At 42.4% G+C, this 71,808-nt stretch overlaps 5 protein-coding genes and 2 pseudogenes across 5 annotated transcripts; 2 read left to right on the forward strand and 5 right to left on the reverse strand.

Moving 5' to 3' along the window:
• The first annotated feature begins 7,476 nt into the window (after positions 1 to 7,476).
• Positions 7,477 to 8,514, forward strand: LOC106823301 (trace amine-associated receptor 6). Its single transcript, XM_014828881.2, has one exon. It carries the CDS (start codon positions 7,477 to 7,479, stop codon positions 8,512 to 8,514), a length of 1,038 nt encoding a protein of 345 aa, XP_014684367.2.
• A 471-nt stretch (positions 8,515 to 8,985) lies between these two features.
• On the forward strand, positions 8,986 to 9,578 carry LOC106823300 (trace amine-associated receptor 6-like; annotated as a pseudogene).
• An 11,749-nt stretch (positions 9,579 to 21,327) lies between these two features.
• Positions 21,328 to 22,392, reverse strand: LOC106823299 (trace amine-associated receptor 7a-like). The gene has a single exon (XM_014828880.2). The coding sequence runs from the start codon at positions 22,390 to 22,392 to the stop codon at positions 21,328 to 21,330; it is 1,065 nt and encodes a 354-aa protein (XP_014684366.2).
• Positions 22,393 to 34,285: 11,893 nt separating this feature from the next.
• On the reverse strand, positions 34,286 to 36,631 carry LOC106823298 (trace amine-associated receptor 6-like; annotated as a pseudogene).
• An 835-nt stretch (positions 36,632 to 37,466) lies between these two features.
• On the reverse strand, positions 37,467 to 38,620 carry LOC123279384 (trace amine-associated receptor 8-like). Its single transcript, XM_044754648.2, has one exon. It carries the CDS (start codon positions 38,618 to 38,620, stop codon positions 37,589 to 37,591), a length of 1,032 nt encoding a protein of 343 aa, XP_044610583.2. The 3' UTR covers positions 37,467 to 37,588.
• Positions 38,621 to 51,372: 12,752 nt separating this feature from the next.
• Positions 51,373 to 52,494, reverse strand: LOC106823304 (trace amine-associated receptor 9). Its single transcript, XM_014828883.3, has one exon. It carries the CDS (start codon positions 52,417 to 52,419, stop codon positions 51,373 to 51,375), a length of 1,047 nt encoding a protein of 348 aa, XP_014684369.3. The 5' UTR covers positions 52,420 to 52,494.
• Positions 52,495 to 67,982: 15,488 nt separating this feature from the next.
• On the reverse strand, positions 67,983 to 68,996 carry TAAR5 (trace amine associated receptor 5). The gene has a single exon (XM_014856166.1). It carries the CDS (start codon positions 68,994 to 68,996, stop codon positions 67,983 to 67,985), a length of 1,014 nt encoding a protein of 337 aa, XP_014711652.1.
• Positions 68,997 to 71,808: the final 2,812 nt, after the last annotated feature.

Below are 71,808 nucleotides of genomic sequence, written 5' to 3' on the forward strand. Positions count from 1 at the left end.
GCATAGAACAATTGGGAGTCTCGCTGAGGAAAGGATGCTTTGCCTCAGACCTGGATAATCGGCACTCCCACCCGCTGTACAAACTATTGGGACTTCCCCGGCTGATTGTGGTGTGGGTGTTGTAAGTACCAATTTCTTGTTCCCCTTTATCATTGCTCCTCATTCTGTTTCCCCTTATCAATAAACTTTGATTGCTTAAATAACCAAGTAGCCTTGAAGTTACTTGTCACTCCTTGCCCTTTGTGGCTGCGGGCAGCATACAGTTATGCAATATCTTGAATTGCTTATACTGCTAACTAGGTATATTGATAGTGTGTTATCAGCCAACCACCGTTCAGTGACAGTTGAGCACTTTGACCCTGCTTTGTGTTCTTTACCTTTAGCCTCTAATCCAGGAAGACAAGAGTACAAAACATTTCTCTCCCCTTTCTCTCATTAACAAACTTCTGAGTTTGGGCAGTGGAGAGACCTCAGAGAATCATTAACACATCTTTCTCCCAACTCCAACATAGTGAAGAATGTCTCACACTCTCAGTCACTGGGGACATGGTTTGTTTAATTAACTTTTATTTTAGGAATATCTGTGAAGATCAGAACCTGTAAACTGATTGTCAAGTGTGGACATGAGACTGAAAACTTTAGATGATGCAAGACAACGAAAGTTTGCCTCCAGATCCTGCCCTAGGTGTTAGAGTCCTAACCCCTGAGAAACAGGATTGCTGCCTAATCTTCACCTTTATCTGATACAGGTGCGTTTACTCAGCATGGTCTAATGAGCACAACAGGAAGATCACGCACATGCAGGAAGTTTAGAGTCCTTAGGAGGAGCCTCCGATTTACACAGCATCTCAGCATGGGGCTGGCTGCTCTCCATAGCCCATCCCCCAATATGAAAGTTCAAAATGACCTAGATTCTGCTAATAGCTTTCAATGATGTAGCAAAAAAAGAAAGTGGAAAAGTGCAGGACAACCCTTTTTTTTTCTTCATAGACATTTCATGTCTCTTTCTCCGTGTGGTTGATTTCTTGGACGTCTGCTTCCATCGGATCACGTCAGGGCTATTATCACTCAGTATTACGTCACTGTGCTTAATGCTTGGAGTTGACCAGATGCTGCCCTGTTTCTTTCGAGGGGTTTAATAAGGGCTTAGCTGCTAAAATACCATCTTTGTGATTAAAATACTTGTGGGTTACCACAGTGGGTCCTAGGAACTTGGGTTTCAGAAATAATAAAATTGGTTAAAACAACTTGGGAAAACAACAGATAATTACTAACTATTAACTTTGCCAACTAGGTACGTGATAAAGAGCAGCAACAGCAGCATGACAACTTTAGGTACTTTGCCATAATTTCATAAAAGCAAAGTACATTTTAATATCAAATGTATAGCAAAGACATCATTAAAACATAAAGGACAGTCCTGTAAATTGAATAACCTTCCCATCATGAGACGTTTGTCCCACTGTGCTTATTTCTTTCATTTTCCTCTGATCCATGAGAACTTCGCCCAGTCCAGCACCGATTCCTAGACCGGCACTTGGACACAACTGGGTTAGGATCCAAGACAACACCAAAGTGCATAAACACTGAGAAATGACTTTAGAAACATGTTTCCTTCTGTGTAGGTTCCACACCTGGAATCCTGGCCTTCACCTGAGAACTCTGCCTTCCAGCAGGCAGATGAGAAGGTGGGCCTCCTCCTGTGCCTCCTTGTCGTGTTAGGGCATCTCCCTCCATCTTCCCTAAAACCCCCAGTGCCATCAGGTTGTACCACCTCTGCCCCTCTTCAGGACTGCCAATCACTGACCCAGGGTCCTCCCTCCCCCTTCACTTTAACTTGAATACCCAGCACTCTGCCACTGTCTCCAGTTCTACTCTCAATATACACAAAATGCAAAACATAACACTTGCTATAAAATGTGCTTTAGAAATATTAACTCCAGTAGTCATCATAACAACCCCATGAACAAGGAACTATTGTTATCCTGACTTCATGGCTGAGAATACTGAGGCCTCAGGATAAGAGATTGGGCAGAGCTGGGTTCAAACCTAGGCAGACTGGGTCCAGAGTCCATGTTCTTGACCCTGTGCTGAGCTGCCTCTCGGTTCCTGGAAATCCTCTCCTTCATGCTTATCACCTCTGCCCACCTCAGTCTCACTCACGTAGTCATAACCAGGACTTGTAATTTACAGGCCACAACCTCTTCTCTGAAATCCTTGGGACTTCCAAAAATCAGAATGTTTTTATTTAGAAAGGCACATCCATTAGCTATTTTGAATATAGCAGTGAAGTAGGTGAATAAATTTCTAACCTAGGTGATTTATAATTAAGTAGCCTGAATGTGGCAAATTATTAAACAAACATGGCAGTAAATAGATAAGGTTATTATGACACTCAGTGCTTAGCCAGTGCATTTGGGATACAGAATTGAATTTCTGTGCCCAAAAACTGATGATGCAAACTCTGGTCTTGGTGACCACCTGCTGATCTTCACAAAGGAGCTCACGTTCCTCTCTCTATTAGGCTCAATGGTAACTCTCCTCTCCTCACCCCATTCCCCCCCCCCCCCCCCCCAGCAAAAGAAAGATACGTCCACCTCCTAACCCCTAGACCGAGACCTTCTTTGGGAAGAGAATCTTTACAGATATAATTAAGTTGAGGTTCTTGAGATAAGATTACCCTCTGTTGCCTGGATGGGCCCTAAATCCAAGGCCAGTATCTGATGAAGTTCCATTTGTTTATTTTTTTCTTTTGTTTCTCTTAGAGTAGACATGGTATTCGAAAAGATCCTTCTAAGAACAAAGTCAAAGAGTGCACTGCCTATATCTTCTTCAAGCAGTTGCATGGTTTCACATCTTAGCTTTAGTTCTTTAATAGATTTTGAGTTAATTTTTGTGTATAGTGAAAGATAATGGTCTACTTTCACTCTTCTGCATTTGACTGTCTAGTTTTCCAAGTACCATTTATTGACAAGACTTTCCTTTCTTCATTGTATGCTCTTGGTTCCTTTGTCGAACATTAGCTGTCCGTAGATGTGTGGTAATATTTCTGGGCTTTCAATTCTGTTTGACTTTCTGTGTGTCTGTTGTTGTGCCAGTACCATACTGTTTTGATTACTGTAGCTTTGCAGTATATTTTGAAGTCAGCAATTGTGATGCCTCCAACTTGTTCTTTTTCTCAGGATTGCTTTAGCTATTCAGGATATGTTGTTGCCCCATATGAACTTTAGGATTCTTTGTTCTATTTCCATGAAGAATGTTATTGGGATTCTGATTGGGATTGCATTGGATCTGTAGATTGCTTTAGGAAGTATGGTCATTTTCACTATGTTTTTTCTTCCAATCCATGAGCACGGAATCTCTTGCCCTCAGGGCTGAGGGGCAGCCTTTTTACAATGCTGTAGTTAGGAGTTTTATTTCTCCTTCTCATTCCTCCATTGGGATTAGTCTTTGAAACTACTAGGTACATCTTATTTTCAATTCCCTTCCTATTTCCTACTTTTCTATGAAATATTTTGCTTCATTGTGTCTATTTTTTTGTTGGGTCTGAGTAGCTGAATCCTTAGTTGTGCAAACAAATTCTTATTAGTGGCTGTTTCTTTCTCTACCTCTAATTAATTAAACTCTTTCTGATTAATACATCAGCTCCTCAGTCTGACAGGTCACAAAGCATTGATTAGATGGCTGATTTTTTTTCCTGAGGATGCAGTCTAATTACTTGAATCAATTGGGGAGGCCCTCTGGTCTCTTGGTTCCATTTTGGATTGTTGGGTCCATCTCATGTTGCTGTAGGGGTGGGGCTGGGCACCCTAGACTCCTTCCTTAATGATTGTCCTCTCTCAAGCCAAGGCTCAAAGCTCATCACTCTCAGCTTGTTTCGATTCTGTTGATTTCAGTTGCACTTTCTACACTTGTCACAAATGGGGCCCTGAAAGTTGTGGGGGACAGGCGAAAAGGAGAAACAATATGTATCCTGACTGAATATCCTGAGAATTAGCTCAGACAGAATAACTGAACGTTACAGCTGGTAGAAACTGGAAGATATCGAGCTCTTTGTTTATAAACTAATTTATGGAGGTGGAGGGTTCTGTCCATGTTCTTCCTGGAACAAGCTCCAGGCCTCCCCCCATCCCGCCACTTCCAGACCACAGCAAGGCTCTCATCTCTCTCTCTCTTTTGGGGGTACACTATTTCTACTGAGTTAAGTTTCCCTCTGCTAGGAAAGGTCTGAACACCCCATCTATTGTTCCACTCCTTTTCTATTTCCTTCTTCCTAGTGTATATTACCTGAAAATTCTTCAAATATTGAAACAGCATTTTTGCATTACCCCATTTGTAGGAACCACTCTGTCTACACTTGCCTCTCTCGGAGCTTACTGCGTCATCACTGGCTATTGTCACTCACCTTTATCATCCTTCTCACAATTTGTATTCATAGATCCATGTCTCTGTTTACTTGTTAAGGTTTCTTTCCCTCTTGAGACCGCAGGCTTCATGAGGAAAGACATCACATTGTTTTGTTCATTACTATGTAGCCAGCTCCTGGCATTCAATAAAAACGTATTGAATGGATGAATTAATGAATATATCTCAGAAAAATGGAGGGAGATATAAAGTTATTTCTTTCCCCAAAACGGCTGTATCATGTGATACTCTTTTATTGCCAGGAACAATGGTTTTCACTGAGACAGGCCATTGAAGACCTTTGCCCCTCAGAGGACATTTGGCAATGTCTGGAGACACTTTGGTTTTTACATTGGGGGGATTTTACTGGAATCTACTGGCATCTAGTAGCAGGGGTGTGGTTAAAACACCCTTCAATGTACAGGACAGATCCCCACATCAAAGAGTTATCTGAACTCAGATGCCAATAATGATGACGTTGAGAAAGCCAGGCCTCAACCTTTGCCTGGGTGAGCAATTGACATTATTCTACAAAATCAGACTCTCAGAAAATATTAGGAATAATCTGAAAGATCATTGGGTTAAGAGTGTTAACTTTCTTAGTAGACCATTCCCTTACACCATGCACAAAAATCAACTCAAAATGGATTAAAGACTTGAATGTAAGACCCGAAACCATGAGACTTCTAGAAGAAAACATAGGCAGTACGCTCTATGACATTGGTCTGAGCAGCATATTTTCAAGTCCCATGTCTGATCGGGCAAGGGAAACAAAAGAAAAAATGAACAAATGGGACTACATCAAACTAAAAAGTTTCTGCACAACAAAGGAAACCATCAACAAAACGAAAAGACAACCTAACAATTGGGAGAAGATATTTGCAAACCACATATCAGATAAGAACTCATACAGCTCAACAACAAAAAAACCCAACAATCCAATTAGAAAATGGGCAAAAGATCTGAACAGAGATTTCTCCAAAGAAGAAATACAGATGGCCAACATGCACATGAAAAGATGCTCAACATCATTAGCTATCAGGGAAATGCAAATCAAAACTACAATGAGGTATCATCTCACTCTGGTCAGAATGGCTATAATTAACAAGACAGGAAACAACAAATGTTGGAGAGGATGTGGAGAGGTGGGAACCCTCGTACACTGCTGGTGGGAGTGCAAACTGGTGCAGCCACTATGGAAAGCAGTATGGAGTATCCTCAGAAAATTAAGGATAGATCTACCATATGATCCAGCTATTCCACTGCTGGGTATTTATCCAAAGAACTTGAAAACACAAAGGCATAAAGATACTTGCACCCCTATGTTCATTGCGGCATTATACACAATAGCCAAGACTTGGAAGCAACCTAGGTGCCCATCAAGGGACGAATGGATAAAGAAGATATGGTATTTATACACGATGGAATACTACTCAGCCATAAGAAACGACGAAATCCAGCCATTTGTGACAACATGGATGGACCTTGAGGGTATTATGCTGAGTGAAATAAGTCAGAGGGAGAAAGTCAAATACCATATGATCTCACTCATAAGTAGAAGATAAAAACGACAAAAAAAAAACCACATAGCATTGGAGATTGGACTGGTGGTTACCATTGGGGAAGGGGTGGGGGGAGGGCAAAAGGGGTGACTAGGGTCACATGTGAGGGGATGCACTGTAATTAGTGTTCGGGTGGTGAACACGATGTAATGTATCCAGAATTTGAAATATGATGTACATCCAAAAATAAAAATTAAAAAAAAAAGAGTGTTAACTTTCTTGATTAGGAATCAGATGGCCAGATGGATTAGTAATAATACCTATGGCACTTTATAACTTGAAAAGTGAGTTCACGAATATCAATAAGGTCCCGGCCCTGCAGTGGCAAGAGTCTTGAGCCCTTCTTTGAGGAAGCTGGGTAATGCTTTCCCTTGCTCTGCAGTGTGCCAACATTCCAGAGATGGGAAATTACCAAAAAATGTGTTCCCAGTTTCCAGTTTTCTGCTCAACATTTCTTATTTGACTTCTTTTAGCATTGGGAACAGAAAGTTCTATCACCTGGAACCTCAAAGGTACAGTCAGAGGGGTCACTGTCCTTTTCTCATGTGGATGGAGAGAGCTTGCAGATGTGCTTTGAGCAACAAGGTCTGGAAAGGAGAATGGATCTGCTTCCTCCAGCACTGACAGTGGTGGTACCTCAGACACGCTGGTGTGTCTGCATACCATGCTGTTTTTCAACTCTTTTGTGTAATGTAATTCCTCAATCTCAAGTTGTCCTCAATGTGTGCTTACATTTCTGCTTGTTGGTGGCCAGTGCAGATGCAAAAATGATTCTTAACAGGAGAGAAAAACCAAGTATTGACTCTCAATGCTTGTACCTAATTGTATCTCTGTAACCAAAATCCAGTAAGGTGGATTGAAAAAAGGGGAAAACTTCAAGTCTGCACACTAAGAAAAGAGAACTCATTGGCCCCAAAAAAGATAATGGCTCAGCTAATGTCATATAAAGACATGTTTTGTAGAATAACTTTCTTAATAATCACTATTGAAAATAATCTTCCAAGTTCACACCTTGAACTACAGGGATTCCATCTGGGGATTTTCCCATCGATGGCAAATATTTATCTGGAAGGAGTGCATGCTATAGGCAGTAACACAGGTCAGACGACATAGAGATAAAGCTAACAGGAGGTGATCCTTCAACTGTGTAATTCCTTCCCACATCAGTGCCTGTTGCAAAGAAGAACTCTGGAGGTAAAAAAGAAAAATTTATGTCTACGACTAAAAGGAAATTTTACCAAATTAAGGCAATCATGAATTAATTACTTGAAATTAACATCCAGTAATCTTGTATAATTTAATTTTTGTTCGATTTTATTTTGTTATAGAAAAACTTGAGATTTATAATAAAAATCTAAAATTGAAAAACCATTAGTAATAATATCTGATAATTTCCTCAGGTATCCTGGGGTACATATGTTTTTTCCCCCAGGAATGTAGAAAATTAGAATCCTATGTTCTTTATAATAATCAAGAAGGAAAGAGTTCTCCACATGTCAACAGCAGCATCATGAGTGACCACTGGTCCCCCGCTGCAGTGGAGCAGCTCTGCTATGAGAACGTGACTGGATCCTGTGTGAAAACTCCCTACTCGCCCGGACCCCGGGTCCTTCTGTACGGCGTCTTCGTCTTGGGCGCTGTGCTGGCTGTGTTGGGAAACCTTCTGGTGATGATTTCCATCCTTCACTTCAAGCAGCTGCACTCTCCAACCAACTTTCTCATTGCCTCTCTGGCCTGCGCTGACTTTCTGGTGGGGGTCACTGTGATGCCCTTCAGCATGGTCAGGTCCGTGAAGAGCTGCTGGTACTTTGGGCGAAGCTTCTGCACTTTCCACACGTGCTGTGATGTGGCTTTTTGTTACTCTTCTCTCTTCCACTTGTGCTGCATCTCCATCGACAGGTACATTGCTGTCACTGACCCTCTGGTCTATCCCACCGAGTTCACGGTGTCTGTGTCAGGGATGTGTGTCAGCATCTCCTGGATCCTGCCCCTTGTCTACAGTGGTGCGGTGTTCTACACAGGTGCCTATGACGATGGGCTGGAGGAATTATCCAGTGCTGTCAACTGTGTAGGAGGCTGTCAGACAGTTGTAAATCAAAACTGGGTGTTGATAGATTTTCTATCCTTCTTTATACCTACGCTTGTTATGGTAATTCTCTATAGTAATATTTTTCTGGTGGCTAGACAGCAGGCTAAAAAGATCGAAAGTACTGGTGGCAAAACGGAATCATCGTCAGATAGTTATAAATCCAGAGTGGCCAAGAGAGAGAGAAAAGCAGCTAAAACGCTGGGTGTCACGGTGGTGGCATTCACGATTTCATGGTTACCGTATAGTATTGACTCATTAATCGATGCCTTCATGGGCTTCATAACCCCTGCCTATATTTATGAGATTTGCTGTTGGGGGGCCTATTATAACTCAGCTGTGAACCCTCTGATTTATGCTTTATTTTATCCTTGGTTTAGGAAAGCCATCAAAGTGATTGTGAGTGGTCAGGTTTTCCAGGACAGTTCTGCAAGCATGAATCTGTTCTCTGACCAAAGATGAGCTATTGTACCGAGGAAGCTGAAGATATTTTTACATTTTCTAAATGAAATGAGTTTTTAAAAGTCAAATAAGAAAACTAATAGAGAGAAAACAAATTGCTCTTTAAGTTTAACAGGATGAATCAATGTTTTCCAGTCTTGTTAGGATATGCCTTTCCCCGTCACTTCTCCAAAGACATTTATTTGACTAATCAACGTTAAATCCCCGTTTGTTAACTGCTGCGGAGCTCAGCGTACCCCGCTCCCTGCAGACACTCCCCTCCCTCCCTTTTCTCTTCTGCTCCATTGACTCTTCCCTTTGTAACCTGAAAACATCTTTGTTTTCTTTGATTGTTTTCCTCTTCCTTACAACATTTTCTATTCACTCCCAACTTGTCAAAAATGCCTCTGTGATTGGCTTTCACTGGGGTGTTGCTTCTTTTTGCTTTGTGGTCTTCCCAAGGAGAACTTTTGGGTAGCAACGAAATCTATAATGCGTACTGTCTGTCCAGTGTCTGCATCAGGAATTTGCTCCAGCGTCTCCTGGATCCTACCCCTTGCGTACAGTGGTGCCCTGTTCTACACGGGTGCCCATGACAATGGGAAGAGGAATGAGTGAATTCCCTCAGCTGTGTAGGTGGTTGTCAGTTGGTTATAAATGAATTTTGGACATTGATAGACTTTCTATTTTCCACGTAGCTTTCTTAAGATGATTCTGTACATTAATATTTTCCTTCTGGTTAAAAAACAGGCTAAAAAGATTGAAACTATTCAAAGACAATAGAATCATTATTGGGAACTTCCAAGACCAGTGTGACAAAGAGAGAGAGAAGAGCAGCTAAAACCCTGGCATCATGGTGGTAGCGTTTTGATCTCATGGTTACAGTATGTGACTGATTCACTCATTTGATTCCTTTTTGGGTTTTATAACACCTTCATATGTTTATGAAATATTTTGCTGGCTCAATTCTTATAATTCTGCTGTAAATCCTTTGATTTATGCTTTATTTTAGGAGAGCAATAAAACTCATAACTGGCCAAGTATTAAAAGACAGTTTATTAACCATAACTTTATTTTCTAAATAGGCCTAATTTCAAATTGAGGTATTTGGTGACATACCAGGAATTTCCTGGTCTAAATAATGGTAGACACAAGGTTCATATTTCTAATTTCCTCAAATCTGGGCTGTCCCCTGCTCTGTCAGTTGTTATTTTCCTGTTCCAGGCCTCCTTTCCAGGTCCCTTTCTGTCCCTGTCAGAGGCTCCTGTTCCCTGTTCCCTGAGAAGGTCTGTGTCCCCGTCTCTCTCTGGACTCAGTTAACTTTGCTGTCATGTCAGCAGCTGGTTTCCTGGGGTCCCGTCTTTCTGGGTTCTGAGAGCTCTCTGAGCCTCATCCAGCAGCTTTCCAGCCTCTGGGCAGGACTCCCTTTATATAATTGGGGAGATCTTGTAAATGTGGGAATAACCGTGAGCAGGTGGTACAATTTCCACAGTAGTGATTGTCCTTTCCTGTGGCTGTTCCCTCATTTCATGTGTTGTTTTACCCTCTCGTCTTGGTGGAGGAAATTTTCTGTCATTTGTTTTGTGTAAACACTATCCAGAGCTTATACATTGTACATTATTAAAAATAACAATGTACTGTGAGCTATGGGAAAAGGATGGATTATGCAAGAAATGTTGATGAGGCAAATAACTTTTTGGAAAATATCGTTAAGCATCCTGCTTCATGTATTTCACAAAATCAAAACTGATTTCTTACAGATGTTAAAAAATTAGAGAAAATATAGCTTTTATAATTTTTCATTGGTGGAATTATACCAGAAAACTCATATAAATTCATACATTCCATTTAAATTCTTTAAACTTTGAGATAAAACACAGCTGGGACCCCCCAGTGGTATAGTTGTTTAGTTCACGGGCTCTGCTTTGTTGGCCCAGGTTCATGGGTTCAGATCCTGAGCACAGACCAATGCACTGCTCATCAAGCCATGCTGTGGCAGTGTCTCACATACAAAAAGAGGAAGACTGGCACAGGTCTTAGCTCAGGGACAATCTTCCTCACACACACACACACACACACACACACACACACACAAAAGCCATGTTAAGGAAAAAAAAGACAAACTTAGAAAAACTATTGGCAGCATACACAATGAAGAGAGAATTAATATCTTTAAAAATATAAATGCTTTTTACAAAACAGTAAGACAGAGACGAACATTCCACTAAACAAATAAACAGGCAATCATACAGAGGGAAATATAAATGGCTAATAAATACGTTAAAATGCCAAATGTATAAATAATAAAAAAATGCTAATAAGAATGCAGTAGGGTTTCATACATCAGCTGAGCAAATATCAGAAACACCAATAAGACCCAATGTTAATTAGCGTGTGGGAAATCAACAAGAGGTGAGCACAATCATGTGCATCTCAGGAAAACATGATTCAGTCTCTCCTTTCTGAGGTGAATTAAAATATTTACATAAATTTAAATCATTCATGTCACTTGACTCTATAGTTCCATTTCTAGCAAGTAATCCTAAAAAAAGAATCAGACAAGGAAGCAAACACGACTAGGACATTCAGTGTAGAACTCTTAATTATGAACTTGAAATACGTAGATCAATATGGGATAAATTAAATAAATTGTGCTCCAACTATGTCATGGAATGTAGCGAAGACATTAAAAAGTGCTAACAAGTTCTATATAAATTGACATGGAAAAAAAACCATAATGCATCTTTTGACTAAACACAAAAAAACGGAAAAAACCCTGACCCAGATTATAAAACAGCATATGTCAATGGCCCCCACGTAGGCATATACTTCTACATGCTTTTACAAAGTCTAACCTTATGTGCAATGCACAGTGTGTGTGCATAGCGGGATTTACTTTGTCATTTACCATCATGATGTTTGGGATGAAATAAACATATTAAAATTGATATTACCAGTACATGTCTCTGTTCTTATCTGAGCATTGAATTAGGCATGCCTGTGTATATCATTGTTTTGTTTTAGGATATTATCTTTTGAGTATATATCTCTGGTATATTTTCTCTTACCTAATGAAACTAAATTGCACCTGCACTGGTATGTTTTAGTGACTACATCTTAAAGTGATGGAAGTATCTTAGGAATTATATCTTAAAGTATTTGTGATAACTTTTTGCAGCAGGTCTTTAACATTCTCCAATTATTCCTCTCTCTTAATTATGTGCTGTATTCAGGAGCTGTGGAAGCTGCTGAGTCTGCATTCCATTTGTGTTTTATTTCTATTCTTTATAGCATTTCTTGAAAGTGGTAAACAGCAACAGTAGATGTGTCGGGGACAAGCTGTAGGAACAGCCCATCTTCTGAGACAGGAAGGCGGTGTTCCTAGAGAACCACCGCTCAGGGGTGAACCAGAAAGTACTGAAGACAAACCCTGGTCATGTGATCTTGGACAACTCGCCTAACATCCCCCAGCTTCAGATCACTCATCTCTAAGAGGGGCGTGATGGTACCCACAACAGAGGGCTGTACAAGTGAGGGTAAGGTAGGAAAAGGAGCTAACACAGAGTTAGCACTGGGTTACTATATGGTAACCAATAACATAGTATAATCTGGATAGATGACAGACAGATATAATGTAAGAATCATTAATGCAGATAATAGGAGCAAGTGGATGATCTTTTCTTCCAAGTTCAACTTCACTTTTTTTTTGTTTTGAGGAAGATTAGCCCTGAGCTAACTACCGCCAATTCTCCACTTTTTGCTGAGGAAGACTGACACTGAGCTAACGTCTGTGCCCATCTTCCTCTGCTTTATATGTGGGACGCCTCCCACAGCATGGTGTGCCAAGTGGTGCCACGTCCGTACCCAGGATCCGAACAGGGGAACCCCGGGTGGCCGAATTGGAACGTGCGAACTTAACCACTGCGCCACCAGACCGGCCCCTCAGCTTCACTTCTAAGGAGTGACTGGAATGATGGGTGGGGTGTTTAAGCAGGTGGGGAGGTGAGTGAGGCCCTCCAGCAGGTGCAGGTGAACAGTGACCTGTAGCTGGCTCTTCAGAGCACATGAGCCTGAGAGGCAGGAGTCGGTGACCACACAGAGGAGGGATTTCAAGCTTTCGCACAGTCCAAATGCTGAAATTCCAAAAGCTGTAACGTTGGCAGTCAGTGCCTAACTGATTTGGTGACAAACTCTGAGATGAGGTCCTTTCCGGTGTTCCTTTCTGCCTCTCTGTCTGAGTAGCCCTGCTCTGGTGCAGAGACAGTAATGTGTCGACTACAAGTGCTTCTCCTACTTCACTGCTACATTCAAAATAGCTAATGGATGTGCCTTCCAAATAAAAATACGGTGATTTCTGGAAGTCCCAAGGGTTTCAGAGAAGAGGTTGTGGCCTGTGAATTACAAGTCCTGGTTATGACCGCATGAGTGAGAGACTGAGGTTGGGGGAGGTGATGACCTTGAAGGAGAGGATTTCCAGGACCCTAGAGGCAGCTCGGCACAGGGTCAAGAACATGGACTCTGGACCCAGTCTGCCTAGGTTTGAACCCAGCTCTGCCCAACTTCTTATCCTGAGCCTCAGTATTCTCAGCTGTGAAGTGGGGATAACAGTACCACCTCTTCATGGGGTTGTTATGGTGACTATTGGGGTGACATTTCTAAAGCACATTTTATAGCAAGTGTTATGTTTGACGTTTTGTGTCTATTGAGAGTAGAACTGGAGACAGCGGCAGAGTGCTGGGTATTCGAGTTAAGGTGAAGAAGGAGGGAGGACCCTGGGTCAGTGATTGGCAGTCCTGAAGAGGGGCAGAGGTGGCATAGTCTGATGGCACTGGGGGTTTTAGGGAGGAGGAAGGGAGATGCTCTAACACGACAAGGAGGCACAGGAGGAGGCCCACCCCCTCATCTGCCAGCTGGAAGGCAGAGTTCTCAGGTGAAGGCCAGGAGTCCAGAAGGTGCAAGGAACCTATGCAGAAGGAAGCATGTTTCTAAAGTTATTTCTCAATATTTATGCATTTTGGTGTTGTCTTGGATCTTAACCCAGTTGTGTGAAAGTGCAGTCTGGGAATCGGTGCTGGACTGGGCAAAGTTCTCATTGGTCAGGGGACAAAGAGAAAACTAAGAACAATGACACACGTATCTCAGAATTTAAAGTTTATTTAATTTATGTTACTGTCCCTTAGATTACATTCTTCCTTAAGTTTTGATATTAAAATGTACCTTTCTTTTATGAAATTATGGCTAAGTACCTAAAGTTGTCATGCTGCTGTTGCTGCTCTTTGTCATGTCCCTAGTTGGCAAAGTTAAAATTTGGCAATTGTCTGTGGGTTCCCCAAATTGTTTTAACCAATTTTATTATTTCTGAAACCCAAGTTTCTAGGCACCACTGACCTGACCCATTAGTATTTAATAGCAAAGGTGGTATTTTCAGCAGGTAAGCCTTTTATTACATCCCTCAAAACAAGCCAGGGCAGCGTTGGTCAACTCTGAGCATTAGGGCCAGTGACGTAATACTGAGTGATAATAGCCCTGACGTGATCCGATGGAAGCAGATGTCCGAGAAATCAACCACCCAGGGAAACCGACATGAAATGTCTACGATGAAAGATAAGGCTTGTCCTCCACTTCCACTTTTTTTTTAACTACATAATTGAAAGTTATTAGCAGATTCTAGGTTATTTTATGCTTTCATATTGCGGATAGGTCTATGGAGAGCAGCCAGCCCCATGCTGAGATGCTGTGTAAATCAGAGGCTCCTCCTACGGCCTCTAAAATTCCTGCACGTGCGTGATCTTCCTGTTGCGCTCATTAGACCATGCTGAGTAAACGCACTTGCATCAGATAAAGGTGAAGATTAGGCAGCAATCCCGTTTCTCAGGGGGTTAGGACTCTAACACCAAGGACAGGATCTGGAGGCAAACTTTCGTTGTCTTGCATCATCTACAGTTTTCAGTCTCATATCTGACAATCCGTTTCCAGGTTCTGATCTACTCAGACATTCCTAATATAAAAGTTCATTAAAAAAATAGCTCCCCAATGACTGAGAGTGTGAGACATTCTTCACTATCTTGGACCTGGGATAAAGATGTGTTAATGATTCTCTGAGGTCTTTCCAGTGCCCAAACTCAGAAGTTTGTTAATGAGAGAAAGGGGAGAGAAATGTTTTGTCCTTTTGTCTCCTTGGATTGGAGGCTGGAGGTAACCAACACAGAGCAGGGTCAAAATGTCCAACCATAAACGAACAACGATTGGCATTGGTAACACACAATCAATATATTAATTATACATCTAATAACAGTTCAAGTTACTCTTCAAGTTAGTGTATAACTGAGTTAGTTATCAGCTCGATCCTTTACATAACTCATTTGTGATGAATAAGTATTTCCCAGAAGTATGTGTTACCCTCATGGAATACTTTGAGCGATAGAGGAAACAAAACAAAATTAATTTTCCTCCAATCACAGCCTCTAAATGTGCCGTAGCAAAGCCTCCTTATTCATTCCTACACTAGATCTCAGGTAGACCTTACAGCTGTTGAGTCACTCTGAGTGTTAACTATTGAATTTTGATCCAGTTTAAAACCTCAGTCTTCTTCTAATGTGTCTAATTGACTATCCCTGCCCTCGCTATTCTCAGTGCTGGCCAGGTCTGAACCTAAAATACTTGGCTTTAAGGGAAGGGTATGTCTGACACTTCATTCTTTATCTCACCCTCCTTTTTTTGCTCTATCCTAGAGGGAGAGGGAGAAAGTAGAGTAAAATGAGCACAATAATTTGGTATCAATATTGGTCTCTCTGTAACATTTGTTTGGCGGTCATGACCTCTGTGTAATGAGCCTCATAGTAATGTCTGTCTCAGGCGGTGCACATCTGGGTTCTTCAGGCTTCCCTGCAGGAGGCATTCCCATCCTCAAGTGCCTGATGCTTGTGATCAGTACTGATTTGATCTTTCCAACATCCTCCGCAAGTCGTGTGGGATGTGTCACAATGCTTGGTGCACCCTGAAATGGGAGACCTCCAAGAAGTGCTGAGCCTGATTGGCCTCCATGTGTCCTCTAGCCCACATGAAACTCATGCATCTTTGAAATACGTGCAACTCATTGCATGCAAACTTTAATTGGTGACAGTATGGGCTTCCCTCACTGCCAGCCCATTTCTCCTCTCAGCCGTCTCTCTCCAATTCTACTTTCCTCTGCTCAACATGAACACAGTCATGTTTCATGGAATAAGCACATCTAAAGGGGAAATAAATCTTGAATCACCTTGTCAGTACCTTCTTTGATGGAGTGGTCCCCTGGACAATAGGACACCAGAAGTAAAAGCCTATAATATTTCCCGTCATGGACAGACTCTGAGGAGGAGTTGGAAGAGGTCAGCTGGAGTGGCTCACCCACATCAGGGATCTCAACAGTGGACAGGCTTCCCCCAAAAGGAGTCACACATGTACCTCATCACAGAGCCTACATTTGGGTGGCTGCCACATTCAGGGCATTGCCCATCAGGACTAAAACACTACCAGGAATAAGAACAACTTTTGTCTCATTATTATCACTCTGCTTATTCCATTCCTGCTCCATCCAGAAAAGGAGAGTAGAAGGAAGAAGGGAAAAGCAGATTTACACCCCTCCAGTTGCTGAGATCTAGGCCTGGAGTGCACTGACTAGGACAGAAAAGATGAGAGTGCTAAACTGGATGTGATTTTAAAGTTTTAATCTTGATTAGAAAGAACTTTTTATGGGCTTATGAACACTGGAAATTATGTGGAAAGCAATAGATCTGCCCAGAGTGTTATTAAAGATGGAGAGGGGAGCATCTATAGAGCATGCGCCTGCACTTGGAGATCAATGGTAAATCTAGTGACATATTCTATGAGCCACGCTTCCTAATCAGACTAGAGGGAAGGACAAATCTGATGACTAGAGTCCCAGTCCTTCATGCTTTTCCTAAATAATTTGAAGAATACTTCCCACCACCCTACCACACATTTTGAGAGATCTCATTCATTTCTTAGAAAGTAAATAATAAGTCATTAAACACTCATTTAGTAATTCTGAATATTCTTACATTTACCCTACTTAAGCTTTCATGTTCAAAAATAAATTTATTGTTGATGAAGTGCTCTTCCAAGTGTGACCACTTGGTTTCTGGGTCAATATTCAGGGTCAATATTTCAAAACACTGAAAACCGTATGACAAGACACGAGCGATGGCCAGTCAGAAAGGATGCTATTCTGAGAGGCAGAGCAGGCCCTGGAGAGGCCCTCCTTGGCCCTTTGTTGATCTTTCAGTTGCTGGATCAGGAGGAGCCCTGGAGTTTTGGGAGGAGGACGCAGGGGAAGGTGGCAAGGGATCGCATGGGGACTCAGGGCAATAGGTTTTTATCAACCAGTATGTGAGCACTTCAACATTTTCCCGGTTGGAATGGTTGAATTGGTGCCTACCATCTGAATATCCGCCATGTCAAGATAACTGAGCACACAGTTTACTTACCTTACTCCTGAAATCCCAGTGAATTGCACCAGAAAACATATCTGGAAGATAAAAATTGTTCAGTTTCTGAAAGACAAAAATCAGATAGGATCAAACTGATTGAAAACCAGAGTAGAGAAAAACACAGCCCAAAATACCCACAGTAAAAGGTTGCCAGGGAGGTAACAACTGGTCTTTCCAATAGAGCCTGGGAGAAATTCTGAATCCAGGAAAAGCGATCAGAGGATGAGCGGAAGAAAATAACAAAAATGATTCTAGAGAAAGGTTCTTCCAGGCTAAAGAGTCTAAACTTCAAATTCAAAGTATCTACCAAGTGCAAAGAGGGAAAATGAAAAAATGCAGGCACTAAATACAGACAAGTACAAAAAATTCTTGAAAGCTCCTAGGAACAGAGGCTGGAAGGACTAGTTTAAGAAAAAGGAATGAAGATCGTACTGGCAACAAACTTCTCATCAGCACACTAGATCCTAGAAGGCAGCGAGACGTGGTTTTGAAGTTACGGGAAATTTTTGGAACCATAATTCTAGTTAAAATTAAAATTGTAATTGATAACCTAAAATGTTCTTTAAAACTTATTTAGAACTAAGAAAAATGTATATATAATATGTACATATATATTTCTCTATATTATATATACTATATTAATTATATTACTATATTAATATATTGTAACAAATGGTTTTTATTATACTATGTTATAATTACCATAATATATACATACACAATATAAGTATGTATATATATAAATTTGTATAAATATAAAATAGAGCAAGGAGTAGATGGTGCTGGGTTACTAGAAGCAGGTGAGCCAGATCTCAGGCAGCAGAGTGGAGGCGATTCTCAGAAAGGAGAGACTGTCCTGCCAGAAGGAGAGCAGATGAGAGCGGACCTCCGGGCTCTCCCAGCAGGGCCCAGTCCGGGCCTGTGGACAACCAGACGTGGCTGAAGTGTGGCCAGCCCCCTCCTGTGAATTCACAAGACTCTGGCTATCTGGCCTTGCTCAGGTTCCTTAGGCAGTGGCCTGGATCTAAGAAGGGATGGTTTAGATGAGATCATCTCAAAGATTCCTTTCAGTTTTAGTATTTTGAAAATCTATCATGACACCCTAATGATTAGAAGGCAAAGGGAATGTGGCTAATGTATCATTCCATTAACACTCATTTCCATGAACGGTTAGTCTCATGAGCCACAAATTAACGTGTGCAGTGACTGCAACTTTGAGATGATGATACCCACTTTCACACATAAAGAATGATGCGTAAAGGATCATTTCTTTTACATGACTGTGCACATTCTTATCCAATTTGTAAAGTATTTCTATATTTAGAGGAAATATGCACTTATTTATTCAGCATGTATTTATTGACTCTCTGCTATGTTCCAAGGACAGTGGAAGGACTGTGTTGGAGGTACAAAAATGAACAAGAACAGGACCTTCCTCTGAGGAACACACATTTGGGGAGGGGAACAAATACGCATGACACATCATTAGAAAGCAGAGAGGAGTGTGACAAACACAATGAACAAAGTGGTTCCTGAGACGGTGGGTGCTGCACAGATGTGCATTCACAGCCTCTACTGTTTTAAACTTTTATTCATGGAAAAATGAAGGGAAACTTTACAAGGTATTGTTAAAACAGGAGCTACTAAAGGGGCACAAAAGTTGCAAACACAATCATATTGCTATTATAATATTTGAAATCCGTGGAAAAAAGTTAAAGGAAATTTGCAAGCCCACAACATGTGGTTGGGATGAAGTGTGTGATGTCACAGCCCTGTTGTGGAGAAGAGGCACAAAGGAACCCAGTGGTTAAGACGTACCAAACAGCCAGATCCTGGTTTTCCTTGATGTGCAGACCAAGCCTGCCTTAGAAATTAAGATGCAGTTTATCTAAACGACCCTCCATTCGGCCTCAGGGGAAAAGCTTTTACAATAAAATACTATTTTCATAATGAAGAAATATAGATCAATTGAAAACTATAGATCAGATGTTATATCACAACCATCAATTTCTCCCTTCAATGTCTCCATCTCCCCAAGGATCTTTGCAGATGTTTTTCAGTGTGATGATTGAATTTTTCCCTTAAAGTAATTTGCACAAAAATCTTGTGCTCCAAGTTGCTCTAACAACTTGAGCGCAGTGGCTGGGCGACCTGCCCCTTTGTGAGGGAGGAATACTCAGGGGTTACTTCACTTCCTCTCTGACTCTCTGGGTGTGAATGCTGGTTCTGCTGTTGAACAAATGTGCCGCCTTGGGTGGGTGACTCACCTCTTTATGCCTCAGGTTCCTCATTTATAAAATAGAAGTAATAATAACGTACCCTCACTCACAGGGTTCTTGTGAAGGTTAGGTGAGCTCGTTCAGGTAAAGCAATCCTAGCACAGAATGAGTGTTGTGTAACTTAGATAAAACATTATCAGGTGTATATGGTCTTTATTGTTTTATCCTGTTCCAAATCTCATGTAGTGCATACCAGAAGAACTCAATAAATGTTCACTGAAGCAAAGGCCACAGACTGGTCCCCACACAACCAGCGTATTCACAGAAGAGAACAATGAGGGCAGGAGACTGTGTCTTCATAACAAAAGTTTCCAAACATTTATAAAAATAGAATAGTATGTTGATCTAGGAAAGGAAGTGGCAAAAGTAGATGATTTGTGTGATGTATTTGAAAGGCTGCTAAAAATAACGGAAAGACAGGTGTCAATGTATTGAACTAGATGTTAGAAGTACTTATGTGAATCGAGAAGCTTTGTGACATTCACGAGATTTCTTAAACACTTTGGTCTTAGCTTCTTTATCTTTAAAATGATGCAGCATGATTCCTCTAGAGCTTGTGGAACAGGATTAGAAATAGTACTTTACTGAAACCACTAGGATCAAAATAAATTGATGGTATTTAGTGTTAGAGTGGAAGAAGTGTGGGAAACTGATCCTAAACAGTCTTGTCCACCTTAATCATCTGCATCATCTTTAACCATCAAATAAAGACACGAGGGTTCCTCACAAGAACCGTATAACCCGAAATAATACACTCTCTCGGGACAGGTTTACCAATTCAAAGCGTTTGTGTGACAGCAGGAGAAAAGCTGTCTAATACATAATGTTGATTTATATCAAGCTAGTAGTTAGAGAAAAATAGCAAGAATATTTTGATATGTATTCACTCTTTCCCCAAAGATATGATAACGTGATTTTAAAATCTTGATGTCTGATTGCAACAAAACTAACAGAGCAGAATCAGGTAGTTTGTTCACCTCCTGCGTGGGACATACAGCACACTCCGGTCAGTACCAAGAACAAGCCTTCGTCTCTGAAATAACCGGCAGGATTTTATCCACCGTGAATGGTGTAACTAATTCAGTTTCACTTTTTTGCTGAAATCAAGTTTGTGGGTCGTAATGAAATGCATTTTCTGGGCTCTGTCTTGTCATCATTTTATGCCCTTCATTTCAGTTTTCTTTCTTCTTTTGAACACATTAAGTTATGCTACTTGTGTATCATTTAAGACCTTGTAAATAATTTTTGGAACAAGGCAGAAGTTAAGTGAATAAATAATATTAATTTAAGATAAAGTATAATAATAGATGACAATATTACCCTTGCTTTACACACATGCTAACAGGTAAAATTTCTGAAGTGTAATGTCATTTTTTTGAGCAGCCTTACTCAACAGGAAGAAGCTCACTGACTGAAGTTTCTAATTTATGATGCCAGCTCCCTTTCCCCTTATAAATAAATGAATGGATGTTATATGTAATACATCTATCTCTTGACTGATTTCTTCTGACTCTGAAATCACATCTTTGGACTTGAGAATCTGAAGCTCACAGCGTAGACTCCGTCCTTTGCCCTCCCTGAGCCAGGAGCCACCACCTCTCTAAGTATCTTAGTTGCATTTACATTTTAACAGAAAAATATTACAAAGGAACAAAGAGAAGACATCGCCAGGGGTTAAACTAGGATAAAGAAATAAAAGGCAGGTTTAGAATAACAAAAAAAATACTGGATCTTTTATATATATTCTCTTGAGAAAATTTAAGAATAAGACAAGGGAGGGTTGTTAACCAGGGAAATACAGCGAAGCTCAGACAGCATTAAGCAGCCTGAGACCAGTGTTAAATGAAGCATTTCTGGCTCCGTGGCTGAGCTGTTCCCATTACCATCAGGTTTTGATGTGATATTTACCAAAGAAGACTGAACCTGAATTAAGTGTTTGGGTCAAAGTTGAGGCATAATTCAATTATTTTACATTAGAAGATCTTGCATTTATAATCAATTGTTTTCTCTCCAAAGCTGTGTTCGTTGCGAATCTATTTTTAGTTCTTCCATTCTAAAACTTGAACTCACCCAGAAAATAAATTTATTGTTGAGGAATTCTCTCTCAAGACTTTGCCAGTGACAATGAGTTGGATGGCTTTTCGAAACCAAGGATAAAAGAAAGCATAAATCAAGGGGTTCATTGCTGAGTTATAGTAAGCAACCCAAACCAGTATCTCATATATATACGTGGGCGTGATGAAACCTAGGAAGGCATCGATGACCGAGTCAATGAAGTAGGGCAGCCATGAGATCAGAAACGCTGTCACGGCGAATCCCAGGGTCTTTGCTGCTTTTCTCTCCCTCTTGGACACTCTGTCTCTGTAGCTGTCTGACGATCTCGAAGTCTTACTGCTCAGACTTTCAATCTTTCTAGCCTGTTGTTTAGCAATGAGGAAAATCTTGGAGTAAACCATTATCATCACCAGAGTGGGAATGAAAAATAATAGAAAATTGACCAGTACCCAACTTTGATTCACTGCAATCTGACAGCCTCCCACACAGGTGAGAGCACTCACTAGCTCCTCCAGCCCAGCTTCATTTGCACCTGTGCCAAGAAGGGAAGAAGAAAAAATAACAGACAGGAGCCAGGAGAAGGCAATGCACATGCCAGAGACAGAGGCAGTGAACCTGGTTGGATAGACCAGAGGGTCCGTGACCGCAATGTATCTATCGAGAGAAATAAAACACAAGTGGTAGATGGAGGCATAACAGAATGACCCTTCGAAACAAGAGTGCATCGTACAGTAAGTCCGCCCAAAGTACCAGCAGCTCTCCACGGACCTGACCATGCTGAAGGGCATCACAGTGACCCCCACCAGGAAGTCAGCGCAGGCGAGAGAGGCAATGAGAAAGTTGGCTGGAGAGTGCAGCTGCTTGAAGTGAAGGATGGAAATCATCACCAGGAGGTTTCCGAATACAGCCAGCACGGCTCCGAAGCCAAAGACTGCGTACAGAGCCAGGCGGGGGCCTGGGGAGTAGGGGGTCCTGATGCAGGATCCATTCAGGTTCTCGTAGCAGAGCTGCACAGCCGCAGGGGGGGCCACTCCCTGCTCGGGAGTCTCTGTTCTGAAACCTGGAGAAGCTGTCATCCTCCAGGGCCAAGGCTGTCATTCAGTCTTTCAAAGTCCTTAAAAGAAAAAAAAGAGATATACAATATGTCACTAATTGCCGGTGTATTCTGTCCCTGTCTCTAAGTGCAAATCCTTATTTTCTTGTTTAGAAAGTGATTCATATCCTCATCTCATAAAATAATTCACTTCCAAATGAATAAGCAGTTAATTTGCATCATTACATAAAATGATATTTATTTAAGTTAAAAAGAAATCTTCCTTTGCATTACCTCCTTCTTCGTATCTGAGCAGTGTTGGTCTTCCAAGAGGTTTTCTTTAATGCATGTACAAATGCCACATTTTATTAGCGTTCTTTTCCTAATTTGTCAGAGTGAGGATAATGCCCAAAACACTGTCCCCTCAGGAAAGTAGCTCAATAATTCCCAGTACCCAAAGCCCTTCAGATTGAATCCCCATAGTGCAAGACATGGAAAGAAAGAAAATTTTAAATAGCAATTATGTTTATGCTACAGTAAGTTTATTCCCTTCGAATTTCCTGATGACATTTGACTATATCTTGAAACAGAAATAGCGCCTATCCTTAAAAACTTTGTCCAGAATATGAAAGCCATATTATTTATTTTTATTAATTATTAGAAATTGCCTTTTCATTTTTGTTAGATCCATTTATTTATGATTTCTGTGTTGACTGTCATTAAAACTCTTTCAAATTATCTCTTTATTCCTTCCAGTCTGTTGGTTTGTGTCACATAATTTAAATACAGAATTGTATATTACATGCTGGAATGTTTCAGGTTTAGCTAATAATTCTGAATTGGAAACGTGGGGGAGGAGGGTACCAGGAGTCTTCCTCGTGGAGATATGGAAGGCAGTGTATGGACACGCAAAGGAGAGGCTGCTAAGGGGTTTGGGTTTTGTTTCTGAATGCAAACTGTTGGAAAGAAATTAAAGAAAAAATATGAAGGAAGAATCTTTGGAAAGTGGAGATTTCGATGTTATATTCTGTTTAATCATTGATAAATTTCCTTTCTTCTTAAAGCTTTAGAACAGAACTCAGCTCAGGCTTTGAAAAAGATTTTTCTGATGAAAGACGTCTGGTCATTAAACATCCACTGTTTTACTGAGATGAAATTTATGTTTGAAAAGTTCACACTTTTAAAGTGTCAGGCTGATGACTTGTGATCAATGTATCCACCCATGTCACCACAACCGCAGACAAGGTGTAGATATTTCCAACGCCCCATCAGTTTTCCTGGTGCCCTTTACACAGAAGTACTATCCATCTCTCCCCACATCATCTCCCCTCTCCATTGCTAGGAAACTGCTGATCTCCCTTCTATGGCTGCAGATGAGCGTCGCTGGTCTAGAAATCACACGTGAAATGAATCACACAGTACGTGCTCTCCGGTGTCCAGCTTCTTTCACTCAGATCAATGTCTGAGTTTCACCCATATTTGAGTATATTAGCAATTCGTTCCTGTTATTGCTAAATAGTAATCCATTGTATGAAGACACCACAACTACTTTATTCACGTGCCTGTTGATAGACATTTGGACTTGTGTTCACTTTGGGGCTGTTATTAGTAGTGTTGCTATAATTATTGGCACAGACACGTTTTCATTTATTTTAGGTCAATATCTAGGAATAGAATTGCTGGACCACACAGCAAGTGTACATTTAAATCTATAAGGAACTTCACGCCATCTTCTAAATAATTGCACCATTTTGTACTCCCACCAGCAATCTATGAGGGTTCCAATTGCTGCAAATCCCCCTCAGCACTTGCTATTGTCCTTTATTTTTATTTTAACCATTTAGATGTTGTGTAGTCGTAGCTCGTGTTTTTAATTTAATGAATGGTGATGTTGAGAATCTGTTCATGTTGTGATTGGCCATTAACGTATCCACTTTGGTGAACTGTCTGTTAATATTTTTATCCATTTTTAATTGAGTTTTAACTTTTCTTAAAATTTAACTGACTGGGTACAAATCCTTTCTAAATATATGTTATGAATATTGGACTTTTCAATTTCTTGAGTGTGTTTTCTGAAGAGTAGAAAGTTCTAATTTTAGTGAAGTCCAACTTATGATTTTTTTGTGGTTAGTGCCTTTGTTTCTAAGAAACGTTTGCCTAATGTGATGTTACAAATAATTTCTTCCATGTTCTTTCTAGAATTTTCTTATTTTACTTCTAATGTTTAGTCTTATGATTCATGTGATGTTAATTTGAAATATGTTGGGAAGAAGGGTCTGACATTTATTAGTGGTACTAGTATACAGATATTCAGCAATTCCAGCAGCATATCTTGAAATGACAATTCTTTCTCCAGTGAACAATGCATGTTCTTAATCAAAAACGAATCAACCACATTGTGTGTGGATCTATTTCTGGACTCTGTTCTGTTCTGTTGATCTCTATTTGTATATTTAGGCCTTATTATCTTAACTGAAACTTCACATAGTAAGTATTAATAAGCAGGTTGCGTAAGTCTTTCGTTTTGTTGTCATTTCCAAAGTTGTTTTGTCAGTTCTACGTCTGTATTTTTCATACAACTTTTAGATTCACCTTGTCAATTGCTAGAAAAAAAAGCCCTGTGGTTTTTTTATTGGTGTAAAACTGAATGTATAAAACAATTATGGAGACAGGTAGTGAAATATCTGATCAGAACAGTAGATTTGCTCATTTCTCTTTTTGGTTTAGTCATTCATCGTTTATGAATTTAGATGCTCCGCAAATAACTGTATACATATTTAAGATTGCTATATTTTCCAGATAACATTCAAGGACTGGACATCTTAATAATTCTGAGTCTACTAAGCCATATACATGTTACATCTCTCCACGGTTAAGAAGGCAGTAGAAGAAAAAAATAAAAACAAAGTATTTTAGCAAAAAGTAAGACAAGAAAAGAACAACAGAGAAACAAAAACAGAAGGAGCAAATGAGAAACAAACATCAAGATAACAGAATTCAACTCAAATACATAAAACAATTACATCAGATGTAAATGGATTAAACTTGCCAGTTAATAAAAACGAACTGTCAGATGGCATAGAAAAGCAAATTTCAACTATATGCTGCCTTTGGAGACACATTTTAATTATAAAGACACAGGAAGATTGGAGGGAAAAAGACTGGGAAAAGATACACTATGGAAATAATCTGCATAAGAAAGCTGTCGTGGCTATATAAATATAGGACAATGTAAAAGTCATGGCATGTCGTACTTTAAGAAATAAAGACACCATATAATGATAAAAGAGCTGGGTCCCAGAGAATATGAATCTGAAGATGAGTTCTCCGAATATATGAATAGGTTCTGGGATTCCTGGGTTGGGTATCAAAAGTAATTATATTTGAAGGCATTAACGACCCTGTTTTCGGTGTAGAGAGGGACCTGGCAGCCATGGGCTACAGTGGAAAAACATTTAGTCACACTGTTCTCTGTAGGTGCCTGGAATCAAGTGCCTACAGGAGAAAACCTCTGGGTGACCAAGTACTTGCTGCCATACAACGTTTTAGTAAAAATGGGGAGTGTAATGGGCTGGTTAGTTTCTTCTAACTGCTCTGGAGAACCTGGGGAAAGAAACTGATGACTCTAGAGGCTTTAATTCCAGCTCAAGGTCCATGTAAGGGACTGAAAGCTTCAACGAATGCCTTGAATGAGCCCTTATCTCTTGAGCCACAGGACTGAGCTTCTGAGAGCCAAACCCCAAGCCTAGTTCTGCAGCTGGTGGACTTAGAGCGCAAACTGAATTCTCAAACTCCCAGGGGCTCTTTTGTTAAAATTGACATTGATTGGGAAGAAAAGGGATTCTAAAAATTAGGATGGTGACACAGAGGCAGGTCCTGATGCAACAGGTTGCCTCCAACTGCTAAACTCTGTCAAGTCTTCTCTGCCAGTGGAGGCAGCCCTTCCACCGCTGCCCGAGGAGCTCAGTCTCCCCTTGTCTGAATAAGCTGCAGTGGCGTCCCCTGAGGTAGTTGCCTTACAGTGTGCCCCTGACCCTCCTCAGGAGCTCCCCTAACACCTTTCCTGGCCTCTAGACCTATAACCAGACTCGGGTCCCAGCAGGCCCCAAAGGGTGGCTTACAAAGTGTGACCCATGAGCAGGTACAACAAAAAACAGAGTAACTGCATGATTTTGCTAATCTATATTAACAGAAACACGAGGAATATATGTGGGAATGGATATCAAGGCCATGTCATCAATGTGGAAATAATACAAATCCGATTAGGCCGAATGTATTGATATGAGACCAACAAGCAGCAAACATGAATGTAACATTTTAGTTCAAAGGGCTAGGACTAGCTCTAAACAATTTCTTGGTTCATTGACTGATATATGGACTCAAATGCATCCTATAATGAATGATGTGAAATATCAGAACTTTCTTGGGTTACCATCCAGAAAGGTGTGCAAAGAATTAGGGAAATTAGAACGCTTGAGTATATTTATCATATATGACACGCTTATCCAACCCAGCATGGTCCAGAGGACATAACATTCACCAGAACTATAAGAAATAAATTCATGAGGGGAGCCCAGCATCCTTGAAGAGAACTGGGTTGCCCCTGTATGTGGGTCAGAAATTACAGTGGGAATTGCTACCATTAAACTGGACTCCCTAAATGCAGACAGGATGAATAGACGCCAAGCTGGCGGGGGCCGAATGGTAGCACTTGACCTTTCCTCTCCAAAGACCAGTTATCAACACAGACTGCAGAGTCAAAGCAATAGTTAGAATAATATGGCTCCCAGAAACCCAGGATGTTGATTTGCTTGATCACTAGAGCTCCCCAGCGCTGAAATTGATGGCCAGCCACTTAAGTCTTATTTGTGTAGATAAGCAGAACTGTCCCACTTCTCATGGACACAATTGATTTGAATCACCAACATTGTGTCATTGCTGCTCAGTCAATTCTCAGAATTGAGCCAGTTCACAGACATAGAGCCCCTTGAGTGAGGGGAGGCTGAATCCCCATGAAGAAGGACCCACTTATACAGCCAAGAATTCATATTGTTAATTTGTTCCTCCTTACTTTTCCAAAAGTGACATGCAATCTCTTTTCAGGGGAACTATCTACTGGGAAAAGGCAATATTCCGATTTTAGGGGATTATTGGACACTTGCTGTAAACCAGCATTAATTCAGAAATACCCAGAACATCACTGAAGTGCACCAGTTCAAGGGGTCCATGAGTTAGAGTGGGAGCTGGTGGAGGTCAGGTGATCAACGGAGTTACGTCTCAGATCCTTTTCACAGTGGGCCTCGTGGGGCCCCCAAGCCCAGATCCAGAACTGGGAATGCATGCTTGGAATATCTACTCAGCAACTGGCAGATTTCCACTCTGGTTCCCTATGCATGGAGTGAGGGCTATTACAGTGGAAGCCACTAAGACTGTCTCTGCCCTTAGAAATATTAGCCAAAATCCATACTGCATTTCCAGAGAAATTTCAGCAATTAGCAACCATGCAGACGTCTTGATTCTTCCCGTGTTCCCATTCAATAAGCCTATTTGGGTTGTACAGAAGACAGATGGATCAGGAGAGTGACAGTGGACTATTGTAAGCCTCATATGGTGGTAACTCCAATTGTAGCTGCTAATCCAGATTTAGTTTTTTGCTTGAGCCAATTCACACACACCCTGGTCCCTGGTATGTAGCTATTGACCTGGCAAGTGCTTTTTTCTCTACACCTAATATTATTGTTGGAAATTCAGTTATTTGATAGTATTCATTATTAATGATTCTTTGCTTTATCCTTAAGCTTCTGTGCAGCTTATTTTCGTCAGACTGTACTAGAATTGCTAGATACGTCTGTTGGCAATGCATTCAGCTCCGTGTAACAGATGCCTGACCAAGAATGGCTTCGACAAATGAGGAGTTATTTTTCTCAGTTATTATAAAGTACAGAGGGAAGTGATTGTTGGTACTTGTGAGAGCATCTCTGGAGTGCTCTTGGCCTCTCCGTAGCCCTTTGGAGAGGGCAATGTTTAAGGAAGGAAGACAGAGGCAGGGGAGGTGTCAGCCACTCCATCCCTTTTTGCAAAAGAGTTAACACTGTCTCAGAATCCCTCCTCAGGCTTCTGCTTGTGTTTAGTTAGAAAGGATGCTACCGGATGACAAGCTTTGATGCAGGTGAAAATGGAATTGTGAGCATTTGGCTTTTCCAGCTAGGGAGGGAGAAGGAAATCAGAAAATGCTGGATCAGCCGACTAGCTCTACCTTGAGCAACACGTATGTGTATTTTAATGTATACTGGAGAATTTAAAACAATTTTCACTTTCATCAACACATATGAACATGCTCATTCCCTTAACTTGACCCAACACAGCATATTATTATTTTCTAATACTTGTCAAATTTATAGAACAAAAAATGTAATGTTTTAAATTATATTTATAAGACTTCAATGAGAATGAACATTGTTTCAATTTCATATCAGCAATTTGTGCATTTTCTTTGTGAATTGTCAACTTTACTATTGGAAACATTATCTTTTAATTTTGGATTTTTAGAAACATTTCATTTATAGTTAATAAATACTAATCCTTTGTCACAGGCTGCAAATATTTTCTTAGTTTTTTAGTGATTCTTTTAGTTCTGTAAGTGACGTTTTTCAGATCTGTATACAGTGAAAATCAGAATAGAGTTGTGAAACAAATTTTATTGAATAAACAAGGCTAACATTAGTGAATATTTGCCAGGCATAGATAGGTAAATTCTGGGAATGAAAGTCATCATTTTGAATTTAGGAACAAACCTCTCAGTTGGCTACAGCAATAAAAATCAGAATCCAGGAGGCATCCTAATTTTAAACCCGTATCATTGACCTATGGCTTTCCTGAAGTCCTCAGGTCATTGTCTGTATTATCCACACAATAAGGTTTAATGCCTGGTTGCTTTCCAAGTGTCATAGCCCTGTGAACTGTCTCTTCACAGATGCTCACCTCACACTGTTTCCCACTCTCGGTCACTTTCATTTAGATCTGGTAACTGATGTGTGCTCAGTGCCCTGGAACTGGCACTTTGGACCTCTTCCTTTTAGCCTGGTCCTACCCAGCTCTGGTCCTGGGTTCCAGTTCAGATTAAATCTTTTCCACACTCTGTTCCTTGTTCTGAGTTGATTCACTGTGTCCTCTTTTTCTGGTCTCAGTACCTGTGGACCAATAGTCACTAGAGTCTGCACGCCTTTCCCACTCCATCCCTGTTCCTTCCACAGGAGAAAAGGTCACATGCAAAGGACTTTGCTTTATATTTGTTTGAATACTCCTGACCCCAAGAAGAATAGCTCGTAAGAGACTTAGGTAACAAGACGGTTGCTTGTTGAAAATAGAACCAGACAAGGGAAAAGAGTGGTTCTCGAAGGCCAGTTCACGGAAAGCCAGAAAAACTCAGGACAGGAATTTGCAAGTCCTGCATTTCCAACTCGCTCATCCCCAGGACTGTTCCCAAATCTCCCTGTCTGACATCTGCTCTTCTGTGTTGTCATGCTCCCCATGCCCTTTTGTTGACACAGTCTCAGTGTGCTTTACTAACTTACTTCGTCCTCTTGCCCCTTGTAACTGAAGCTCTCAGTGTCTCCCCCACACCCTCCTGCCATGAGTGCTTCAGTGACACTGTCTCGACTTCCAGCTGCCGGCCCAGGACTTTTATTTTTTTTTGCCTGAGGCCTTTCTGTTGCCCCTAGAGCCCCCTTTACCCCATAGAGCAGATGGGAGATGGTGGAAAGTGAGGCTTCTGGGCAGCAGCCCACAACCAATGAGTGACAGGAGGGGGGTGTACATTCTCTGGCTCCCTTGCCATGTAGGGTGGAAGAGGCCATGGTGTGTGTTTGCACTGGTTGCCAGTTTCCCTGTAGGGTTAACTTCTTTCACACCTAATGGTAGCACTTTTCATTGGCTGCTTTCCCTTCCTTGTCTCACTTTCCCACTCTCATGCTGGTATTGTCTCCACCTCTAAATAAGCTTCATTCTTTGAAATTTTTGTCTTAGAGTCTGTTTCTGAGGGAACCCAAACTAAGTCACTCATCCTTCTTTCCTCCTCATGGATTGCCTGTCTCCTAATAAAATTCTTGAATAAATCAAATCTTACCCATAGTATTTTATTGTACTTCTCTAACTTCAGTGTGAGAGACCAAGCTTGGAACAAATCATGACAAGACGTGCACTGATGCTGTGATACACACATATAGAGGGTGCAATGGAAGAACAATGCAATGAAGAGATGAATTTTATCCAAGTGCCCTTGGGGAAAATTTACCAAGGAGATAACTTTAAAGATGGGCCGAGATGAGGAGAGAGTTTAAGGTAAAAACAGAGAAGTGATATCCAAGGAGAGATGACAGTGTGTGCAGAGCCTCAGAGGAGGGGAAGTACAAGGCACGGGCAGGGAGCAGATGTGTTGAGATGCTGTAGCCCAGGCATTGTGTGGGGAGCAGCACGAGATGAAGGGTACATGTACACGGGGTAAGACGGCTCACACCTCTGCTCATTGGTCAAGCATTTTGGATTCATGCAGAGGCCAGTTTGTGGGAGGGGAGAGGACATAAAATATACATGGTGTCAGGTACAAACCTTAGCTACCACTCACTCAGGTTACTCTCAAATGTAGTTTTCTTTCTGTGATGCTCTCACTTTGGCTTAGAGGATCATCTCCCACCAGGTACAAAAATGAATCTCAGTAGATTTAGGGATTCTGCCCCTTTTCCCCGGGGCGGCATCCAAGTTCTGGGGCCTCGGCCTCCGCGTTAGTGTCTCTGGGTGTTCTGTGAGGGCTGTCTCCTGAGAAACGCGTTTCCCCACCTCTAAGGAGCAGACTTAGCAGCGCTCCCCCTGCTAGAAAGGACGTGCTCCTTCCAGCCCTGCAGTGAAGTGAAATTTCCTCCAGTAAAGCCTGTGCCACCACAGGCCTCTGCGTCCTGTGGTCACTGCCGATGCGCTGAGCTTTGCCAGGAGAACATTGCGCTTTTTTGTTTTTTTTTTAAAGATTTTATTTTTTTTCCTTTTTCTCCCCAAAGCCCCCCGGTACATAGTTGTGTATTCTTCGTTGTGGGTTCTTCTAGTTGTGGCATGTGGGACGCTGCCTCAGCGTGGTCCGATGAGCAGTGCCATGTCCGCGCCCAGGATTCGAACTAACGAAACACTGGGCCGCCTGCAGTGGAGCGCGCGAACTTAACCACTCGGCCACAGGGCCAGCCCCGAGAACATTGCGTTTTTAAAGAAGGTTCAAGTCCGAGAATTAACAGAGGGATATTAAATACACCTTGCATGCTTCTCCTCTTTCAAAGTCCTTTTCTGGCAGTCGGTGCAATCTAAAAGCCCCCTTTGCTTTTGCTTGTTTGTTTTTAACTTCTTCTCGTACTTACCCTGCATCTGGCCATGTAATGACAAGCATGGTGGAGAGCTCTCCCAGCAGACTCCATTGCCTGCTCTCCAGCTCTCAAGTCAGCTGTGACTCTGAGACTCCATTTCAGCTCTTCCTTCAATGCTCTTACGGGGTCACCGTCTGATTCTACACCCATATTACAAACACTTGAATTAATTCTGACTGTAATACCCAGCCATATGTTCCTAAAGGGAATGGATCGTGGAAATGACTCTTGGTATCTTCCGTAGCTCCTGAATACAGCACGTAATTAACGTTGACTGAGGAAGAGTTGGAGGAGCTTAAAGATCTACTGAAAAACATTATTGAAAATACTTTAGTAACATTGAGATATAATTCCTCAGATTCTTTAAGATGTAATTCTTAAAATAGACCAGTGCAATGACAATTTACTTTCGTTTAGTTTCATTTCAGATAAGAAAATAATATACCAGGATATATACTCAAAACATATTCTCCTTAAATTAAAACAAGAAAACAGACAAATTGAGTTCAAAGCTTATGTCAGAACAGAGGTAAGTGAAATGGCAGTATCAATTTTGATAAGTTTATTTGATCACAAAGACTCAAATGATAGAGAAAAATGACAAAGGAAATCCTACAAAAACACATCATGTGTTATATATAAAGTTAGACTTCATAAAAGCTTATGGAGGTATATACATATATGGGGCCATATGATATATACTGATTTGTAATCTGGGCCAGAGTTTTTGGATTTCTTTGTTTTTGGTTAAAAAATATATTGTGGTTATCTTTCTGCGTCCATTTATACAGAACTTCTAAGAGCTTTTCAATGGCTTCATAACATTCCATGACATGGCTGGCGCATAATTAATTTATCCCATAGTGATCCAGGTGTTTCCAGTTCATAATGGCGAGTTCTACGTTGAATGTCCTGGTCATGTTCGCTTCCTTGTCTGGCTCTTTTCTCAGGATTACTTGCTAGAAATGGAACTACAGAGTCAAGTGACATGTGTGATTTAAATGTTTATGAAAATTTTTCAATTTCCTTGGAAAGGAGAAACTAAATTACATTTTCCGGCGATGTCTGTGATTGTGCCCCACCATTGCAGGAGCGCCTACCTTCCTGCACTCCAGCTAACCTCGAGCGTTATTGCTCCTCTTAATATTTGCCAACTCAATACCTAAAAATATCACAGTTTCATCAGCATTTTGGATTATTTGTACATTCGGCATTTTAATATATTTATTGGCCATTTGTATTTTTCCTCTGTACAATTGCCTGTGCACATGTCTAGTGAGGTGTCTGTCTCTGTCTTACTGTTTTGTGAAAGGCCTTCATGTTTTAAACCCCATGAAATCTTTCCTCATCTTGTATGTCAATAGTTTTCCCAGCTTGCCCTTTTTTTTTTTTAAATCTTGGCTTTGTTTTCATTTGAAGTTTAAAAAATTTAAATAAAGCACATGAATCTATATGTGTTTTCAGTCATGATGCCTCCAATGAAAAAATATGAAAGAAGTATCTTCTTTTAGTTTTTTAACATCTGAAGGAAATTAGTTTTGATTTTGTGAAATACATGAGGCAGAATGCTCAACAATATTTTTCCAAGAAGATATATACCACTCACAATTTCCCTTTTTTTCCTTGCTGAGGAAAATTCACCCTGAGCTAACATCTGTGCTAATCTTCCTCTGTTTTTCAGTATGTGTGCCAGCACAGTATGGCTACCAACAGAGCAGTCTATGTCCACACCAGAGCACTGAACCCTGGCTGCCAAAGCAGAGTGCACTGAACTTAACCACTAGGCCACCGGGCCTGGCCAACCAATTTTTTACATAATCCATCCTTCTCCCATAACTCACAATACATTGTTAGTTTTGTCATCAACAATGTACAAACTCTGGATAGTATTTACAGAGAAAATGTGACAGAAATTGCCCTCCATCAAGAGGGGAAGGTAAAACAACACACCTCACGAAATGAGGGAACAGCCACAGGAAAGGACAATCACAGCTGTAGAAATTGCACCATCTGCTCACAGTTATTCACACATTTACAAAATCTCCCCCAATTATGAAACGGGAGTCCCGCCCAGAGTCTGGAATGCTGCTGGATGAGGCTCAGAGAGCTCTCAGGACCCAGAAAGACGGGGCCCCAGGAAACCAGCTGCTGACATGAGGGCAAAGTTAACAGAGTCCAGAGAGAGACCGGGACACAGAATTTCCCAGGGAACAGGGAACAGGAGCCTCTGACAGGGATAGAAAGGGACCTGGAAAGGAGGCCCGGAAGAGGAAAATAACAGACAGAGCAGGCGACAGCCCAGATTTGAGGAAATTAGAAATATGAACCTTGTGTCTACCATTATTTAGTAAATATGTTTCTATCAAATGTGTAAAGATGCTCACCTCACCAAGAAAGGAAAGCATGAGGCTGTGCTGCTGAAACTGAGGTACCATTTCCCCTCCCCCATTTGATGGACATTTTCATGCCGTGTATTTCATGTCAAAGCTGCTGGGAAATTCCCAGAATATCACAAATCCCTCAATTTGATAATTAGGCCTCTTTAGAAAGTAAATGTACAATTGAAGAAGTGTCTTTTAATATGTGGCCAATAATAGTAAGTTTTATTCTCTCCTAAACAAAGGGTAAAACAAAGCATAAATCAAATGATTTAGAGCAGAATTATAATAACTGAACCAGCAAATATCTCATAAACATATGAAGGTTATAAAACCCAGAAAGAAGTCAGTGAATGAATCAGTCACATACGGGAACCATGAGATCGAAATGCTGCCACCATGACACCCAGGGTTTTAGCTGCTTTTCTCTCTTTCTTTGTCACCCTGGTCTTGTACGTCCTGATAATCTTCCTGCTTTGCCACTAATTTTTTCAATCTTTTTATCCTGTTCTCTGGCCACAAGGAAAATATTACTGTACAGAATCATCAAAACAAAGGTAAGTGTGAAAAATAAGAGAAAATCCGGCAAAATCCAAAACTGGTTTACAACAAGCCGACAACCACCTACGCAGCTGAGCGCCCTTATTAGTGTCTCCATCCCCTCCTCAGGGGCACCTGTGTAGAACACGGCACCACTGTAGACAAGGCGGGTGATGCAGGAGAGGCTGACGCACATCCCTGACACAGACGCCGTGAACTTGGTGGGATAGACCCGAGGGTCAGTGACAGCAATGTGCCTGTTGATGGAGACGAAGCACAAGTGGAAGAGAGAAGAGTAACAAAATGCCGCATCACAGCACGTGTGGAAAGTGCAGAAGCTTCACCCAAAGTACCAGAGCTGGACATTTAAATCCACTGACAGGTTTGCTGTTGATAGGTTTGTTGATGAGCTTTCCTGGAATCATGTTTCCAGCTACTTCGGTCATCTATGGCCAAGGAGGTTACACGTGGAACAACGAGGGCATTATATGCTTGTAGAATGAGAGAGCCCTGAGCAGCGTACCTAGGGCAGTCACACTTAGGAAACACTATCGTGAAGTATATGGAAGAATCTAATCTCATGTCTTCCCTCTTCTTTGTGATGTTCCACATACCCTCTACATGTTCAAAAGAAATTCCATATTTAGAATTGTATTGAAGGTTTTGGTGTCATTCATAACAATATAATATTTCACTTGCCCATAGGATAAATTTCAAAAATCTTGAATTTACCTTTGAAGTTCTGTTATATTCAATATTGATAATTTAATTTAGCAATAGTGCAATGCTATAGGACATTTATTGAATGGAGCAATTATCGAACTCTTTCACTGAATTTTTTCTGGTGTTTCTCCTCTACACTCTAAAACTAGGGCACATGGTATCATTTTTTAACTCTGTTACAGCTAATCTGATCTATGGAGTAGAGTAAGTATAGCATGAAACTTTATTTATTGATTCTTATCACGCTACCAATCTAGTCATTGTCTTCCAGTTTGTCAAGTCTGATTCTCTATTTATGGAAATTAATCTTCTTGTCATAAAGAAGCTGTCTACTCTCCTGTCTGCCTACTAAGTCCAAACGCGCTTGAAGACCCATCAAAAGTCCTTTCTACTCAAAAAATAAAATATCCTTTAACAATTTTTTTAACCCCTTAGGCCATGGAACCACATGTGGGTGAGAAGACAGTGTTATAGGAATGGAATGCCCAACGCCAAGTACCAGCCTTGTGACGGCACTGGTTCTTGCAGGACTTAGCATCTCCAACACTCTTTTGTCCCTCAATAATATCATTTAAAATGTGTTATCCATATTACCTGAAAAATTATTTTCTCTGAGGAATATACTATATAATGTAAAGTTTTTATCCTTAGATGTTCCTGACACAGGCACTGGAATATAATTAATGCTCAATATTTGTTTGAAAAGAATGAAAAGTCTTAGTGAAAACCAACTAGAAAAAAATGCTTCAATCATTTTAATTGAATGATCCACAGATAAACCATAAGAAAAATGTTTACTTACCATTATCTATGACAATTTAATTTCAATATAAAAATGTATACACTCTATATATGCATTCCAAAAACACTTTTATTGAATCAACAGCATAAAATATTCCAGAGACCAAAATGTAAAATTACAGCATATATTGTTTATGCCCTTTTTAATAGAAGATTTTTGCCATATTAGCATAGAATTTTTGACCCCACAACATTCTGGGGAAGAGAAATACACACTGTATTCAGGGAGAAAGCAGCTGAGAAAAGTTGGGGAAGTGAATTACACTCTAATTTCAGGTAAGAAAAGTTACAATAGAAATGGCCACTGCTGGTGATAATTGATGATTCTCTCACTTGCAGAATATCCATTTGCTAAAGATCTCTGTCCAAGCCTTTTCATGTTAAATGTCTCCACTTGCAATTTTTCACTTCTGGGCAATGTCTGTAGTTGGTCCATGATCACAAGGCTGGGTTATTGCTCCACAATATCACGGGGAGAATGCTCCAAGATCCTCCCAGCCATTAAGCAGGAGAGACCTACCTGCTGCCACAAAAACTCCTGGAAGGTACAGACAGTAAAGGAACAGGAAGAAAGAATCACAGAGGAGCAGCAAACAGGCAGATCTCTGGATGGTGTCGTCAAATCTGGACAGTGTCTGTGATGGGCTGAGTCATGTCCCCCAAGGTTCCTATGTGGAAGTCCTAACTCCCAGGACTGCAGAGTGGACAAGATTTGGAGATAAGGTCTTAAAGGGTAATTAAGCTAAAATGAGGTTTTTGAGGTTGAGCCCGAATCCCATATGAGAGGTGTCCTTATATGAAGAGATGAGGACACAGACACACACAGAGACACTGTGTGAGCACAGAGAAGACAGCCATTGACAAGACAAAGGGGGACCTCAGAAGAAACCAACCCTGATGACACATCAATTTTGGAGATTTAGCTTCTAAAATCATGAGAAAATAAATGTCTGTAGTTTAAGCCATGCAGTCTGTGGAGCATCATTATGATGGCCTCATACACCAACACAGCGTTGGAAAGTCAGGGAGAGAAAGACCATTTGATGACAAAAGGGACTTGAGCATAAAAGGGAAAATAATTTGAGATTTCACAGCCAGCGATGAGATTCAGAATTCAGTGATGCTGGAAGAAACAACTGTGGGTGCTAAGGACATGTACAGAGCATTGAGACAGGTGACACATGGAAACCAGTTTATCAATTATTATTTAGTGCAGTAAATATCTTCACAATGTTATAATGGAGGCACATTTTTGTAGGTTTGTTCTTGGCTAATTTGAAAAAATACTATATTTCTCTAGTTTTGAAAGGTTTTCTTCATTTCTTATATCTAATTTCATCATAAATTCATAGTTTTGAAAATATCCTTAAATATCTCCACATAGTGCTTGCATTTATTCTGAAAATAAACTAATGGTTGAGGAGCTATCCTTCAAAACTTCCCCACTCACAATAACCCTTATGGCTTTCCTAAACCAAGGATAAAATAAAGCATAAATCAGAGGGTTCACGGCTGAGTTATAATAAGCCACCCAACAGCAGATCTCATAAATATAGGCAGGGGTTACGAAGCCCATGAAGGCATCAACAAGCGTGTCAATTGTATACGGTAACCATGAAATCAGAAATGCTACCACTGTGACCCCCAGGGTTTTAGCTGCTTTTCTCTCTCTCTTGGCCACTCTGGCTTTATAACTCTCCGAGGATGACTCTGCTTTGCCACCAGTGTGCTCAATTTTTATAGCTTGTTGTTTAGCTACAAGAAAAATCTTACTGTAAAGAATTATCATGACAAGTGTAGGTATGAAGAATAACAGAAAGTCTATCAACACCCAGTCTTGATTTACAACAATTTGACAACCACCTATACAGTTGAGGGCACTTACTAATTCCTCCATCCCATCGTTACTGACACCTGTGTAGAACACAGCACCGCTGTAGACAAGGGGCAGGATCCAGGAGATGCTGATGCACATCCCTGACACAGACGCCGTGAACTTTGTGGGATAGACCAGAGGGTCAGTGACAGCAATGTACCTGTCGATGGAGATGCAGCACAAGTGGAAGAGAGAAGAGTAACAAAATGCCACATCACAGCAACTGTGGAGGGCACAGAATCTGGCTCCAAAGTACCAGCAGCTCTCCACGGACCTGACCATGCTGAAGGGCATCACAGTGACCCCCACCAGGAAGTCAGCGCAGGCCAGAGAGGCGAGGAGAAAGTTGGCGGGAGAGTGCAGCTGCTTGAAGTGAAGAATGGCAGTCACCACCAGAAGGTTTCCAAACACAGCCAGCACAGCGCCCAAGCCAAACACTGCGTACAGAAGCACCCGGGCTCCTGGTGAGTAGGGAGTTTTAATACAAGACCCGTTCACGCCCTCGTAGCAGAGCTGCACCGCGCCAGGTGGGGAAGGACCGTGGCTCATGGTCTGCAGGTGGTGGTGTCTTTCTGCCCCTCCTTGTGGTCGGAACAATAGTTTTCAATGCTGAAAATTAAAAAAAAGTCACACTGCATATTTGAGCAAGTGCTTTTACATATTGCCTCACGTCCGTCCTTTTTCCATTTTACTTATAAGGAGAAATTAAAGAATTTCAAAAACTCAGAAATTTATCCTTTCTGTCTTTAATTTATGTAATTATTTCTGTAACTACATCTAAGCCTCATCGATAGTTAACTCCATGCAAATCTACTAAGAATTTTCACCAGGCCAGAATTCGCATTATCTCACCAATGGAAGAAATTTCATTTAAATACCTGGTTCTTTCCACACATGAAGCTCTTCTGTCCTCACGAAGGATAATCACATATAATATAACGGCATATTTGAAAGGTCACCTTTTAATAGACACCCCCCCTTCACGTTGAAGGAGAAGGTAGCCCCTAGGATGTTGTAGGAAGCAGCCAATAAACTTCGCTCCTTATAAAGTCCTCACAAGGAGTCCCTACAGAGTGAGGTGTGAATCCTGCAAGGAAACTTTCTTTTGATAGTTATAATTAATAAGTTCTACAACGTTATTTCCCTGCTCTGTTACTCTGTGGAAATACTTGTAATTTTCATAGCCAGCAGATTTCTGTAAGTTCACTGTCCTGAAATAGCCTTGCCCAGTGGTTGAGAGTTATGTTACTTACTGCCTATTTACAAGATTGGCTACAAGATGTTCAGGGCCCAGGGCAAATAAAAATGCAGAGATCGGTGTTCAAGAACACGGTAAAAAGTGCCCTCAGGTTAAAGCTTTTTCCTCCCCTCCTTGGTCTCTCTGACCTGCCTGGTGTTGGATTTCGTGGGGAAACGTCCCACCCCCTGGGCTGGGAGATGTTTGAGGGCAAGTGCAGACCCTCACAGGTGCCTGGAGACCCGGTCCTGCACCGCAGCATGCCTGGCCCACCCGCCGTCAGGATCTCCTTCCGCCAACCAGTGAGACGACATGTGTGGCCCAGGCTGCAGGTGAGGAAGCTGAGCAGGCATCTGCCCTATCCTGGGTCGGTCTCCTCAACCACAGGCAGAAGGGCGAGCCCCTAGGGGTTGCGACGTCCACATCGGGACCCACTCGGCACCTGGATTGGGGGTGGGTGAGAGGCTTGGTCCCCCTGAGTTGCTCCTTGAAGATGTTGTGGCCCCAGCAGCCTGTGGTGGGGTGACAACCGCCACCCTCGCCCTGGACTGCGGAATGCATGCCGGACGCAACCCTCCCTGTGTCAATCGGGTCCTCGGACGCGGCGGGGAGAGGCGGCCACGGAAATAGGTCCAGGTGGGGAGTGGGGACCTGGACTGGGCCCAAGGTGCCAGGGGGTGGAGACAGCTGAGCGTCCATCCCAGCGAGGAGGGGAGGAGGGGATGCAGGCCAATCACGCGCCCCGGGATTCCACATTCCAGGCCCCGTACACGCCCCACTGTCCCTTCAGGCTCCACACACGAAACACAGACTCGAAGATAAAATTAGTGAGAGTTTCACGACTACAACTACAAGCTCAAACGCCAGGAGCAGCTTCTGTGCTGCTGGACTAGTCACAAGCCCAGCCAGGGGCCCTGCCGGTTGCATTTCAGAGATTAAATTATCTCTTTGCAACAGCAACTAAATGATGCAGAAAGGAATTCAAGCGGAGCTAACTGCAAATCTGCCAGATGGGAAGGTGTGGGAGGTGAGGGCCAGGCAGTTCTGACAGGGCCAGCGTCTCCTGTCTCAGCCTAGTCCTTGCGATAGTAACGGGAGTTAGGGAGGCAAATTAGAAACGGAGAGCGCTATTGAAAGGAATTCAGGTCTGAGGACAACGGGCACCTGCGATCCTATAAAGCAAGTGACAAATGATGAAGACATTTTCCTCCACAACACATTCAGGACTGCAGAACAGCAATGGGAGCTGTCGTTTAGGATAAAGATACTGAAAACATATTGGACACATTGGAATATAAGTAGAACAGATTATCAAAGGTGGCAAGAAAATAGTTATTCAATTGATCATCTCCCAGATTCTTCTGGGTAATCCTGTCTTCTCTTCTCTAAATTCTCAGAGCTAACATGATTTCACCACACTCTTACTCAGTAGCCTTGCCTCCCTATTTTCTGAAAATATGAAATACACAGTTTAAAAACTGAAAGGATGTAGAGGTTTAGGGCTGCATGCTGGAGCCCGGAATCAAGGATGCTTCCCAGGTTTTTAGCTTGCCAACAAGAAAGATAAAGTATATGGGAGAAAGACTACATTTGGGAGGGAAAGATGATGGGTTAGGTTAGGGTTGGTCAGAGGGACATGGAACTGGAACTCTGCAGTGGGTAGTTTAGCCCATAAATTTTCAGTTCAGGAAAGAAATTGTGCCGGATATAATCATTTGGGATCCTGAGTGACTGGTGTTTTGAGGCTGTAGGAGTGAATGTGATTGCCTGGTGCACACCTGCCGGAATGCCTACAATGGGTCAGATGCTCACTCAGTATGTGTTCACTGGAATAGAGAGGGTACAGTGAACATAGAAGGAACTGGAGGTGCACCATCTTCAAAGTCATGCCTGCAAAGGGAAGAGTAGACAGAAACGCAGATGGAAAAACCAGGAAAGCGTGGTCCCCCAGGCCCCAAGGGATGAAAGAGGTTCATGAAGGAGGCATCCCAGGAGTGTCAGATGTTGACGATGGGTCAAGTTAAGTAAACCGAGAATTGCTTGTTGGCATTAACAACTAAATCACTGATGAGCATGATTGCACTTCTTCTGTCAGGATGTTGGAGAGAGAATGCAGTTGCAGTGGATTGAGAATGACTGGGAAAGGGTAGGGAAGGCAAGAGACCATGAGCAAAGACTGATATTTAATAAGCCAACTGTAAAGAGGAAAAGAGGCATGCAGCATGAAGCGGGAGACTTGGAATCAGGGAACGAGCACGTTGCCACTTTTTGTTTTGTTTTGATTTGGTTTATTAATGATTTTATTCTGGAATGCTAAAGGAAAATCAATGGAGAATATGAGACGAAAGACTGAGCTCTGGTTGGAAAAGTTTTACCACCAAGCAGGGAAGCAGACGAGCACAGCTCTTGGCTCTGGGAGATTAGATTCAAGGGAGTAGAAATAGGGAGTCTTTCTTAAAGCCAAAGGGCCTTGAGCAGCCCTGTGTTAGGAAAGCAAAGTCTCTGAGTGCTGCTGAGTGGGTAATGGTCTCTGGGGTCATTCGACGGCTGAGCCCCGGCTGACTGAGGTGTCCGCAGTCAGAGGTGGGGGGGGCCTACCTTGGGATTATGACATTGTATTAGTTTCCTGTTGCTGCTGTGACACATTGCCACAAACAGTGGCTTAAAGCAGCACACCTTCATTATCTCACAGTTCTGGATGTTGGAAACTGCATGGGTCTCAGTGACTCACAGAAAGGCACCAACCAGGCCGCCATCCCTTAGGACGTTCTTGGGGAGACTGTTTCCTGCCTTTTCCCACTCCTAGAGGCCGCCTGCATTCCTGAGCTCGCAGTCCCTTCCTCCACGTGTAAAACCCACAGCACAGCATCCTCATAGCTCTCTGACTCTGACTCTCTCCTCTCCCTCTTCGGCTTTTAATGAGCCTTGTGATTACATTGGGCACACCTGGGTAATCCAGGCTACTCTCCCATCTCAAGATCCTTAATTGAACCACACCTGCAAAGTCCCTTTTGCCAGGGAGGGTAACAGATTCACAGGTTCTGGGTATTAGCACGTGGACATCGTTGGGGGCCGTTATTCTGTCCACCACAGGCATCTACCTACTTCTGCTGAAGTGTGATCTGTGGAGGATGGGGTCCCGCTGCTCCTGCTGCTGCTGTGAGGTGCCTGCCTCCAAATCGTGGTGCCAGCAGATCTGTAAAGTTAGAAGGAAGAGCACTGCTTGTCTGGAGAGACAAACTGGAAACAAAACCTCCAGGTTCTTACCGTTTCAGACCAAAAACCTTGCTCAAGTAAAACAGTAAGATTAGAAAATACATGCAATTGGATAAAACACATTTTATCTCTTCCACCTTTACTTCCAGATAAGATAAAGATTTCGTTGGGACCTTCAGTCAAGATGACTCAGTCAGTTCCTTCCTCAACGCCTGTGCTCCAAACCCATGGAAAGGGCATGATATTAATGGGGAGGAGATAGAGCAAAGTTCATAAAGGAGATGATCTTCTCTGTGCACGAAGAAAGAGACAGGAAAGCCAAATGCGAGCAGGGCTACAAGGAGGACCTAGTGGCTCCCAGGTCTGGAAGCAGCACTGGAATCCAGGGCTTGACTCCTGTAAAGGGGACTAAAAGTGCTCACGGCACACAGGAACTCGTGCACAGCTCACGGCGTGAGGCCAGGGGCTGGGGTGAGGCTCCTCGCCTCGCAGCACACGTGCAAGGATGCTGAAACTAAATGACTTTGTTCCAATTCCACCTGGGACTTTGGCATTTAGAAAGCTGCTAGCCTCGGGGGAAACAAGGACACAGATATGGATTCACATCCAGGAACTCAGCTGAGCTGCCCATGGCTCACGGCCTGGACCAGTGACATTTCCCATCTGACAGCCCAGCAGGAACCCAAAGAACTAGCATGGAGCGTGATTGTGTCTGTAGATATTCAGGGCTGGATGGAGACAGTTCAGAACTCCCAGGCACATAATGTGTGTTTGGGGTTGGAGGAGGATAAAAGAGAAAGAAATACAAAGTAAACAGACCCACCCATCCGAAGTAAGAAAGCTCAGCAAAAATCCACAACCCATGACAAAATATGATGTTAAAATACAGCCAATAAAATCAACTGAAGAATGAAATATTCCAGAGGAAATTAATTTTATAAGGTACTTTGACAAAGATACGTACAACTTTCAATGATGTTTCTATTCAAATCTTTTGCTCAAGTGCATATTTCCTGACAGATGGTGAAGAGAAGTCTTGAGGGGAAGTTTGGAATCAGTGTTTCTAACAGGCACCTGCAGATGGTTCAGGCACTGAAAACAGAATATGGTACCAAGAGAGGCATTATTTTACTTCTTTTGCGTTTTCTATTAGAATATTTGATTCAAGGCAAGATGCATAGAAGGTTATAAATAAACATTTATTGAGTTGGGAGCTAGCAAATGATCTTTCATGTTATTTGCCTTTTTTCTATTGTGAACTATCTTCCTTCTAAATCACCTCCTAACTCTATTTCCTGCTACAGATTATGGCCAGAAATGTCAGTACATAGTGAAGAAGTTTGCTCCAGTGACAAGTTCAGTGAGAAGACAGCAGTTGCTGATGGCCGACATGTACACAAACTCGACCTCCAGCCTCATCACATGATGAAGAGAGTAAGTCTGAATCACTGTGGGGTGTGTGGACACCTTCACACCAGAGCCTGTTGTTTCCTTCTGGGAAAGGAATTATTCCCTCCTAGGTTGGAGTCTGTGCTCCCCAGTCTTTTTCACTTCATTACACATGGTGACCTATTGCAATACACTGAATGTTTGTATCCCCTCAAATTTCTTATGTTGAGACCTAATCTCAAATATGATGGTATTTAGGGGCAGGGCCCTTAAAAGGTGATTAGATCCTGAGGGTGAAGCCCTCATGAATGAGACTGGTGCCCTTATAGAAGAGGCCCTGGGAGGTCCCTTGCCCTTCTGCCATGTGAGCACAAAGCAAAAGATAGCTGTTTATGGGGGCTGACCCCATGGCCCAGTGGTTAAGTTCACACACTCCACTTTGGTGGCCCAGGGTTTTGCTGGTTCGGATCCTGGGCGCAGATCTAGCACTGCGCATCAAGCCATGCTGAGGTGGAGTCCCACATAGCACGACCAGAAGGACCTACAACTGGAATATACAACTATGCATGGGGGGGCTTTGGGGAGAAGAAGAAGAAGAAAAAAAAAACATTGGCAACAGATGTTAGCTCAGGTGCCAATCTTTAAAAAAAAAAGAAAGAAAGATAGCCATTTATGAACCAGGAAGTAGCCCCTTGCCAGACCCAAATCTGCTGGCATCTTGATCTTGGTCTTCCCGACCTCCAGAACCGTGAGCAACAAATTTCTGTTGTTTGTAAGCCACCCAGTCCATGGTAGTTTTTGTGGCAGCCTGAGCTGACTAAGACATTTCACAACGGGGTAAGCTGGAGGTGACCTGGGATGTCAATACAGGACCTTAGTGAAAATGACACCTTTGCTTTATATTATGTATTCATTACAACCGACCAAGATGCCTTAAGTGTCCCCTCAGCTTGACTAAACTGTGGACAGGCTTCCTCCTGACTCTAGGCCCCTGAGCTCCCTTTTCTGAGAGCATTAACTTCAGAAAACTCTCAAGTTCTTTCTCTGCCCCTTTGAGATATAAGTCTTTTGAAAACTTCTTGCTAGTTTTGCAACCCAGGCCTGCCTATCTCAAGGACCAGACAGCCGTCTCTGAAACGTGGAAGGGTGGGAGCCTAGCTTCAGAGCTGCCTTATTCCAAGTTGTAGAACTGCCTCCTGTCGTGAAGATGTGAGGAAGTGTCCTTCTCCTTTGGGTAAGGCCAGTTAGCAAACAAAGGTGGACTACAAACCCTCCCTCCATTCCCCGCAGCGGATAAAAACCCTCCCGCCCTTTGTGTCAGTGGAGTTGGACACAGGCTGAGTTCTGGCCTCTCTCTACTGCAACAGTCTTGAGGCAAGTCTGCCTCAACTGCGGAACTGTGTCTGCTGCCATTCTTCGCTTTGGTGTAATAAGAATACAGAACAGTGTTCACCCGTTACCTGTTGCGTGTAACAAGCAGCCACAAATTCTCAACTGCATACGACATGAAGCATTTCTTTCTCACGCCTCTTGAGGTTGTGCTGGGCTGACTGCACCTCAGGCTGCAGCAGCTGGGGAAGGGGAATGGGGTCTGGTTCTGTGCAGCAAGACTTCATGTGTCTCTGGCTGCCTTGAGCAGTGGGCTCCCAGAGCGCGTCCTCATGGTGACAGCAGAGGTCCAAGAGAGCAAGCAGGAATGGTAAGGCCTCTTAAGGCCCAGACTTAGAACCGGCACACCGTCACTCCTGCTCTCCCTTTGCCTCAAGTGGGAAGAGCAGCAAAGTCACATAGCTAGGGGCGTGATGGAGGGATGAATAATCCAAACACTCAGCCAGCCACACAACAGGAAAAGGAATTAGCTGTTCTCAGTAAGATGTGGGAGTGTGGAAAGTGCTGGGTGTTGCTCATGGTATTTGCAACCTGTAGAGAGGGCAGCACACTGTCAACCCCGCTCAGTTTGGGCAACATCAGAAGAGACTTGATGAAGCTGCTTGTGGCCTGAGTCTACTGGGCAAACAGCATCGGCCTCCCAGGGCCCGGTGACTTCCTTGAGTCTTGAGTGTCTGCAGGCATCTTAACCCTGTTTGCAGCACATTATCATGCCATTGGGGAAACTCTGCCTCATACGGCAGCCTGATGGCCCCTCAGATTTGGACCAACATTTTCAATGTTTTATATGTTCTCAACCAAAATCTGTTCTCTACCTTGATATGATTTATTACCACCCTCAAAATGATACCCTTATTATTTACTGCATCTTTGTGCAGATCCAGGTAGATACTGCTTGGCTCCTCCTTCAAGAAAGGGGTCAGGACCAGCTGGGCATCCTATGGAAGATCACATGATTCATTACATTGATGGCCTAATATTGATCGGGCAGGATGAGCGAGTGGTACCTAGCACACTAGACACCTGGTCCCTGGCTTTGGACAGATACATGTTCCCTAAAAGTTTGGAGATAAGGCCTAGAAGACTCAGGGACTCTCTCTTTCATTAAAGTAATCAGGGATGTCTCATCCCAGTCAAAGACAATTGATGACATCTTGTATCCTGTATGGCAAAGAAGGAAGCACAATACCTGATAGATTGTTCAGGAGCTGGAAACAACACACTCCACACTCAGGAATGCTGCTCTGGTCCGTTTACTGGGTAACAAAGAAGTCTGCCAGTTTTGTTGGGGCTTGGAGCAGGAGAAGACTCTGCAATGGGTCTGGGCTGCAGTATAATTGCCATAAATTTAGTGACCTTGGGGTGCTGGAGCTGTTAGTAGAGGAAAAAGATGCAGTGTAGATACAATGGGAGGCTTCGGTGGGAGAAACACAACGCATTCTTCAAGATTCTGGAGCAAGGCCATGCTATGTACAGTGGAGGATAAAACGCCTTTTGAAGATGGCTTTTGTGTGCTACTGAGCCCAGGTCATGATGGACAATTTGCCCATGTGACATCAAGTGATCATGTGTCTTTAAATGCACATCATGAAGTGGGTCTTGTTGGATTTTCCAAGTCTTAAAGTTGGGTGGGTCCAGCAGAATTCCTTGTAAAATGGAAATGATGCACCTGGGACCAAGCCTGAGCCAGGGCAGAGGGCGTGAGCCCAGAGCCCGTTACCCACCACAGTTGCACCAGCACCCTCCATCTCACACTTCAGCAACCTGAAGAGGAGGAAAAGCTCTAGCCTGACTTTCAGATAGGCTGTCTCCGTGTGTGGGTTCAAACCAAAAATGGGCAGCAGTTGCGTTACCAACTTCCTCAGTATTGGCCTTGGATGAGAGTGGAGAGGGAAAATCTTCCCAATAGGAGGAACTTGCGCGTTTTTAAAGTTTTTTTTATTGAAGTATAATTAATGTACAAGGTGAACCTTTGGTTTTGTCTAACTGATACTAATTGAATGACACTAGGAACTTATCCCACCTGAAGAAATCTTGCCTTCTAGAAAGTTCACTCTTAGTGTTCTATTCTTTTTGTAAAGTACTTCTCTCAGAGTGTCCCATAAAATTTCTCTTGTGCCTTCATCTACTACCAGCTCAAAAGGGAAACCCTCTGAGACAGGTGGGCTTTATCGTTAATGTGTCCATACGAACAATTTAACTTATTCCTCCAATAGTTATTGTTTATCAGCTCATAGGAAAGGTGGGAAAGGACACAGCGCAAATAAGTTGACCACAGCCAGCGATGCCAAGGAGCTCCTAGGAGAGGGGAGAAAGTAGAGACAGGGCAGGTGAGGAGTCCCAGGCGGATTTTGCCTGCCCCGTAAATTTGACCAAGATAAGTCATAACAGGAGCCTTGTATATTCTTATCTTTAAAGTGGTCTATAGTCCTTAGCCTGGAATTGCCCTTAGAAACTGTGGAACATTGCCCATTGCCATTAGACACAGTTGAGTGCTTATCCCTTCAACTGTTAATGTGTGTGTGTAAGTGTGTGTGAGTGTGTGTGAGTGTGTGTGAACAAAGTATAAGTGTCAGCTCCTATGTCAGCCTGGGAAGACAGACCGTGCATTTTCATTTTTGTTGGTTTCTGACTGGTCCACAATGGCAGTACAGCATTGGCTTTGAAGACAGACGGACATGGGTCTAAACATGCAACCCCAGCATGTGGCGCACGCAGTCTCTCCGGAGCTTGTTTCCTCATCAATAATTCCTACAATGAATAGTAGCAATAAGAAAAACAAACATTAATTCTGAAAATCCACATATAGGAATGTAACACAAGCAGGATTATTCAAATGTCCTTTTATTTATGTAGATATATGTAATTTTTAGTTTGTATAACTGGATTTCTGCTGTCTCTTCCACTTATGGAAACTTAGAGTTATTACCACTCCAGGAAGGACTTACTTTTTTTTCCAGTTTATTTAGAAATAACTGACACACGTCACTGCATAAGTCTAAGGCGGACAGCACAATGGTTTGACTTCTGTGTACTGTGAAATGGTTAGCGCAGAGATTGACTTTTGAATTCATGTCGCTTTCTGAATCAGCTGAGCGCCTCTTCCCACAGAACCCTGCAGCTCTTCCTGAACTCTAAGTTCTAATTATGAAATAACATGTTTTTCCAACTCTGTGTACAACAGCCAAGTGGCCCTTTTGGATAAAAGGCTAGATGGTGTGACTTCACAGAATCCACCTGATAAAGGCATGTTGTGAAAGTGTCTCAAACAAAACATCCTAATAATTTTCCTTCTACTGCGAACATTTACAAAGTGTGAAGCAAACAGTGTTTCTGTGATCTGGTGGTTTATTTATCAGCTCTCTGGGCTCCAAAACCCACAGACCTGTTTTGAGTCACCGTCGTCTTGCACAAAACCTCAGTGAGAATGCTGCTGTCATTTCATGTTACAGGTGAGCAGCCAAGCTAGACGAAGGGTAAGGACTTGACCACGGTGGAAGCTAGTCAACGGTAGAGACGGGATTCAAACCCTGGTGGCCTGGCTCTGGGACCTCACTCTGGACTCGGACACGGTGTAGCCTCTGCGGATGAAAGAAGGTGCGTGTTTCCAAAAACAACTTGACACTTACAGTCCTTGCAGGAAGGCTCTGGGGTGTCACCTCATGTGCACTCTCTTCAGGTAAAGAGACTCAATATTACGAAAGTTTACGTGTTCCAGCACTTTTTCTCATTAAATATAAAGTCACTTTTTAGTGATTGGGTTAGACAAACCCTGTCCATAGCCTAAAGCTGGATTTTCTCCTAAACAGTGATTATCAGAACTTTTCTATTTTAGAAAACCAAATGAAGAATGAGGCAGGCTTTTCTTTTCTTTGCTGAGGAAGGTTCACCCTGAACTGACATCTGTGTCAGTCTTCCTCTGTTTTATATGTGGGTCACTGCCAGAGCATGGCTGCTGACGAGTGGTGTAGGCCTGCACCAGTGCTGAGCCCAGGCTGCCGAAGCAGAGCCCACTGAACTTCACCACTAGGCCACAGCCTGGCCCCAAGGCAGCTTCTCTTTTCTTAATGTAAAAGACTAACAGTTCTTTGATGGGTGAAAATAAAGAAGAATTACTCATTTATTTGCTTAAAAACTATCTTAGGGATTTACTAAGTGCACAGCACTGTCCTAGGTGTTGAAACAACGTGGACAAACAGTTACCAGCTACTAAAAAGTACACAGCAGTTTGGTGTGCAGCTAGCCAAGGAGTTAACAGAAAATTTGTATAAACAGATGAGATGCAGAAGAGAGGCGTGGTGCTGTAGTCATCATCTAGTTAGTTTTGGGGGAGATAACCAAAATTTTTTTTTTTTTATCGAAAGACTTCCTTTATGAAGGGCTCCAAGGAGAATAGAAAAATAAATAAGAAAGAGTAAATTTGAAGTGCATTCTCCACACTGATGTGAAAGAGAGCTTGCATACATCTCTGGACAGGATTTATCTCTGCAGTCAATTCATCTAAAGATTACACCCTACGCAATGCACAGGAACAGAATAGTATGTATATTCTTTAAGTCCCCCGAATGATTTCCTCATTATTTATGATTGTCAGCATAAGTTCACACCTGCGAATGAGGGAAGGAACACACACTTCTGTGATGGCAACACTGCTGCCTCACTGTCAAAGGGACACAGGCTTTGAGCTCTTCTCCAGGAGTGAGAGTGGGGGACCTTGATTGTGACATTTGTAAGGTGGTCCGCAGACCTGTTCCTTGACATGAATCACAAACAGGCATTCTGCTACGAAGACTTTTATACTTCTTTCATTCTCTTTTATCTTCAACATTTTTTCTCCTAAATATTCTCAATGAAGGTATTAATGTGCAAATATGAAACAGCTTAGGCTTTGGAAATAAAATCTTTCCAAACCAGCTCATTTATAAACCATGTAACATGTAATGTTTATGTAGCTCCGTTTACTCAGTTACCTCTTCTTTACATTTCGTGAAACAAGCTTGTCACAGGATAGTCTAAAATAAGCCAGCTAAACAGAGATTCAAGGCTATACGTCAAAGACTTGAGAAGGTAAATCACCCTATTGTTAATTTTTTCCCCCAAATTTCTACTCTATCTTAAAACACTCAACATATATTTTTAATTAAAATGAATTAAAATTCATGTGAGTAAGAACTGTCCTCAGATGAGAAAACTGAAACTATTTCTACAGTGTGTAACACCACTTTGAGTAATTGCTATTTTGAAATAGTCCTTGGCTATATTGGAGTCACTCGGTTTTATATTTCAAATGCCAAATACAGTACAGTACAAAGAAAGAACTCAAAAGCGAAAAAATGTGAATTCGAATTAACCTTTTTATAAAATTCTTATTTTATTTCAAATTACTAAAAAGGAATACAGAAGCCCTCCTTCTGTCTACATGCTCATTTGACCATAATAAATTATGTTCTCCAAAAGTAGACAGTGTGTAACCGTATAATCACCATATGTGTGTGAAACAGTGACTGTGAGATGGAGAGGAAGCATTGCTAGTGTTCAAAACCACAAGAGCGCCAGTGATCCCCAATCTACAACATGAGGGAAGTTCTACATGGCAGCTCTCTATAAAGTCCTTTAGATTAAAAAAAGTTGCAAGAATTTATGATCTTGTACTTACCTCTCACACAAAACATACCTTAAAGTGGATTTTTGTCCCTAAAGAATCTAACTTACAAGTTACACAGGAGATTTATTCCCCCCTCTATGTATTTTGAACAACTGAATATTGGTAACAAATACGGAAGAAAGTACAAATCTTAAAATTATTTGAAGAAACAAGGAGAAACTGCAGAGAAAAAGATAGAGAATCAGAAAAGCATAGAAGAATACTAAATGGGAAATACTCAGCAAACCTTATTTATCACTCACTAAATTTGAAAAAAAAAGCCAACATAGATGTAGATGACCAATGCTTCAGAACAAATATCCTCCTGGTTGGCAAATGATGACACTTGACCCTCTAGAGCCAAGTGCTTAATGTTGCACTTGACCTTCATTCCATGTTGGTTTTGAAATCCCTGCAGTAATCTTCTCAATCTATATCTGCTTCCTCAGAAAACAAACTAATTGTTGATGAATCACTCCTTAAGACTTTGCCAGTTACAATAAGTTCTACTGCCTTCCGAAACCATGGGTAAAAGAAAGCGTATATCAAGGGGTTCATAGCAGAATTATAATAAACACACCACACTAAAATCTCATAAACATACGGAGGAGTTATAAAGTTCATATAAGCATCAATCATGGCATCAATAATGTACGGTAGCCAAGAGACAAGAAACGCTGCCATAGCAATACCCAACGTCTTAGCAGCTTTTCTCTCTCTCTTTGCGACTCTTTCCTTGTAACTCTCGCAAGACGACTGAGCTTGGCTGGCTGCACTTTCTATCTTTCTAGCCTGATGTTTAGCCACCAAAAATATCTTACCATATATAAGCACCATGGCAACAGTGGGTGTAAAGAAGAGAAGGAAACACAGGAGCACCCAGTTTTGATTCAGTGGAGCCTGACAGCCCCCTACACAGGTGAGAGCAGCTACTAGTCCCTCGATGCCTTCTCCATTGGCCCCCGTGTAAAAGACAGAGAAGCTGTATGTGAGCGAACAGAACCAAGAGAGAATAATGCATATTCCCGACACCGAGACAGTAAACCTGGCTGGATAGGTCAGAGGCTCAGTAACAGCAATGTATCTATCGACAGAGATGCAGCATAAGTGAAACAAAGAAGCAAAGCAGAAGGAAGTATCAAAACACGTGTGAAATGTACAGTAGCTCTCCCCAAAGTACCAGCAGCTCTCCACAGACCTCACGGCGCTGAAGGGCATCACTGTCACCCCCACCAAGAAGTCAGCGCAGGCCAGGGACACGATCAGGAAGTTGGTAGGTGTGTGCAGCTGTTTGAAGTGGAGGATGGCAATAATGACCAGTAAGTTTCCCAGCACGGCCAGCACGGCCCCCAGACCGAGGACGGCATACAGAACTGCTCGGGGCCCTGGCGAGTAAGGGGTCTTCACACAGGATCCATTCACGTTCTCGTAGCAGAGCTCCACAGCTGCAGCTTGGGAGAAAGTGTCCGCCATCGCCTTCTTGATTGATTATTTTAAAATTCTCAAATTCCCTATTGCGGCAATTTAAAACAAGAAAGAGATGGCAATTTCAAAGGTTTCTGGAAGAGAAAAAAATCTCTGGTTAAAATGAAAGTCAGGAAATTTTCTACCTTTTATTTTTTGGCATAAACTTATAACACCTTGGTCTTTCCAAAAAGGATTCCCAAGTTTTTAATATATTTAGAGTGGGAACTTGTGGCAGAAAGCCATTAAAATTATAGTCAAATTTAGTACCAAATAAATGGCTGGCAATACACTTAGTCCAATCATTTATATTATCATTATATATGTTATAGAATGTAATTGGCTAATCGTTAGAAAATTCCTTTTTTGTGTTTCTTTACCTTCTGAAACCTCACCTGTAACCACCCAAGTCGAGAACTAATTAGGCCATCTAAGACTGAGCTTTATGTACCAAGTAATCTCCCTTGAGTATCTACTTCAACAGCAGTGACAAACTGTACTTGTTTTTTCAAGAAGGAAGAAATAAATTATATCTCCTTCGAATTATAACCTCAAAAATCCCTATAGTATAGAGTGTGAAGACCGAGGAAACATTTACTTATAATAGCTTGAGAAACTTAATTGGGCAGCATATTTCTTATATTGCGGATCTTTTCGGAGTTTGTGTTTTTTCTTTTTATATTCATTCCAGGTTTGGACAGCTTGGGGTGATTTGAAGAACTATTGTTGTCAAATTAATGCTAATATAATCAGCGTGTACGTATATTCCATGCTAACGGCCAGTTTGAGTTGTCTAAAATCAATAAGATGGATTAGAATAAGCAGTAACTCACCGAGCCCCCTATCTTCCCATCCTTAAAAAATGGTCTAGTTTTAAAACTCCCTCAGAGGAGTAGGCGACACCTGGGATGGTCTGGAGGGGAGTTTCTCGAGTAACCACGTTTCTGGAAGGAAATGATTCCTGCCAAGTCATCCAAGGGTCAAACAGGGATCAAATTGGCTTCTGTAGGTGCTTGAGTTTTTTTTTTATACCGAGGCATACAATCTTAAGATGGTTCACAGAGTTCACCAAAGAATAGTGAATAATTAATCTTTACTTCATTTAAGCATGAAAAAGATGCAACCTTGGACCTAAATCTTAATCTTTCAACTACAGACTGGACTACTTTTATTGCCATTTATCCCACACCACACATTTGGCCTCTGTTGAAAGTGCAGGATCCTAGAAAAAGCTTTGTGCGTGCACGTGGAAATCCTTTATTGATATGTCTGTACTCTCCAGGTGATAGTCTTCCCTAGTCTATGAATTTTAAAGGTTTGTGTATGTGTGGGGTGTGTGTATACACCTGTGGTATTTGCAAGCTTCACTATTCTGCAAGTTTTAACTAAATTCATTTTTTATTTTGCTTCCCAGTTATACTTCCTTAAGCCCTCCCTGGTTGGATGGCATAAACTTAAGTCTCCTCTTTGTAAATGTCTCCCAGTTACTCCTGGAATGTCCCAGATGGGAGCATCCATGTGCTCACACATCAGTCTCCCCAATAAAATCACCGTTTGATACCTGCTCATATTTTCTTCTTCTGCCCCAGCTCTCCTCATAAATTCCACCACATCTCTTGCATTACTCTCGAGCTGGCTAAAGGAATTGCACCATTGCCACCGAAGATGGTGCCCCACCTGAGAGTCTAAGTGTCTATGTAAAGGATGCTGTCTCCTTAAGCTTTAGAACTCCCCACTCCACTGGTGCCCAAGTAATGCTGCTGTTGTCAAAAGGAGAGTGACCCCTTCCTCGGGTCTTCATACTCTGGCCCTAAAAGAGCAGCCTTCAGTCTTATGGGTGTCTAAAAACGTGCCCTTCCCGAGAAGCAAAGACACTTGGTGGTAATGAGCACCCCTGAGACCCACACCTTGGTACTTAATGCTCTTCACCAGTAAAGGGTTCTAGGGCTTCTCAAAGAAATGGTTCCTCCAGGCAATGGGACAGGGAAGGTACAGAAAGAAACTGGAACATATTTTTATATTAGAAATGAAGGAAGAGATTAAAAAAATTTTGGAGCATTTCATAAGAACATTGTTGCCAAAATGAGTGGATTCCCACTGGTCAAATTAGGGGCAATTTGAGTGCCAGAATAATTAGGGAGAGTGAAAAATTATAAGCCATTGAAAAGAAAGGGAATTCATGAGGCCATATTAATGATAGATATTGATAGATGGAAGATGATAGCAAGATAGATCGATCGATAGATAGATAGATGATAGATCATAGGTAGGTAGATAAATATGTGATAGATAGACAGACAGACAGATAAAGGAGGGCTCTTCCTTCCAGTAGAATCCCAAGGGCAGACTGATACACATGGACAGAGTGCTAGAGTTGGAACATCATAATTTTGGAACCATCACATTAATATTGATTCAAGCAAGAATCGTCAATTGATGCTAAATCTAGTGGGAAAGGAGGGGAATTTTGATGATAACCGGGTATTTGTGTGGTTTAAAGCATCATCTCCCAGAGATTGCTTATTAATTGCAGAAGAAAAACTAGCAGCTCTAGAGTGGAGAAATCAAACAAGACCTTACCAGGTGATCGACATTAACATCACCCTCAGCAGCCGCTGGCCAAGGGTGCCTCCAGGTAGGTACCCCCTGAGAAGCACACAAGATGATGTGGATAGTGGTCCAGTCAGGAAGGCATAAACGGGGTCTCATCAGGAAGAAAGGTCGGACAAAGCCAAGTTGAGAAACACTATGTTTTTAAACAGTGGGAGAAGGGAAGACTATATTCTTCAAAAATGTCTGTGTCTTAAAAGACTGACGAAATGAGACTAAAGGGCTAAACAACTAAAAGAACTATGTGATCCTGGAATAGAATATATTCCTGGGTCAGTCGACAAAATGGCAGTTGGTCAAAGTGTAGTATGACGCTAAATTAGTGAAATATGTAGGGCTAAATGGCCATGATGTATTCAATGTATTCTCAGACGGTTCAGAAAAAAATTATACTCACATAGAGATGAATATGGAAAGAGAGACCCAATATTTTACAAGAAGTAATTTAATTTACACAGAATTCGAAATATGTTACAATGTACATCTGAAAGGTATATATTGTTGTAATCCAATGTTACTGCAATTAAAAACATAATAAAACGCAAAGAATAAAAATTGGACCTTTCGTTTGTTTGTCCATTTTCGCTCATCATCTGTGCAAGCCCCTCTCAAACCCCACCCTGTCAGCCGAATGAACTGTCTCCACAGCAGCAGGTCAGGTTCCCAGCCCCATCAACCTCTCCCTTCCCCCTCCATCGAGGCTCCCAGTGCAAACGGTCTCCTGATGCAGGCCCATTTAACGTGATGCTACCATTTACACTCCCAAAGCATGACACTTACTGTCTATTTGTATATCTGGTGACTTCAGGATTTCTCTGGGAATAACAGAACATAAGATGACAGTATATCTGAGTGGCTAATTATAGTTGTTGTTCTACTTATTTTCCCTCAAAAATGAAGACCCATTTGCCCCAAAGATGCATTGATTCTCTGGTTCCTGAGACAGGAGATGAGTTCTGCATTTTAAGCCAACGTTTGCTTCTGGTCTCCAAATACTTCTAGTCATCAAGATTACAAAAACTGGGGCCGGTCCCATGGCCAAGTGGTTAAGTTCACACGCTCCAGTTCGGCAGCCCAGGGTTTCACTGGTTTGGTTCCTGGGCTTGGACCTAGCACCACTCATCAAGCCTTGCTGAGGTGGCATCATACCTAGCAGAGCTAGAATATACAACTATGTACTGGGGGGCTTTGGGGAGAAGAAGAAAGAAAAACATTACAAAAACTGTGGCAGTCCAACTTTAAGCAGGGCTATCCATTGAACATCTGCAAAGATACTTACATCTGCCTATCACATCCCCACCCCAAACAAGCCCACTCTCTGAGACCATTTGACAAGTCAGAATAGTTGCTAAACCTATTTCTGCCCTAATAACATCTCCGCATGAATTCTTTAACACAAAGAAAAGCAGGATATGATAGAATCCAAGAACCCTGGTCTAGTGAAATTTAAAAATGGGACTTGGTACTATCTGGTACATTTATGTTTAAGAAAAAAATTTTGAATTAGCGTTTAATCAATGCAATAGAATTATTTTCTCTAGACGTAAGTGATTAATTGGGAAGAGCATAGACATAGGAATACCACCAGTCCTCCTTGGCAAGATGTGACAAACAGCTCCTTTAAGCATTCCTTGACTTTCCACGAGGCTGGAAATTCTTAGCCAAAGTTCATCTTTAAGAGCTCTCTGGAAAGTGTCTTTTAACTGTGAGGAGTTGTAGATATTTCTCATATCTCGTATCACATTATACCCGTAGTCAATCCATTCTTGCCTGGCACGGAGCACTGGACTGGGTGAAGGGGAGACTGGCGATGGTCCTGGTACAATGGAGGGTTCCGAAAAGTCAGGAGTGTGTCAGGCAGCCGAGGACACAGAGCAGTGGGAGGCCAGCAGTAGAACACAGTGCGACCCTAAGAGGAGGGTCACCAAGGAAATCATCTGCCGAGTGTTGGGTCTGTGCTATTAAACTTCTTTTTTAACATTTGCTTAAAAATCTTAATGATTCTCTGTAATATTCTTAGACAATTTTTTAAGATTCAGAGCAGAGGAAACAAAATGTGGTGTCCTTGTTGATTCAGGGCTCTGGGAAAAGAGAAAGTTCACTGAATCACAAGTATTCTAGAACAGAGCTATCCAATAAAACTTTCTGTGAGGAAAGAAACATCCTATAATCTGCGCTGTTCAATACGATAGCCACCAGCCTCATGTGCTTATTGAACACTTGAAATGGGGTCAGGGGGAAACTGATTTTTAAGTTTACTGTTAACTAACTTAAGGTAAAATGTGGCTAGTTGCTATGTACTGGACAGGTTAGGTCTACACTAAAGGGATAAAACAAACCTATCACAGCACTTTGATCTAATTTCAAGAGTTAAAATTTCATCATACAAACTTGATTTAGGTGATTTTTTGTCTTGTAAAACTTGATTCATTGCACTGAAAATACCATTGATTATGTTGTTTTGCTTTTTGGAGTTTATTTTATTTGTTTATTTAATACACACCTATTATTAAGGCAGAATAGTGGGGTAATTAAGAGCATCGACCTCAAATCTAGGAAAACTCATAGTGAAATCATAGCTCTGTCTCCTGTATGATAAGATACGTAATTACTCAGAGCCTTAACCTGTAGAAATTCAGAAATCCTAAATGTGGCATGGGGAGAAACACTTGGCCATTATTTTTCCTCATTATTTTCTGCTCTATAATCTTTCTCCTTTCTTCCTAGGGCTGCAATTACACAAGGTGAAACCATTGGATGTTATCTAACTATTCTCTGAGGCTATGTTCTTGTTTTTCAATCTTTTTTCCCCAAACTGTTCTTAATATTGGATCATTTCTAAGGAGCTATCTTTAGCTTCAACTTCATTATCTGTAACTTTCATTTGGCTAAGTCCATATAGCAATATTTTATTTCAAATATTATATTTTTTTGAGTTCTAGAATTTTCACTTTCTGTTTTTATTGCTTTCAATTCTCTGCTGAGATTCCATGTTTTATCTATTGCTGGGATATTTTGTTCTACTACATTGAGGATAGTTATTGGCAACTGCTTTAAAATCCTTATCACCTAGCTCATGTTTGTCATCTCAGGGTTGGTCTCAACTGATTTTCTTTTTTCTTGAGAATGTGTCCCATTTCTCTGGCTCCTCTCTCTCTCTCTCTCTTTTTTTAGGGGGAAAGTCTCCCTAAGCTAACATCTGTTGCCTGTCATCCTCCTTTTTTCCTCCATCCATTCTGCTGCACCGCTTCACCACCACCCCCCCACAAGCCCCAGGACATAGTTGTCTATAGTTGTAAGTTCTTCTGGTTCTTCTGTGTGAGCCATCACTACAGCATGGCTACTGACAGAGGAGCGGTGTAGTTCCATGCCCGGAAACCAAACCTGGACCTCCGAAGTGGAATGTACTGAACTTTAACTGCTAGGCCATCAAGGCTGTCTCTCCCTGGCTCTCTGTATGTTGGATAGTTTTGAATTGCCTTCTGGACATTATGAATATTAAGTTGTGGAGATTCAAAATTCTGTCATTTTCTCTGATGACTATTATCCATTTTGCTTTAGTAATCTCTATTTCTTGAGTGGTAGCTTCTCTTAATTCAGAGGTATTGTCTTTGCCTAAGATGTTTTCATCTGTTTGACACATATGTCCTTCAGGCATCAACCAGAGCCGAAGGAAGACAGAATTTAGGGATCCCCGAGTCTGGCTCTTTCCTTTCTGAGATTCCCACACTTTCCCCAATGACCACAGTTACCCTGGATCCAGTTTTCTGCTTCTCCAGGCCAGAAAGATTGTGTTTTTCCACGAGTTCCCCTCATAACCCAAGTGTCATGCTAAGCTTGGCCCTAGACTAAACAGCATGAAAATGGGAACCTACATTTTGCACACCTCCCTTCCTCTCAGCATGTTCTTCCCACCAAAATCTGTTTGCTTGTGTTCACTCTGCAGAGCCTTCACAGCAGCCTTGTGATTGTGTCCAAAATCTGGAGCTGTTTCATATGAAGGAGTCAGATCTGTTGGCTCTTACCCAGTAATAAACAGAAGCATGGTGGTCACAGGTTAAATTTCAAAGCACTTTCTCTGGTGCCTTGATTGTAACTTTATTATTGCAGCCTAGACTTGTCCTATCTTTGCAACTCACACTTGAATCTCTTTGTGATGACCAGTAAGAATTGTTTACTGATGTCTTATGTTCGCTACATTATTTGTGTTCTTTCTTGGGTCAGTTGCCCTGTTTGTTCATCTTGTTCATTCTTTCCTTTTGTGAGTTTCCTCAGTTATCGAGGATCACACAGCCAGGCCCTGTGCTCAACTCTATCCCACACACTTATTCTTCAGTCTAGATTGCCTTCCTTTCTGGATATGGAATTTTTCCCAAATTACCACCCACATATCTGCTAATCCAATTAGTCATATTCAGAAAGGATGCAATGAAAGATAAAACTTTAAACACAAAGAAATAAAATAGTTCAAAAGATATGTTGAAAAAGATCATAGTAACTAGCTGAAAGAGCAAACAATTCAAGGACAATATGACTGCAGACTACTGCTTTGTGCCATCCACCACCTTTTTCTTTCCTTGGATTTTGTGGGACCCAAGCAACCTTCTTGTCACTGCTTTCTCATTTCCTCCAGATGAGAAAAGGTGACATAGGGAAGGGATTAAGCAGACATTTGGGTCATATCAAAGAGAAACTGCTCACAGTGAATTGGTCTGTCCCCGCTCTGGTGCAGTGTGCAACCTGCAGCTTGGCCCTGGGGGCTCACTTGGAGCTTGGAAGAATCTGCTGGAGTAGTGACCAGAAAGAGCCTGCAGGGCGGGCAACAAGTTCCAGCTGAGAGTAAGTCAGAAAGGCAAGGGCAGATCTACAGCAGAAGGACCACACGGTGAGAGTGACAAGGAAGGCGGCGTTGGTAGAACGCGCTGGAGGAGCAGCTGGGGGAAATGAGGAGGGGCCAGCGGAAGAACATCGCAGAAGCCAGAGGTCTGCGCGGAGACCCTCCTGCTGTGTCAGACTCGTGTGCCATCCTGTGCCTGACTGAGCTGAGAATCACGGAGGAACTTAGGAAGCCTCAGAAAGGGAGATGGTGACCGTGCCTCCACCCAAAACTGACTCTGCAGAGGTTTGCAGGGTGCCTAGAACCGGCTCCTCGTCGTCCTCAGGCCTCAGCTTTGACATCCCCACCGCAGAAAAATCGCGCTGTCAGCTAATGTCGGTAGCTCTGTTTTATCCTTTTGTTTACCTACCCTTAATTGAACTTATCAGAACTTGTTTTAATCGCGTCTGTTTATTGACTTGCACTTTGTCTGTCTGTCTCTCCCAATGCCATGTGAGCTCCTTAAGTTCCACTGGGAGTAAAGCAGGCAGGAGTTGCTGTTGTTTTGTTTCTTTGTTCCTGCATTGTTTTGTTTTAGTCAGTTGAGTGAATAAATGAGAGGATAAATACAATAGAAGTCTGTGCCCCAGCTTTGGGAGAATGCACATAAATGCCTTTTCTTTGAAGGAATACCACAGCTAAGTCGGCCTAGTCTAAAGACTACTGTTGAAGGTGCCCTTGAACCATTGAACTTTCGGTGTTCAGCAAGGCTTGTCATTCTCAGGACTCAATCAGTAAAGACCGTGGAATATTGTCTCAAAAGACTGTCTCTCTAAAATAAAAAAATCTTTCTAAAGAGCTTATGGGAAAATATTTGAGAGCTGAACTATTCATTCGTTTATTTTCATCACAATTAAACATTATCTTTGCTTGTTAATCATTTTCAGAGAAACTTCTAAACGTTGACCACATTGCCCCCTTAGCGGGGAGGCTGTGGAAGCCTGGACAGGTCAGGCAGCAGGCCCAGAACACAGTGCTGGGGAGGGCAGACAGGGACTGGGAGCCAGGTCCACCTCGCTATAAAGGTCCTGTTTCACCTGCTGTGCTACCCTCCGTTGAAGCAGCCTGAGGTGACGGTGGACCTTAGAAATCTGGGTCCTGAGTTCTGGCTCTGCCACTCACAGTTTGCGGGACTTTGGACAAATGAGTTCACTTTGGTGGTCCTAGGGTGAAATGACAGGACTCCAATCAATGGCCCGTAAAGTTCTCGCAGTTCTAGAAATTGTAATACAAGGCGCGCGGGAGTAACACGGAGGCCCTTCCTGTGTGCCCACAGTGAGCGTTCTGGATGCCAAGGCGAGCTTTGGGGAGCCCATTAGAATGATAACCCAACTCCCTTGAAAGATAATGAAGCTGACTTGTGGGCTCAAAATCACGGCCTTAATCATCACAGTTAAGACTGAAACAAACAAACAAAAACAAAACAAAACTAAAAGAGGAGAAAAAATTATCCTAAGAGGAAGAAATGATGGAGAATGTGCTCCAAGCAGGCAGAGAATTCACCTGAAAGAGGATGGGTGAAAGGTCAGGGAGGGCCTGGAAGGAATGGGTTCAGGAAAATCTAGAAGGATCAGAATATAACAGACAGTGGAGCTGTACAGAGAATTCTTTTATCCCTTGAGAGTTTAATATATAAACGTGCAAAAGCCACCATCAAAGGCTAGAAATGAGGAACCGGAGGACCTATGGTGAGCTGTGAGCTGCCGCCCTGTGCGGGGTGTCTCACTCAGTAGGAAGTGGGGCAGTCTGAGAACTGGGGCAGAGAAGGAGAGCAGACAGGGCTGTGGTAGGAGTAGAAACCCATGTCAGAGGCCCCAGTGGCCAACGCCACAGAGGAATAGAGCAGGAGCTACCTGGATCCACGGAAAAGAACAGTGCTAGGCCCTGGGCAGTGTTTACCTCCTAAAGCCTTTCCCTACAATAAAGGAACACACAGAACTAGTCCCTGGACTGCTTTTGGGGGAGGGGCAAACCAGTGAAATGAGGCCCCATTACTAAACTGTGTGTCGAACGAGAACAAACCCTCTAGAATTGTCATCTCAGTGCCCATTGATCCTGAGGCGGGGTTATCCAGGAAATGGGCTTACACCCTCCACCACTGAAACACCTCCCTGCTCAGATTCTAATCTCTTTAGTGCTGGTTACTAGGTGCGCTGTGCTTTCAAGCTAAACCCACATTGTTTCGATCTAGAATTGAAAATATGTAGCTAAAGGTCAAGGAAATTCCGTCATTGTTCAGTCACAGGCATCTGGGAATGTGGCCTCAGCACAGCCTTTAATGTTGCTGATGGTGAAACCATAAGGTCTTGGGTTAAACAGAAGAGAAGGGAATCTTAAGTGCCTGTGGTTGGCACAACAATAGCCCCCAAAATGTCCTTGCCATACTTCCCAGAAACTGTGAGCATGTTACCTTGCATGACAAAGGGGAATTTGCTGATTTGATCTGGAGAAGGGGAGATTCTCCGGGATTATCTCCATGGGCTCGGTGTAATCACAGGGTCCTCATGAGGGAAAGAGGGAGGCAGGAGAGTCCGTCAGAGGAGATGTGATGAAGGAGGCGGAGGTCAGAGTGATGCGCCACAAGCCCAGGAATGTGGGCAGCCTCCAGAGCTGGAAAAGATACGGAATGGGTGCCCACCTTGAGCTTCTAGAAGAAACACAGCCCTGCTGACACCTCGATTTCAACCCTAGAAAACCCGTTTCAGACTCTGACCTCCGGAACCGTGTGATCATAAACTTGTTCCATTTTAAAACCACTAGGTTTGTGGTGAATTGTTCCTGCAGCAATAGGAAATTAACATAGTGCCTTTGCCGCAGGCCCTCCTTCAGCTGGGATGGCGGTAAAGTCTGCCCAGCTTCCATCCCTGACATGCTGAGACTTCTGGAATCCCTGTCCGGCCTTCAGCACCACCCTCTCTGGATATCAAGAACAGGGATATCAGATTCACGAATTACCATGAACCCAGAACAAAATAAATATTGACAGATAAGTCACAATACTCTATTTCAAAGTACTACACTTTGAGTGAAAAGACTACAAGTATATATAAAACGTTAACACCAGTTTTCCCTAGAAAGCATGAGTTAGGTTTTTTTTTCCTTTTCTGTGCTTCTTGGTATTTTCCAAATTTTCTATAATGAATGATATTATTTTTATGATTGCAAAGAACTTATTTTTAAAAAGAACAATAAAAAAGTGAAAGGACATGCTGTCTATATAGCCTCAAGTACACTGAATTACCCGGCTCTGTACACATTAACCGTGTCCTAACGGACCCGACCCGGAGGAGCCTTCAGATGTCGCTCCTGGAAGAGGCGTCGGCACTGTGGGAGGGCAGAGGTGGCTCAGCTCTCACCTCTGCTCCCTGCTACCTTAGGGACCTAGGACGACATTCTTAGCCCAGCTGAAACCTGTCCCTTTGTCAAGATTTTCTAAGTATTCAAGCTCACTAAAGATAGATGTCTTTAAATAGTAGTTATTAATTTTATACGGCTCCTTCTGCTTAGAATGTGCCTCCTTCCCTTTTCTTCCTGCTGAGAAGCTGCACGTCTTTAAAGCTCAGTTCAGATGCCACTTCCTCTTTGTGCCTGTGACGACTTATAGAGCGCCGCCCAGGTGCCAGGCGCTGTTTCAATCACTCTATTTACGAGGTCATCTCCCCTCTTCTTCACTGCACTGGGGCACAGGGATTATCACCTCCGCTTTACAGGTGGGAAACTGAGGCTTGGGAGGTAAATAATGCCCAGGATGACAGGGCAGGGAGGGTCAAACCTCAATCTGGTGAGGCCCTTCTGACCTTTACCCTTGCCTTTGAATACTGATCCCTCCAGAAATAAGTGGTGGCTCCCTCTTCTGTGTTCTGTGGATCTTGGTTGTAAATTCATTGGGAATTAATTTTTATTCTGCCTTGTTTGTTCTTATTTGTAGGCATTTTTGTGCCTTGGGGCTCATAGTTTTTTGAGGGCAATGATGACATTTCAGGAACTTTGGATCCAACGGAGTTTAGCATCACACTCTCCACGTAGTAGGTTCTCAAGAAACATCAGTTGAGAGGCTGAATAAAGCACCGAATTTGAAGCGTTTGAAGTGATGCTGCAGTCTTCTGAATCTCCGCCCCGAGAGAGGTGGGTCAGGGTTACACACTTCGGACCTTCAGCGGCATAAGTAAGGCCCTCGGAACAATCTGGGCTTTCTGCTCAGGACCTCCCCCCGCCACGGGGGAGTCTCAGCTCTCCAGAGCGGGAAGAACTGAAGTTGGTACACAGGACAAATACTTGTTTTTAGGAAAGCTTCCCTGTGACTCCAAACGATTCCAAGATGAGTGGTGTTAGAGCTTGGAAGACACTTAGCTGAGGTCAAATGTGGAAAGAGAGAAAGGTCACTTTCAAGACTGGCAGGTACGTCAATCTCGAGTTAAGAGTGGGACAGAATGAGCGCAGCATGAGAGAGAGGCGGGAACTCTGTGTATATTAGACAATTTTCCAGCGTAGTAAATCTTCAGAGGTTTACAACAACAAGCTTTTGCTTTTTGCTCATGTCACACCAGGACTGCAGGCCATCAGCAGCTCTGCTCTCAATCTCAGGTCAGCCACGGGTCTGCTCTTTGTCTTCTCATTCTGGGGCCAGGCTGGAGGGCAGGGCCTATAGACACAATCTGTTCTCGTGGCAGAGGGCAGACATTCAAGAGCTGGCTGGACCACGCAATTACATTTAAGCCTCTGTTTGAACATGGCGAGGGCCGCATTAGCCCATATTGCATTGACCAAAACAAGTTACATGGCCGAGCCCAACATCAAAGGTCTGGGACATTTGCTCCTTCCAGTGGAGTAGGGAGCAGGGCAGATTACAGTGAGAAAGGAGCATAAAGCAGAGATGGGAAGCGTGGAAGACAAAAATCTCAGTGGCATCACGTGACAGGTTCCAAGGGCCAGGACTGAGGATGCGCATCCCCTCTCTTTGATTATCAACGCCTTCCCCACAGTTCCAACTTTGCAGCCACCTGAGTTCCAGAGAAAGGCTCTGCAAACTGTGAGACTCCGTGTAAGAGTGGGGGCCTGATTCTCTCACACACTTCATGGGCCACTATAGTGTCACTTCTTGCTGTGGAAATTGCCCTGCTCAAAACCCTTGTCCATAAAATGGCATATAGGTCACATATTTATACTCAAAGACATATACTCATATATATTCAGGTGTATTATATATTCATACATGCTGCCAGCTGGGGTGAGCTGCAACCTGGTTTGAGTAAGTTTTAAGAAAACAATATAATTCACTTGGGAGATGTTTGGATAAAAAATAATAGGTTCATAAAAAACAAGAAAGATCTGTTCTGGAATTTGAGACCACACTGATACGTTTTGTGGAACAGGAAGTTTAAAAAAAGATAAAATAATTCTAAGCTAGGTCAAAAGCATCCAGAAATGATTGTGCTCTTTGAGCTATTTCCCAGGGGAACGCTCTTGGTGGAGACGAGCATGTCACAGGCTGCGGGCTATGGGCAGTCAGGGTGAGGTCTGCTTGCCCCCGCCCTCTGCCACCTTTGAGCACAGACCCATCGTGCTCCGAGGAGTGGCCTGCTGTTCACATTTAGAGGAGATTCCTTAGCCAGGGTTCCACGAGCTTATAAAATATTATGTCTTTATATTCACTAATCTCACCTTGAAATTTAGCATTTCCTTCCATTTTGACTGTAGGCAAAAACCACAGTAACATCAGCACTGCCTCTGATTTTTGTCACCGGGAGAAATCGGTATTTTGCGTTGCAGGCTGGTTGTTGCAGATATGGTGAGATTTCATCTGTGCTCATCGCTACTCTGACATTACAGAAGCTATTGCACCTGCCTCAGATCTGGTTATTCGATGCTTTCATAAAAAAACACACGTATGATTATATTACAAACTTGGTTATTTAAAAGATATTTTGATAATTGTATTTCAGCATAATTGTATTCCTTTATAAGTCTCCATTTTTCTAAAAACATTTATCCACTTTAAAGTCTTATTCTGGGGCCCGCCCCATGGTGGAGTGGTTGAGTTCACTCACTCCGCATCCACGGCCCAGGGTTTCGCCGATTTGGATCCTGGGCACAGACATGGCACCGCTCATCAGGCCATCCTGAGGCAGCGTCCCACATAGCACAACCAGAGGCACTCACAGCTAGAAATACAACTACGTACTGGGGGGATTTGCAGAGAAGAAGAAAAAAAGGAAGATTCTCAGCAGTTGTTAGCTCAGGTGCCTATCTTTAAAATAAATAAATAAATGAAGTCTCATTCTGAGCCAGGCTCCGTGGTCATTACCAAAGTGCCAAAGGAGCTCATGGCAGAAAAAATTAAGAACTTGTGCCTTTAGTTAATTCTCACTCGGCAGGAGAGAGAGAGTAAAGGTTGTTATTTCTGAACAGTGAAGTTCCACGTTACCATGGACAGTCCACTCATTCCTTGGGGGAAATATCATTGAACACCGGTTTTCATTTGTCCAAGGGCCTAAACAGATTTTCTGGATCAACAGTTTTGCTCCTTACATCCTGTCCTCCTATCAAAGAGGCTGAAGGAGCGGGGCTTCAAGTCCTGGGCCAGGAGCTCACAAGTTAAACCATCGGCTTGGGCTCCCCTTGAGGCACCCCCCCAGGTGTGATTCCTATTCTCACTCCACCCCGGGTCACTGATGATGTAACGTTGGGCCATGACACTTGTGTTCCAGAGCTTCTCTGCTTCTCTAGCACCTGAACTCTCCTATCTGAGTTGCATTTTAGTCCCACTCACAGGTTTATTCGCTGTCCAGTCTCCTCTATTATCTCGGAGATGTAGTAGGTGGCTTAGGGTTTCAAGCAAGCAGAGAGTAAAGTAGCAAACCTCTGTGAGCCTCATCTGGGGCACAAGGTAGATAGTGTCCGCCCTGCAGGGTTGTGGGCAGAAAGTGAGATTTACCACAGCTTTATTTATTGAGATGGAATATCTATGTCTGTATCTGTATCTGTATCTACCTGTACATCTGTACACAGAGACCTCAAATTAATTCATAAATAAGTTTTCCTGAAGAACAATTATTAATCTGAGAAAAGCTCAGAAAGAAATGTGGAAATCGAGTGGCTAGAGCCCTGTAGGAAAAGATTGAGGAAGAAGACAGAAGCAAGATGCACATAAAGGGTGTCCATAGCTTTACAAGTAACAGCTCCTGCGAAACATTTGGTTCAGTTCTGAGCAAGCAGGTGGCATAGGTACTTTTTTGTCCAAAAACATTATATACTAGTGTCCCTGGAAAGATGGTAGGACTAACTTGTCTGATGAAAGGAAGGAGGAAATATTAAAATGATGAGACATGAATTGTTATCATTTTACAACATATTCCACATATTTTCAAGTTGCAGTTGTTAAGGAAAAGGAAGAAAACATTCCATCAAGAATGTAATACATTTACTCAGCGATCGTTGAAATGGACAATGGCTTACAAACTTTTTTAGCAGTGCAGTTCCAAGGAGACAAAGGAATATTCCAAAGGAATATTTTGAAAAGGAGACACTCCAAAGAGTTGCCATGATTATAAACAGTGATATGAAATTAGGATTCAAACAATGTTTCCCTAGTCAGTTTATACAATATTTGAGCTTAAGAACACCCTAGAGAACAAACAGCACCAACTCCCTATTTTCTAGGTGAGGAAGCAGTGAAGAGGGGAGGGGGCATCCAAATATCTCCAGAGTCTGACCTGGCCCTGCCAGGTGGCACACCTGGGACAAGAACTCAGAAATCCTGACCTCAGTGCCCTTTTCCCTCCATCTCTGTATCTTAGTTGTCTCAAGGAAGTAATGAATGAGGAGCCAAACATTTACAGAGTTTTGACTTATCCAATAAATATTCAGATGACTTCACTCTCTCCTTTTCCTACGTTCTACAATAGAAACATTGAATGAAGGCAGTGCTGTTTCTCTTTCCAAATTAGGAAGTTGTTTTTCATCTCCACTTAAAGCATGCTGCCCTGGAAGCATGCCCACAGACCCACGACACCCTACAGCCCCCTGCCACATCATCACTCGTGCTTTCTGAAAGGACCTACCCATTGCTTGCATCCAGTTCAAAGAGTCATTCTTGGTACAAATCAGTAGTGGGTGTCCGCGGTGTGAAGATCTCCCGACTCAGGAAGAGTTTCAGTGCCTTCCTGAACCACCGGTAGGAAAAGACATAGATGATGGGGTTGCAGGCTGAGTTGAAGTAAGCAAACCAGATAAAGACATCGAAGACCAGTGGTGGTGTGATAAAGTTAAGGAGGCTGTCAACCATCGTGTCAATGGTGAAGGGAAGCCAGCACAAGAGGTATATGCCCACGGCGATGCCCAGGGTCTTGGCAGCTTTTCTTTCACGTTTAAGAGCCCCAGCCAGGCTTCTGCTCAAGATGTTGATCTGCTGAACTTGCCTGGTAGCAACCATGAAGATCTTCACATACAAGCTGATCATGATGAGGCAGGGGAAAAAGAACATAGGGAAGTTTAACCAGCCCCAAAACTTGTTGAACAGCAGCTGGCAACTGCCCACACAAGGCATCTCTTCCAGCCACTGGCTGAGCCCTCTCTCGACCACATCTGTGTAGAGGAATAAGGCAGTGTAAGCTGTTGGCACCCCCCACCCTGCCAGGATGTACCTGAGGGCCACCCTGACTGTGAACTTGGAGGGGTAGAGCAGAGGCTCACAGATGGCACAGTGGCGGTCAATGGAAATGAAGCAGAGATGGAAGATGGAGGTGAGGCAGAAAAGGGTGTCCAGATAGGTATGCAGGCGGCAGAGGAAGTCTCCGAAGAACCAGCAGCTCTCCACGGAGCGAATGATGCTGAAGGGCAGCACCAGCAGACCCAGCAACAGGTCAGCCAGGGCCAGAGAAAGCAACAAGAGATTGGTGGGAGTGTGAAGTGCCTTGAAGTAGGCCACAGCAAGCACCACAAACAAATTTCCTAGGACTGTAATCAGCATGCCTGCTGCACAAGCCAGGTAGATCACCAACTGGATGCCCAGTGGATGGACCCTCCTGGGGCAAGACCCATTCCCCTTGTAGCAGAACGCTGCAGCGTGTCCTTCAGCACCTCGGTCAAGGACAGAGCTCATCTATGGTTTCTACTCTTCCGCTCTCTGGGAACCAGCCATCTGTTCCATCAAAAAAAAAAAAATTTTTTTTTTTCTTTATCTGCTAAATGATTAGGAAGTGAGACCTAGAGGAGGAACTGAAGGGTGGTTTGGAACCGGGTACGATCTCCCTGGTACTGAATCAAAGGCACCTGAGAGTCAAATGCAGTGCGGGATTCCAGGTCTCATGAGAGTTCCTTCTGCTACTCCTGTTTTGTCTGAAACCCGGACAAACAGTGCTCCTTTCTAGCACTTTTGAAACGAGTGAAGACAAGATCCTTAAGAAAGAGAAGAAGGATGTAAGTTAAATGTTTCCTCAAAGAAAAAGCTGGCTATGTCACAGTAGGTAGCATGCAATTATTGAGAGATTATCTGCTCCCTTTGGATAAGTTACTTGTTGTCGAATGTAAAGTGAGATTTAAATTATGGGTCTAACCAAGTGAAGAATTATTCTAGTCAACAAATCATTGCCTGGGGAAGGAGTAACTTCTGGCTTGTCCCCTCAAGGTTTAAATAACTTGACAATGAAATCAGCAGATTAAGCTTTTTAATTATATGTCAACTCTTCCCAAGCAAAGAATTCGGCACACACATAATTAAAAGAATAGAGAACTGCCCTATTTCAGTTTCGCCTGCTGCACAATTTCTAAAGATAACACCCAGTGTTTATACATCTTGTAAGAACTATCTGATAGGAAAAAGTAGTTTATCTGTCTGAACACTAGTCTATGAAATTTTAAATGAGTTTGAATAAATTAAACTCAAGATTTCTAGGCTACTTACAGACAGAAGAATCAGAATCACTTCTTAAGAAGTCCTTCTTGGCACAGGTGGACATAGGTATGTAGAATCCTGTTCCATCAGCAAAGATGACAGATGTGCCATCAGTTAATGATTTTATACTCCAGATAGAAACTACTCCTCCAGGTGCATGTCATGCAGATGAGTGCTGAAGGAGCGCCAAGGGACCTAATTCGCACTGTTCACAAGTCTTAGTAATTTAAGGCTCCTTCTCAGTACAGGATCATTTATCCTGCCAATTAATTAGAGATGAAAATCAGAGACACTGGATTTAAATAATCTTTTTAAGTTCTGTTTTTAGTGAGTTCCATATATCCCTGCTGCCTTAGGATAATTTGTGTACATTTCTCTCAACATGAGAAATAGTTGAGATTAATCGATCATCAGCCCTTTGGTTTGTGGCCCCTGCATTAGATTCCTCATGGTGTGCTAGTTAAAGGAATCACAGTAGATGAAACAGTTCACCTGGACACAGAAGAGTTAGATTCTTGTTCCTCCACTTCCTAACCATCACTTATTGTCTTCCTCCCTTCATCTCCCCACTTGTGAGAGCATCTACAAGTAGACTCATGTCTGTACCTCACATGGATGTTACTGAGGAAAATAACACATTCAATCATAGTCTGCTTTCTCTGATTCTTGATACCAAGTCTCCAGAAGTTGTAATGCCTTTTTGTGGCCTTGGGGAAATTTTTCCACAATATAAGTGAAACCGATGCTGCAAATGACAGAAATCTAAAGGTGGCAGGGCCTGTGGGAAAAGGTGGGAAGGTCAAAAAAAATGAAAAAGGTTGCCAAGCACCTCCACCTCCTCCAAAGAGCCCAGGCTAAACCCAGTGGAGACTGGTGCAAACCTGCCTTCTTGTATGAAGCCCACGTGGGTGGAAATAGATTTCTGAACTCAATCAGACCAGGAAGGATCCTGCATGACCACATACCAGGACACCCCTTATTTTACAAGTCATAATCCACGTGCAGTCAGCCAGGGAATTCCAGGGCTCTAAAGCTAATCTGATCGAGAATCTGTAAAAAATAGGAACAAATGTCTTACAGCTGGAATAAGCCCTGAAGAATGAAACTCTCAGAAAGGATTTTTGGTTCTGGGATATATTAGATCAAACCTGAATTGCAATGTTCAATCACAAATATATTTGGAGATGGAGAATTTTATGAAGACTGTTTCCAGTTGGGTGATCTCTGTGTCAGAGCTTACCTAACCCTCTGTGCCCAGTTTTCTCATCTGTTAATTGATATAATACAATACCCACACCACAATTTTGTCATGAAGATTAATGAGCTAAAATTCACAAGGTGGTAAGAACCGTTGCTGTCACAGAGAAAGCCAAGTTGGGCAGACAAGAGAGTGAATGGATATCTAGTCCAGATCCTCTGTTAGCCTTCCCAAGTTAGGGCTCTTATCTCCTCTCCCACTGACTTTTAGAAATACATTCCACTTACATAACAAGTAGGAGCAAAAGTAACTGGATTTGGATCTTCTACATTTTATTGTTTACCTGGGATCCATTGATGCTCCATTTCCACAGCTTTCCCGAAAGCGGTTGTGTATTTTAGAAATGGGAAATAAGGGTAAGTGAAATATTAATCAGGTCGTCAAAAGTGTTGTTGAGATTTAGGATTCTATTCTAACAGTTCGTCTTGCTACTCCACAACACTGAAACTCCCGGGCTCGGCTGCAAGACAGGAATGTTAATGCCTTCCAGGTGAAGAGCAGTGTCAGACGCCCTCACAATAAGTTGTAAGTGTTGGTCAAGCAGAGAGAACGGCTACTGGGAGATATTCTACAAAAGGAAAAATCTACCTGAAGTCCCTGCAGGAACCACATCTCCTCCGCGGTGTGTGGGAGAGACAGGCAGTCAGCTCCTAACTAAGAATCGCCTCTGTCCACATTTGCAATCTGAAACAGCAACCACCATTGATGACTAAGGGCAGAGAGAATGAGGATTTTTTTTTAACAGAAAGAATAGTAAAAGCA

The sequence above is a fragment of the Equus asinus genome, chromosome 24 (assembly GCF_041296235.1).
Source record: "Equus asinus isolate D_3611 breed Donkey chromosome 24, EquAss-T2T_v2, whole genome shotgun sequence".
Lineage (NCBI taxonomy): Eukaryota > Metazoa > Chordata > Mammalia > Perissodactyla > Equidae > Equus > Equus asinus.

Coding starts and splice junctions, on each gene's coding strand:
- LOC106823301 (XM_014828881.2), top strand. CDS start 7,477: ATGAGTGACCACTGGTCCCCCGCTGCAGTGGAGCAGCTCTGCTATGAG.
- LOC106823299 (XM_014828880.2), bottom strand. CDS start 22,392: ATGACAGCTTCTCCAGGTTTCAGAACAGAGACTCCCGAGCAGGGAGTG.
- LOC123279384 (XM_044754648.2), bottom strand. CDS start 38,620: ATGAGCCACGGTCCTTCCCCACCTGGCGCGGTGCAGCTCTGCTACGAG.
- LOC106823304 (XM_014828883.3), bottom strand. CDS start 52,419: ATGGCGGACACTTTCTCCCAAGCTGCAGCTGTGGAGCTCTGCTACGAG.
- TAAR5 (XM_014856166.1), bottom strand. CDS start 68,996: ATGAGCTCTGTCCTTGACCGAGGTGCTGAAGGACACGCTGCAGCGTTC.